The sequence below is a fragment of the Talpa occidentalis genome, unplaced genomic scaffold (genome assembly GCF_014898055.3).
Source record: "Talpa occidentalis isolate TD23 unplaced genomic scaffold, MPIMG_talOcc4v2.1 talOcc4.6, whole genome shotgun sequence".
In the NCBI taxonomy this organism is placed as follows: Eukaryota; Metazoa; Chordata; class Mammalia; order Eulipotyphla; family Talpidae; genus Talpa; species Talpa occidentalis.
This window is the reverse complement of record NW_023604972.1, coordinates 98,427,315-98,499,403: the sequence shown is the minus strand read 5'-3', so window position 1 is coordinate 98,499,403 and position 72,089 is coordinate 98,427,315.

Below are 72,089 nucleotides of genomic sequence, written 5' to 3'. Positions count from 1 at the left end.
GGAAGAAGAGTTATGCCGGCAGACCAAGAAATTCCACACAGAACTTTCATTCCTATATCTTTATATTCTCCCTTCTGTGAAAATATCACACTAAATACCATCACCCTTTGATTTAAAGTTCAATTTAGCTGAAGAAAAGGTAGAGAGCAGGAAAAATATCCTGGCACTGGATCTACCATTTTAGCTGGGTTATAAGCAAGAATATGCCACCACTTCTAACCCCAAGGTTTGGTAACATGGAGTTTGCCCCAAAATGACTTTTAATCAGAATAACAAAGAATACTCAAAACCCACAGTCTCTCCCAGCACCAAGTTACCAAGTGTTGAATGAGAAGTAACAGCAGAAACTGTTAGGAGAGTAGAAAGAGAAGAACAATGAAAATATATGCTCTGGAAATTAACCCAACCCTAAAAAAAATCTTCATTACAAACATTTGAAGAGTTTGGTGTCCTGAGACTCACTACTTGAAAAATAAATCTTAAGTTCAGCCCAACTCCCCAGCCAGTGAAATAATAATGACCAGCTTTAATGAAGATATAAGAACCAATTATATGCTGTTTAAAAGGAGCTCACTTTAAATACAAAATCATACCTTAAAAGAAGAAGGAAGGAGAAAGACGTGCAAAACACTAACCAAAATAAAGATAATACGGGCCTCCCCGGTGGCGCAGCGGTTGAGCGCTGGACTGCGAAGCTGCCCGCAGCCTCTGCAGCACCAGTTTGATCCCAGGCCGCTGAAGAGGGTCCCACATGGCACGCAGACCCCTCCTGGAGCCCCCTGCTCCCCTCAGCAGTGTACTTCGTCACGTCACTCTGCCTCTTCTACTGTCCGCTCTGGCTCTGGTGAATTCTCTCTCACCCTCCGGCACCTCTGACTGTACCCAGTGCATGTATAAATAAATCTTAAACAATAAATAAATGAAGATAATGCTTTAAAGTAGAATTTTTAAATATGGTTACTACACTAATTTTAATTGGAAATAAAGTCTCTATGATATTTAGACAAATATTTTATTAGATAAGCAAAATGAGGATTCAAACACTGAATCTGACAGATGATGAAAAATATTTTAACAAATATAAGTGTGAGTGTAATTTATATAAGTAGAAACAATGAGTCATTGACTTAAAATGTAATTATTCTTTGCTCTCTTGTCTGCTAAAACAGGAGTTGATCATGTTCCCACTACTATCAGACAAGATTGTCTTCAATTCAAAGACTATTGACATAAGTAAAGAAGAGATTGATAGAATGATGAAATGGTTACTTCTCCAAGAAGATATGATTATTCTAAATTTGAATTTAACTAAATACAGAGCTTTCAAAAATAAAACTATAAAATTTAAAAAAAAGAAATGGAAAAAGAACAATTATATTCAAAGAGCACAATTCTTTCTAATTAACTTACAGGGCAATTGCAGAGAAAACAAATAGGAAAAAATTGACTTTTATAGGACATCCAACAAAACACAATAAGCTTTATTTTTAAGTATATACAGAACATTCATCAATACTGACCCTATTCTGGGTCATAAAATAGTTTCAACAAGTTTATAAAATTAGGAATGCTACAAAGTATATGTTTGAAACATAAGAGATTTAAACATAAGGTCAACAAAATTAAATATATGGAAAATACACATACAAGTGGAATCATCTAATATTATTTGCCTTATTTTGATGGAGGACAAGAGTAAAAAACTTGAAAGGAGGTGCCACAAGACCAGAACCTGACTCACACAAGGAGGTGGGGGGTAGAGGGCATTAATGTGACCATTAACCCAACTATCGAAATCAAAAGAAATCAAAACCCTTAGGCACCAGTGCCTTATCACAACGCATAGGACCCAAGAAGGATCAGACTGCTAACAGGAGTGGAGCACAGATCTGAGGGTAAAAATATGGAGTTTGGGCCCATCCTGGAATCACTGGTCTCTTTCTAATTTTTTTTTTTTTTAAGATTTATTTACACATACAATAGCTGGGGTACAGGCCAGAGGTGTGAGGAGTGAGAGGATTCACCAGAGACAGAGTGGGGAGCAGAACAGGCAGACTGACTGAAACACTGCTGAGGGGAGCAGTGGGCGAGTTAGGAGAGGTCTGCTGCACCATGTGGGTAGCTCCTTGTCTGGCTGGGAATTGGACTCGTGCTACAGCACGTATTGCTTCATAGGTTGCACCTTAACACTTGCGCCACCAGGGAGGCCCTTTCTTTCTAGTTTTGCCTAGTTACCCAGCATCAGCAACAAACAGGCCACTCCATGGAGGAGTGAGCCCCTCCTAAAGAGAAAAGGTACAGTCTCTGCACTGGCGTGGGGCAGCAATCCCGCTGCCCACCTGTGTCTATGCAGGTGCTTCTTTTCACCAACTTTCTCCCTCTGCAGGGAAGCAGCTTCCTGCCTGCCCATGACTTCTCACTGACCTCCCACAGCAGAGGCAGCTCTCCTCAAGGCCGCCTGCCTGCAACCATACAGGCCTCTCTCTTAGCAAACCTGTCCCTTTCGGGACAGCTCTTTCTGCCCGCTTGTGTCTATGAAAGCGTCTTTTAACTCTTTTGTTCCTTTCCCTAATAAACCTGTTCTTTAACCACAACTTTTATCTCTGTCTCGTGGAGAAACTGTTAGGGGGAAATGATGTCCTGAGCTAATTCCATGCAGGCTTTGTGACTCCATCCCCACTCCAGACCAAAGCCATGAAGACATTGGGAAAGACAAATCCCATCACCACCAAAGGGAAGGTGGCTGGGACCTGAGGGTGGAGTTAAGCAGTCAGGTTGGGTATAAAAACCAAACACGTGGGCCTTGGGGGGCTCGCTCTCTCACTCGCCTCCTGGCTTCACGGCTCCTGGCTCGCGGCCAGCTCTCAGAGTGCCATTTGGGATTCCAGATCGGCGGATCGGGTAGGATGCATTTAAAATTTTGTCTCCCACTTTTCTCCTTGAGCTGTACATTTCCTCATTTGCCCTTCCCTTGTAAATAAACCTTTTATTAACCTTTCGCGTGTGCCTGCAGTAGAGTATTGATAAGTCCTTTTAAGTGCACGGGTGAGGACCCACAGTCAGGCACCTCGTTTTGTATGGGGGCTGCCCTGTAACAAAACTTGTCTGGGAAACTCGCTGCATCTGCGCGGTACTGAAACAGAAGCTCTGGTGAAACCTTTCCCAGAGTGAAACCAAGGACCCCGCACCCCAAACTCCAAAACCCCATCAATTTCATGAAGCATTGTGAAATGGGGGCAATGTGAAATGTAGCAGAGGACGCAAAGCCTAAGCTTGAGCTATCTGAGGAGGACAAGTTAGGGCTGTGGGAAAATTCTGGGCCAAAACAATAGAGGCCGGGTTCCTGTCAAAAATAAGGTGTATGTACCCTTTGTACCTGAAAGATGGGATGTGGTGAAACGCTCTGCTGCTTGTAACAGCAGTTTGGCTTCTATACTTACACTTGCTGTGGCAACTGCAAACTACCAATTACTGTTTTTGGCTTTAAAAACCCTTATCACCCCCTGCTTGGGGCTCCTCCCAGCTAGAGGGACTGTCCCCAGGCGGGCTAATAAAGGCTTTTTTAAAATCTTATTCAGACTGGGGTCTGTGTCTAGGGGGAGACTCTACAACAGCATAATCTGTATAATCCCTTTCAGTTCCATCTAAACTGTTATGAATGGCAAGATTTCATAATTTTTTTACATCTGAGGAGAGTACCATTGTATGTTTTATGTTGTGTGTCTGTGTGCATTCACTTTACCCATTCACTCATCTGTTTTTAATTACTTATGTTGTTTTTCCATAACTTGATTATTGTAATAATGCTGCAATAGTGCTGTAATAATGCTGAATATAGGTGTGCATATTCCCCTTTGAAGTTACTGCTTTTGCATTCTTCCAGTAGAAAACTAGCAGTAGTGTTACAGAGCAACCCCGATATAAAACAAGTTGCCTGACTGTAGGTCCTCACATGTGTGCTTAAAAGGGACTTATTAATACTCAACTGCAGGCACACACAAAAGGTTAATAAAAGGGTTATTTACAAGGGAAAGGAAAATGAGGAAATGTACAACTCAAGGAGAAAAGAGGGAAACAAAGTCTTAAATGCGTCCTACCCATTCCGCTGACCAGGAATCCCAATGGCACAGAGAGCTGGTGAAGCGCTAAGAGCCAGGAGACCAAGAGAGAGCCCTAAGGCCCACGTGTCTGATTTTATACCAAACCTGGCAGCTTAACTCTGCCCTAAGGTCCCAGCAACCCTCCCTTTGGTGATGACGGTGTTGGAGGACAAGAATAGAAAAACTGGAAAGGAGGCCTCACAAGACTAAAACCTGACTCACACAAGGAGGTGGGGTAGAGGGGAATAACATGACCATTAACACAGCTGTAGAGGTCATGACCCTCAGGCACTGGTGCCTTATCACAAGGTATGAGACCCAAGGAGGATCAGACTGCTCTAGGGAGTGGATCACAGGCCTGAGGGTAAAGATACGGAGATTGGGCCCACCCTGGAATCTCTGGTCCCTTTTTTGTTTTGCCTGTTACCCAACATCAGCAACAAGCAGGCCATTCCAAGGAAGAGTGACCCCCCCCCAAAGAGAAAAGGACTGTATCAGTGCAGTCTCCACACAGGCTCAGGGCAGCACTCCCACTGCCCACCTGTGACTGTGCAGGTGCCTCTTTTCACCAACTATCTCCCTCTGTAGGGCAGCAGCTTCCTGCCTGCCCATGACCTGTCAAGGCCGCCAGCCTGCAACCATGCAGGCCTCTCTCAACAAAACTTGTCCCTTTCCCTAATAAACCTGCTCTTTAAATATAACTAATGTCTCTGTCTCGTGGAGAAACGTGCCTGGGGAACTCGCCGCGTGCTGCTGAAACAGGAGCTCTGGTGAAACCTTCCCCAGAGTGAACCCAAGGACCTGCATGTACTCTACAACCTACAACAATGGGATTTGTCATTTCCAGTGTCTTGGTGGCTTTGGTCTGGAGTGGGGGTGGAGTCCACAAAGCCTGAATGTGTTAGGGGAAAATGATGTCCTGAGTTAATCCCATACAGGCTTTGTGGACTCCACCCCTACTCCAGACTAAAGCCATTAAGACATTGGGAAATCCCATCACCACCAAGGGAGGGTGGCTGGGACCTGAGAGTGGAGTTGGGTAGCCAGGTTGGATATAAAAACCAAACATGTGGGCCTTGGGCTCTCTCTCTGGCTCATGATCGCTCGCCTCCGGGCTTCACCGCTCCTGGCTGGCGGCCAACTCTGAGAGCGCCATTTTGGGATTCCTGATTGGCGGATTGGGTAGGACTCATTTAAAACTTTGTCTCCCACTTTTCTCCCAGAGCTGTACATTTCCTCATTTCCCCTTCCCTTGTAAATAAACCTTTTATTAACCTTTCACGTGTGCCTGCAGTAGAGCATTAATAAGTCCTTTTAAGCGCGCGGGTGAGGACCCACAGTCAGGCACTCCGTTTTGTATCGGGGTTGCTTTACAACAAATGGAATTAGCTCAGGACATCCTTTCCCCCTAACAGTAGAATTGTTGATACATATGTAGATTAATTTTTTAAATTTTGAGAATCTTTCATGCTGTTTTCCATGGGTACAGTGCCAGTCTGCTCTCCCACTAACAGTGTACAAGGGTTCCTTTTTCTCCCAACCCACTCCAGCACTTTTAGTTTCTGAACTCTTTTAAGTCGGCCATTCTTAGGGATGCTGGTGATATCTCATTGTGGTTAGTGATGGAGGATAAGAATAGAAAACTGGAAACGAGGCACCACAAGACCGTAAACCTGGCTCACACATGCCAAGAGCTGGAGGTGGGGGTAGAAGGGATTAACATAGCCATTAACCCAGCTAAAGGAACTAAGATCCTTAGGAGCCAATGCCTAGATCACAAAGCACAAGAAGCAAGATGTTATCAGACTGCTGTTGGATGTGTCAGGAGCACAGGCCTGAAGGTGAAGATATGGTGATTGGGGCCTCCCAGGTGGCACAGCTGTTTCGCGCTGGGTTGCGAAGCTGCCTGCAGCCTCTGCAGCGCCAGTTCGATCCCCACTGTTCAGCGAAGGTCCCACTTGGCGCGCAGACCTCTCCTGCCGCGCCCTCTGCTCCTCTCAGCAGTGTACTTCAGTCTGCCTGCTCTGCTCCCCGCTCTGGCTCTGGTGAATTCTCTCACCCTCCCGCGCTTCTGACTGTACCCAGTGCTTGTATAAATAAATAAAAATAAATCTTTAAAAAAAAAAAAAGATATGGAGATTGAGGGCCATTGCAGAAATCTAGCCCCTTTCAAATTCTACATAGTGTATTCAAAGTCAACAGCAAACAAACCACTCCACAAAGGAGTGAGCCCCTCCCAAAGAGAAGATTATATCAGTGCAGTCTCTGCACTGGCACAGGGACAGTGGTCCTGCCCTTCTGTGCATATGCGGGTGTGCTTTTCGCCAAATCTCTGGCCCTCTGCAGGGCAGCAGCCTTCCTGCCTGCCTGTGTCCTCCACCACGCCCATGCTTCTCTTCACTGACCTCCCTCAGCAGAGGCAGCACTCCTCAAGGCCGCCCGCCTGTGAACTTACCGGCCTCTCTCTTAGCAAAACTGTCCTTTTCGGGGCAGCCTTTCTGCCTGTTTGTGTCAATGCAAGTGTCCTTTATTCTTCTCTCTAGTTTGTAATGAACCTGCCTTTTGGATAAAATGTTTCTGACTCATGTAGAAACCCGCCTGGGAACTCTCCGGTGCTGGTGAAAGGAGAGCTCTCGTGAAAGCTTTCCCAGAATGAACTCAAGGTCCCGGTTCTCCGAGCCCAACTGGAAGAACATCAGTTATGATACGTGTTTCCTTAATGGCTCTGTTACCGAGCAGCCCCGATATAAAACGGGTTCCTGGCTGTGGGTCCTCACCCGCGCGCTTACAAGGGACTTATTAATACTCCACTACAGGCACATATAGAAGGTTAATAAAAGGTTTATTTACAAGGGAAAGGGAATTAAGGAAATGTACAACTCAGGGAGAAAATAGGGAAATAAAGTCTTTAATGCGTCCTACCCGATCCGCCAAACTGGAAACCCAAAGGCACTCTCAGAGCTGGCCAGACTGCAGCGAGCTGGAGGGGAGCCAAAATGGGGGATCTTCTCCAAAGCCCACGTGTCCGGTTTTACCAAACCTGGCTGCTTAACCCCACCCTTAGGTCCCAGCCACCTTCCCTTTGGTGATGATGAGATTTGGAGTTCCCAGTGTCTTTGGCTTTGGCCTGGGGTGGGGGTGGAGTCCACAAAGCCTATATGGGATTAGCTTTAGGACATCCTTTTCCCCCTAACAGGAAGTTGTGATGAACATTTTTCCATATGCTTATTGATCACTGTCTTCCTTGGAGAAGAATCTCTCTTCTGTCCATTTTTTGATTGGATTATTTTTCCTTTTAATTGTCTTGTGATTTCTTTGTTGAATATATGATATGCAAGTCTTCTAATCTAAGTATCTTTTCGTTTATTAACGGTATCTTTGACTGTGGAGAAGCTTTGTAACTTTATTTGTTCATTTTTGTTTTTGTTTTCCTTGTTTGTATCAAACCTCCAAAGATATTATTGAAAACTATGTTGAAAACAATTTCACTTTGGCAAAAATATGTTAAGTTTCTTAACAAAATTCCTCACTTCAGAAAAGGAAATAAAATATAAATTGCCTAATTATGGTTATGAAGACTAGTAAAACAGTGTCTTTAAAAATTGTATTGAAATTACCAGAAAAAGTTAAATGGAAACTCTTAAACATTAAATCAGAGGAATGTTACTGGAAGTGAGTCTGAGTAATTTAATTTTCAATTAAAACTGTGCTTTAATGGTTTTAGTTTTTTTTCTCATTTAAACATGTGTTTAAGTTATTTCTATCCATAATGTTTTATAAATAAATTCAGTTTTTCTTAGGGTGAGTTTTCAGTGAAAAATTAAGTGTACCATTTTTTAAATCAATTTGAGCTGTGATTTTTTTTTAAAAATAATATTGTCAGGAATGACTGTAGAATTTATGAAGATAGTAATATAAAATAAAGGAAAATATATTTACATGTACAGAAAACCAATATGAGATTTATCCATAAAATTGGGACTATCTTCTGTAACATAAATTATTTTTCAGAGTACTGGTTATTCTACAGCATTAAAAATATTTCCCAAATTATTTCATTATTTATTGTAACTAAAGTAATTCAATTAATAGAGCTAAGACACAATGGTGTAAATTCAGATATTTCACCAATAATACAAAGTCAATAGCAAGAAACACATCAGATTTGGTGGTTCTTGTTAGCATAGAAGCAACATTCTGAAAAAAGCTAGAAGACAACAGTTCTGTAATTCATTTTTAAAAATTCAATGTTTTCCATTTACAAAAATTAAATTATTTAAATTAAATGCAAAGTAATGGAAGCACACTGAGTAAAAATAATTTGATGATTACAGAGAGTTATTTATTTACAAAGCTCAGTAAGAAAAAACTTCTTGAAGGGCCTCCCTGGTGGCTCAAGGGGTTAAAGACACAGTGCTATCAAGCTATTGGCAGCCACTGCAGCATGAGTTCGATCCCCAGCCCGCCAGCGAGCAGCACATATGGCACAGCAGACTTCTCCTGTCTTGCCTGGTGATCCCCTCAGCAGTGTATTTAGGTAGATCTGCCTGTTCTGCTCCCCCTCTCTCTGGTGAATTCTATCACTCCCCTACACCTCTGGCCTGAGGACTAGTTCTTACATGCATAAATAAAAAAAAAAAATCTTAAAAAAAAGGAAAATAAACCTCTTGATCTTATTTATGTAAATTTGGATAGATATGTATATATATTATTTTTATTCATTAACTATATACATACTTGTTCATGCCATTGTGAATTTTTTTTTTTTTTTCATTTCTTTACTAGTTCTGTGCATGAGGCCTAGAGGCAACAAGTCCAAGCAAATCACACTAAACTAAACAAGGGCAAGATACAAACAGAAGTTTGATAGAAATATTTTGTTTCCAAATATTCCTTGGTGAGTAGTTCTATAAAAGCAGATGGCAAACTGTGCTCATAGGCAACTGTAATTTTATGGGTAAAGTATGTTATGAGTCAAACTGTTGTTTTTCCTATAAATGAAAAGAGATTATTTTACATCTCTGATGTATAATATAAAATGCAATGTAAAATTCAATTTTCTTTTTTTTTGTTCATTCAATTAATGAATGCTTTTTCAGAGTTTTTTTTTTTTTAAATGACTAGTTTCTGCCTAAATACTGACTATATCATCAATAACCAAAACAATTCTGGCAGTCTACAAAGTAAACTGTTAATATACAAATAATATACAGGCAAAGATGTAAATACCTAATGATAGATTTCATAAACATTATAAATAAAGCACATATTGTGTTGATTGATTAATAAGACCTAGTTTATTAATAAAGATCTAAATTGTGGCAAAGGAGACTTTTCTAAGATGATATTTAATTTGATCCATAAAATGAGTAAAATTAGGGATTCAAGTGCATAAGAAATAAATTTTAGCCAGATGACAACATATGTAAAAGCCTTGTAGTGAGAAAAGTGATGGCATTTTTAGTGTAGTAGAGGTTGAGGGGAAGAGCATAACAGTTTTGTATATTCATGACAGTAATATACGAATACTTATGTACAGTATAGTTATAATATATATGTGCATTATATTGAAAGCAGTTATAATTAGAATGTTTCTATTAATATTTCCCTGACTTTGCAATTCAAAATTTATTGTTACTTTGAATATACCCAACTACACCATTTTTTCTCTTTTTTTTTTTTTTTTTTAAAGATTTATTTATTTATCCATACAAGAACCAGGGTATAGGCCAGATTCGCGGGAGGGTGAGGTGAGAGGATTCACCAGAGACAGAGTGGGGAATAGAACATGCATACTGGTGAAATACACTGCTGAGGGGAGCAGCCAGCGGGACAGGAGAGTTCTGCTGCGCTATGTGGGACCTCCCGGCCGGCAGGTATCTAACTGGAGCTGCAGAGGCTGTGGACAGCTTCAGGGCGCTCAACCGCCTGCGCCACCAGGGGAGGCCCATTTTTCTCCTTTTTTCCTGTCTTAATCATGAAATAAATCTGTAAAACTGCCATTTATTTTACTTTAAGAGTACAAAGGAGGGCCTCCCTGGTGGCGCAGGCGGTTGAGCACAGCACTGTGAAGCTGTCCGCAGCTTCTGCAATGCCAGTGCGATCCCCGCTGGCCTAGGAGCAACCCGCATGGAGAGCAGACCTCTCCTGTCTCACTAGCTGCTCCCCTCAGCAGTGTATTTCATCAGTCTGCCTGTTCTGTTCCACGCTCTGTCTCTGGTGAATCCTCTCACCCTCCTGCGCATCTGGCCTGTACCCGAGTTCTTGTATAAATAAATAAATCTTAAAAAAAAAAAAGAGTACAAAGAATCTATCACTTTAATCTGATATCTTTTAAAGATAGAAAAATCATAAAAAAATGATATCTGCTTTTAACAAGAACTGTGATCATACTGATAGTAACAAACTAGGAACATTAATAATCTGCTTAAGTGAAGGGAGTTTGCTTTTTTTTTAAATTTATTTATTTATGCATACAAAAACTGGGGTACAGGCCAGAGGTGTGGGGGGTGAGAGGATTCAACAGAGACAGAACAGGGAACAGAACAGGCAGATTGACTGAAATACACTGCTGAGGGAAGCAGAGAGCAAGTCAGGAGAGTATGCTGTGCCATGTGTGAATCTCCCTGGCCAGGTATTGCTGGCAGTGACTGCAGATAGCTTCATGGATTGTGTCTTAACCCCTTGTGCCACCAGGGAGGCCCGGAGTTTTCTTTTTAAATACATATTGTCCCACTTAGCAGCAAGTGGTCATTTCTGTATAGAAAAATAAATTAAACCCAAACTGGAAAATGGAAATAGTTATTCTCTTAACTGTGATAATTTTACTGATTTGTCTTAAGTATTTTCTTTACTATCTTGTTTACTTGTGATAAGTGAAAATGGTTCATTGTCACAAGCTTTCACAAAGGGAAAATTTAATCTCATATTCTTACAAAGAAAAATTTGGTGTTGGCACTTGAAAAAAAAGATAAATCAAAAGCATGGGGAATAAACAACACATTTGCATAAATTTCATAAAATAGCATTAGACATTATTGACAACCTTCCTTGGAAACATGTAACTTCACAAATATCTAGGCAAATTTCTATTTGTAGAAATATATGATTTTTAAGTCATGTTTCAGAAAAGGATTATCTTTTCTTAAATAGCTAATATATAAAACCTAACCTGTATGAAGGTTTTGCCTTTGGATTAACAAAATACTTTTTAATGTTCAGTGACCTCTGAACTTTTTATTGGCCTGCTTGCCAAAGGATGTCCCACTTCTGTGACCTCAACACTTCAGAACTTTTGTGTAACTGGTCTCAGACACCACTTTGTCATCCATAATCCTGTGGGTAGTGGTCATTTGGATAGTTTGCATGGAGCTGCTGATGTCCAGGGAATCACCAAAATTGAAGTTCTCCCCATCTTGAAACAGATGGTTGTAGCTAGTGATCTCAGCCTCATCCTTGACCTTGATGTTCACCAGGGACTGGTATTCCAGGTCTTGTGCTATCCCTGCAAGGTTCTGGGCCAGGTCTGAGTTCAGGTGCAGTAGGATCTTGTTAAGCTGCTACATGGCATTGTGGACCTACACTTACCTCAAACTTCTTCTCCAAGCCGGCTTTCAGATTTCTCCTGGATTCCAGGTTGAACTCGAAGGATTGGACCATGCACTACAAGCCAATGAGGATTATCTCAACTTCTCCTAACTCAGTGCTCTCTGCAAGGTGACCACTCTCATGGTCTCAGTCTTTCAGGATCAGCACTTGTCCAACTACTCTCAGTTTTTCTGAGCTTGTCATACTAGGCCTAAGTGTCTGCCATGGCATTGCTGAGGTCCTGAGATTTGGTGGCATCTACCTCCACAGTCAACCCAGAAATGACAGTCTGGACTTGTAGATCCTTTACTTCCCCTGCATGAGCAACTCCTCCTTGAAAGCCTTTATCTCTATGTCCAGGTGCAGTTGAGTGACATCAGTGATTTGGGGGATCCCATAGATGTCACTCTCCACAGGCTGGCATATGGCAAACTTTGTCTTATACTTCATTCTGAAATCATTAGCAACAAAAAGGGCATTGCCAGTCTAAGAATGATGTGAGCTTTATCCACAGAATGTGCAATCATTTGTGTCCTCAGCTCCTTGATGGTCCTTGATGTCCCCAGTGTCTGAACTTTCTTCTCCAGGTACTCCCAGATTTTGGTCTTCAGTCTCCTATTATCAGCCTCCTGGCTCCTCAACTTCTCCAGGTTGTAAGCCTGGTGATTTCACAGGTCTTGTGTGATCTTCTTTTTACCTTGGGTGCACCCCAATTTATTTTCTTCTTCCACCAAACCCCCAGCATTCCCAGAGGCCAGGCACCTTGACCACCAGCTGCCCCGGAACTGGTAGAGCAGAACATAGAGATCCAGAAACCCATCCCCTCCCAGAGCTTGCTTAGAAGATGGCCTCACTGGTGACTGCTCTGGTCAGGTGGCTGGGCAAATGGTTAGAGCACAGGAACTAGTAGTGGTGGACATGGTGGAATGGATGGTGTTCAAGCAGGAAGGTCATAATCATATGGAACTTATTTTCTACCACCAATTGTAATATGTACTTTCCAAAAGGTCCTTTGTTATTCAATATAGATTATATAATTGTGAATGTAGTCTAAACATAGAATGTAGAAGGTCAGATTTTCCTTCTGATCCTGTAAGACCAGAAATGGTAGCTATGCATATATGCAAAATTAAAAAAAAAATTCTAATTGAAACCTGCCATTGCTTTCTATCATCTGAAAGCATTTCTATTTTAAAAGCTGCAATAAATATTGACATGATAGAAACTGAGAACAGTATATCTGCATACTATAATCCATTTATTCTTCAATTTGGGAAAGGGAAGCCAAAGACCAACAGTTTTCTCAGTGCCACAAGTAGGCTAGATGAGGTTTAATACAGTGACTTTGATATTCTATTATGCTGCTTGCTTTCCAGTCTCCAATGCTTGCCAGCACAAAGTTTGGTTATTTCTCATAGGTCATTAAAGTTCACCACATTAGAATGTGTATATATCAGCAATGTAATTTTTCCATAAGATGATTCCAAGAATCTTTAATAACATAACATAAAATAGTGCAATGACACCTGTAGCTAATATCCTTTTTCATCATTTAAATGACAGTTAAGCCTGTAGAAAAATGCTTTCAGGATAGATAAAGATTTGCAGTGGGGTGACTGAGAAATTTAAACCTGCTCCAGCAGTCAATTCCAACTTTGAACGCACTTAGGTGTGTCGCAAGGAGCCTTGATGGATGCTTGCTTCACAAAATAGCCTGGTTAATAAGGAGCCAGCTAGTCCTCTAGAAAGCGTATTTATTCAAGTGCACTTCACTTCCTTGTATATGTGTGGAGAATAGATTGTACCATTACTCTTAAATATCTACTGGTTACTACAAAGCGGGCAGAGTAAGGACAGATGAGAAACTGGTTAAGAAAATTACATAGTCTCTGTGGTACTCTATGGTACATACTCTCAAAATACTAGCAAGTCATAACTGCAGATGAAAACATTAGGCTTACTGCAACTGAATTTGGAGTGAAAGTTTTTTAGAAAACATATACCTGTTAATAAGTAAGTGAGAAGCAGAGATTTATATAAGACTTTAATGCTGAAGTTTTTAACATGGAAGAAGGTTCATAGAGATCATTAAATTGTACATACACTTCACAGGTGGAGGTGTTAACATCAAAGGAAAGACTACTGAAATCGTTTTCATGAGTTTAGGTAATAGTTATGATCGTAACATCCTCATAGAGATCTGTTTCGATAAATTCCATGGCAGTCTAGGAATTTATTATACACACTGGCTTTAAATTTGTCACTGAAATAGAAAATGGAATTGGTTTAGTATTTAGTAAAAAGGGCTTGGGCTTAATAGTGCCTATTGAAAACTTATAATTTTGAGAAAACTGAATTAAAAATTTAGAGTACAAGCAGTAAAATTTGATGTATTAGAAATATTTTGAAGGAAATTAGATACTTCTGTGCAATGCAATTCAGAGAATGAAACATGAAGTTGATACTCTTTAAAATAAAATATGATTTTACTCATAAAGCTGTTCTTTAAATTATCAATATTTTTCTCTTTTGTTAATGAATGAATCCATTTCATATATATTTTTTAAAATATTGTTTGCAGTTTTTTTGTTTTTTTTTTTAAGATTTATTTATTCATGCATGCAAGAACCAGGGTACAGGTCAGAAGCTCAGGAGGGTGAGAGTATTCACCAGAGACAGAGCTGGGAACAGAACAGGCAGATTTACTGAAATACACTGCTGAGGGGAGCAGCAAGCAAGACAGGAGACGTCTGCCGCACCATTTGGGATTCTCGCTGGAAGGCGGGGATCAAGCTCGAGCTGTAGAGGCTGCGGTCAGCTTCAAAGCGCTGCTTTCAACCACCTGTGCCACCAGGGGAGGCCCCATTTCATATTGTATGTGCTTTCCATTACATATGACCACTGCCATCATTAAATCTAATTTTATCTGTACTCTACAATTCCAGTTTTTTTAGCTTCAAATCATTCACTTATATAATCCAATTATCTGCTTCCTCTTCCCCAATATAAATTCCAAAAGATTGTTAGAGGAAAACATACAATGGGTCAAAAAATGACCACTATTTGATTTTCTTTTAGGTTGTCATTCACCCACTTTGAACCATTCATTTTTACAAGTAGTTCTGAAAAAAAAAAATAAATCCAGTGCTACATTAAACTTAGTTTTTAAATACCACTCCCTTTTCCAATCATTATTTATCTTTTTTTCTCTCTGTCTTATTCTTGCTTTCTTAAATAAGCCTTTAAAAAAGATTAGAGAGCTTTTAATTAGGTATCTTTCTTTTGGTCTTGGAGTCTGCATTTCTATAAAATTCAGTGGTGCATAACAAGCTTCTCAGTTGAATTTTATTTTCTACATTGCATACTTGTTTGAACTCAGAACCATCTTACTTATCTTTTATTCCCAAAGTCTGGTATATTCATGCTATTTTATTTGTACAATAAGATATGAATGAATGAATGAAAGAAATAAAATGCTCAGATAAATAAGAGAAAGGTAGCAACATTGCAAAAACAGAAAGAGGAAAAAAGTGATTTTAATTAAAGAAAATTATAAATGGTGCAGAATACTTTGCATAAACCCTCAATTGACCAAAGTAATGAAGGGAAGTATTAAATAGGAGTAAAATTACAAAAATTAGTGATTTTAATAAAGCCTAACAAAATGGGTCTTTGTTAATGTGGTACATTGTTCTGAATATTAATAAGATAATCATCTAGTTAAACAAAGGTCTAAAATTATTTTCCTTTACTCCTTTTATGTTAATTTGTACATAAGATTAATTTGTTAATCTTACCAAACTTTTTTTTTTAGAATTACCTATTTCAAATACTCAACATCTACTTTATTATTTTATTTTAAATAGTACTATATTGTATATTGTTCACAAACTGACTAATAAGAGAGGACTGAAAACAAAAGTTTTATTGTCAAATCATTAATCAATTCACTCTGGCTAATTTAACTATTGTTTAGAATTTAACAATTTCCAGGTTATATTTTACCAAAACTGTGAATAACTGAAACTGATTTTTATTCATGCAGTATCTTATTTTATGATTATTTATCTGGATGCTACAAAATGTAACAGCATAAAAATCCTAGGATTTTAAACTTAGCACATTTATTCTGCAAGCAAAAATTGAGTACCTAATATACAGTAGAACCATGCAAAGAACAAAAGAAATTAAACCAAACTACTTTTTATCTCACTTATTCTTTTAATCAACATTTATCAAGTTCATGTTTTGTTTCAGATATTATTCTAGGCATTAGAGAGCCAATCTTAAGGAAAAATAATAAAAAGCAAATAAATCTTAAATCTATTTTTCAATAACTTGGAAAACAAAACATTAATAAAACTCTAACGTAGTTTCTTTGTTCATGGAACTGTGAAGTTTAGTATGTGCATGTATTAATTTCCTTATCTAATATTAACTGCATAATTTTAGAAAAAGTTTCTGATTATATGCAGATGACTACAGAAAGCTCACTATTTAATTTTACTAGTGTGTTGTTTGGATAAAAAAGCTATTGTTCTACTGTTTGTATCAAATGTCTTTAGTTTCAATACTTTGATGACATAAAGCATAAACAAAATTCTATTATACATTATAATCTTAAAGAACTAAAGAAAAAATTACCATATCTCCACCATTGGTGGAGAATCTGATTTTGACTATATTTTAGCAAAGCAATACAATAATAACATTAAGTAGTGAGTTTTTCAGCAGCATTACCTTAATTTAAAATCAGAACTTAAATGTATTTTTGTAACATTCTGTCATTCATCTTATTTAGTATGCCAACCTGCCAAAAGTATTTTGAATCATGGTTGCATCAATTACGAAATTAGTTATACTTCTCCACTATATTTTTTTTTTTTTTTTTTAAAGAGGCATGTATTTTTATTTATTTATTTGTTTGTTTGTTTGTACATGCACTGGGTACAGTCAGAAGCGCGGGAGGGTGAGAGAATTCACCAGAGCCAGAGCGGGGAGCAGAGCAGGCAGAAGGACCGAAGTACACTGCTGAGGGGAGCAGCGGGCGGCAGGAGAGGTCTGCGCACCATGTGGGACCCTCCTCCGGATGGCCGGGGAGCAGCCGGGGATCGAACCGGCGCCGCAGAGGCCGCGGGCAGTTTCGCAACCCAGCGCTCAACCGCTGCGCCACCGGGGAGGCCCTCCACTATATTTTTTATAAACTAAAATCTTGAATAACTGATCTTTTGTCTTCCAAGATATTGCTCTAAGTGAAAATAGGCATAGTCCTACAAATTGTTCCTCACTTTGACTGATGGAATCCTAAACACATCCTTAAAGACCCCACTCAAATGTCATCATTTCTATCTCATCATTATTATTTTGGGAACACAAACACAAAAAATAAACACATACAAACACGCACATAAGTAGAATGCCCTTCGTTTCATTTTTTTTTAAGTGTATTTCATATGTAGTGCCAAAATATTTAACCCATCTTAAGTTTCATTAACAAAAATGACAAATTGTTGAAAGAATAACTGCAATTCAAATGCATTTGACATCAGCCTTTATGTTATTCATTACTTATCACTATTCCTTCTTCTTGAAAATGTAAAATTTGGAAAGAAATATGTCTCATTCCATTACTATTTGCATCAGAGCCAAAATTAAACCATACAGTTAGAAGACAGATTTCAAATTACAATCAGTGCCAACCCTAGCAATTCCCTGTAAGTAAGCATATGTTATTTAATACTATCTAATTCAATAGGCAATTTTTTTTCATAAATATGTTCTTTCGTTTCTGCCTGGAAGAAAATAATATTAGGCCATACATTTATTGTTACCATTTTTGAAAAGACCTTTTTCATTAAAATTCATGCCATTCACATTTCTGGTGTTTGAGCTGCTACTAAAATAAGTGTTCTCCAATGTAGTATTCATTGCCATGTTCATTTTTATTTCCATGTTCTTTAAACTGACTGTGAGGGGACTCTCTGCTCTCAGAGATTGTGCATTCACCTGCCCTCCTTTTGTGTTCAGATTGTGACTGTTTTGAGATGACACGAACACAACATAAGTATGCAGATAAAAGATGAGTTTCATCTTGTCTTGTGCTGTAGAGGAACTCTTTTGCAAGGCAAACTATTAACTAATCATTCCATGTGTTTTCAGTGAAGCTAGGAACATTCCACATGTGTATATAGAACATATCCATATTTTACTTTACCCAAAGGATAGAAATACTCATTCCCATGTGGCAGGGTACCAGTATTTAGAAACTTAATATATTCGTGTGAATTGACTTATAATTACTATCATGTCATTAAAATATTTTAGATCAATATTTCATTGAGTAGGTGCTAAATGAATAGAATAAGATTTATAAAGGGAGGTATTTGAAAGTTGAATGACATATTCAAAAGGGAGAATGCATGATTACAATTAGTTAACTACTTATCTACTGGAATTAAAAAAAAAAATTCAATAGAAATATTTTGTAAAACGTAAATGGATCTTTCCTAAATGAAAGATTTATAAACGAAACCTAAAAATAACTTTGAATGGGCCTCCCTGCAAGTGCAGGGTTTAAAGTCTCAGCACTATCAAGCTATTACCAACCACTGAGCCATGAGTTAGATACCCAGCTAGGGAGCTAAACCCACATGGCACAGCAGACCTCTCCTGTCTCACCACCTGCTCCCCTCAGCAGTGTATCTCAGTAGATACACCTGTTCTGCCCACCACTGTGTTTATGGTGAATCCTCTCATTCCCTGAACCACTGGCCTATATCCCAGTTCTTGTATGCACAAATAAATGAAAATAAATCTTTAAAAAAAATGAAAAAAAAAAAAAACCGGAGAATGATAGTACTACTTACATTATAGAGTGGTTCAGTCTAGAAGGTTGTGTCAATGAGACACATGGCTGTGCAGACACAATAGAAAGAAGAGAGGAAAATACTCTAGTACCAATGATTGTTCTGAGGAATAAAAAATGTAATTAAGGAATAGGAAATGAGGGAAATGTTTTTTATCATAAAAAAATATAGGTACAATTTTTGACTTTTCCATAAGCAGAAGGGAAAGTTGACTTTTGGAAAGGATAATAAGGATCATGGAGATTTTCTAGCATAGCCAAAGGTATGTAGGTTGACAATATATGAAAAATAAAAGATTTGGTATTAATATTAAACTCTCCATTTAATTGAATTTATGTAAAAGACCAAGTGGAAATTGAATTGGAAGTTAAAATTATTTCATTCTTATTAAGTTCTCCCTAACATGGATTTCATCTATACTATTTTTATAATCTCATTAATGCACTTAGTAATGAGGAAATATATTATTATTGAACTAAAATATTGAACAAAAATAATCATAATTCATACTATTACTACCTGTCTTCAATTTCTTTTTCAAATCTACAATTTTTAATTCTCCTTACCCTGAACCTATGAGAGTTTTCCCAGCCTATGCATAGAAAAATCCTGCTTATTGTGGAAGGATTTTTAAATCCCAACAGGGGTTATTCAGCTCAATGTCAGACACGCATCAAAAGTCTCCATCAAAAAGAAATAACAAAAGAATGGTGCTCTCCTTGGGACTGCTAGGTAAATGAGTTTGACTGTGAATTCTGGTACAGCAATCACCCAGAATAGTGGAAAATAATCACATAAGATTTCTCTTGAAAATAAGGTTATTAGCCTTAGAAATTTATTTTTGTTCCCTACATGTTTTCTAAACTGCTCTAATACAATATATAAAGTTGAAGATGATATTTAAAGTCATCAAAATTTAAATAATTAAATTTTAATGTTAATGACTTTCTTTTTGATAATATTTCTATTTGTATTAATATAAAGCAAAGTGAATTATGTGGATTTAATAAAATATTAAGCATTAATCAAAAATTACCTTTTCTCGTTATGCTTCATGTAGAAATAGTACTGGCGTATTCTAAGTCCTTAGGTATTTAAAAATTTCAGTGACATTCACAAATTATTTTCTTGATAATCTAGCATGTAAGTACTTAAAAGTTTGCTTTGAAAACTCAGTGTGGTTGGCCATTTTTATATAAAGATAATCATTCCAGTTATAAATATAGTGTACATATTTTTATTATTTGAGAAATTTATACATACAATGTTTGTGGTATCTACTTATTACCTTTTAGTTTATTTTTCTCATATATATCAATTCATTCATCTCATCTAATTTGCTATACCCTTACATTCTTCCCACTTCAAATATAAGCATAAAATCTACTTGTAAGAGAAGTATTAGTATTTATTTATTTTTATTTACAAAATATCTAGGGTACAAGCCAGAGGTGCAGGAGGGTGATAGGATTAACCAGAGAAAGAGTGGGGAGCAGAACCAGCAGACAGACTGAAAGCACTGCTGAGGGGAGCAGTGGGTGAGACAGGAGAGGTCTGCTTTGCCTTGTGGGAATCTCCCTGGCCTGCTGGGAATCGAATCCACGCTGCAGAGGCTGCGGACAGCTTCACAGTGCTGTGCCACTGGGGAGGCCCATTAGTATTTATTTATAACATAAGATATAATAATAAATGATAAAAGGAAAAAAGAACTAAATCAAGAAAGAGTGGAGTGATTCATAATTTCATTGTCATTGATTCATCAATTCAGTTTTGTCAAATTTCACTTTTGGAGATCATAAAGTCTTTTTAGTCTTAAATATTTTTCTTTTTACATTTTATTTTGTTTATTTTTTTAAAGATTTATTTATTTATGCATACAAGAACTGGGGTACAGGACAGCGGTGTGGAAGGTGGTAAGAGGATTCATCAGAGACAGAGTGGGGAACAGAACAGGCAGACTGACTGAAATATACTGCTGAGGGGAGCAGCAGGCTAGACAGGAGAGGTCTGCTGTGCTATGTGGGTAACTCCCTGGCTATGAGGGTAGCTCTCAGGCCATGTGGGTTGCTCCCTGGCTGGCTGGGGATGGAACTCACGCTGCAGAGGCTGTGGCGCGCTTCATAGAGCTATGCTTAACCGCTTCTGCCACGAGGGAGGACCTCTTTTTATTTTTTAAAAAAGACAAGTTTATTAGGATAAGGAGAAGGAAAAATAGAGGCACCCGCACAGTCATAGACAGGCAGATAATGTAGACTTAATATTATTTTGATGGTCTAAATATTTTTTCAAGCTATGCTGAACGGCATTACTAAAAAAACATCTGTGTCTATATTTTTGTTTCTTGTCATAATATATTAGGATATATTTTATTTGTAGATTACTTTTCCTCATATGTCCCTTGAACATTTTTCTCATAACATGAAATCAAAATTCAGCCAGTATTAGAGGATATAATTTCCTGAACACACTTTTGTCCCTGTCTTTAACATAAGAGGTAAAGTTCATAATCCTTAGCTTAACAGGCGTTGTTTTGTGTAGATTTCTTCCAAACTACTCCCTGTCTTTGGTGTTTTCTATCTCCTCTGTGCCGAAATATGCTGTATGTTTTCTGTTTATAATTCTTGGCTCATGACATTCATTATCACTCCCTACTCCATCTTTTCTGACGTAACTTGAAAGTGCCTAAAATATATTTGTAAATTGCTTAACTTGTTCCTATTCCCCTTCATGGGAAAGGGAAAATGATCCACCTGGAAAAGTGTGGAACTGGCCAAAGTGCCAATATTGCTTTTGCTTTATGTCCAGAATAACAAAATTCTATTGCAGGGTTTTATTTTTTGGGAAAAAAAATATATATAGCTGTCAACTGCATATCACTTCAGCTATACTTTATTTACTGTGCCCTTTGTCCTTACATCAGAGTTTTATATTGATACCTTACAGAACTTAATATACCAGCAAATACTACTCCTATCGGTCTCTGGAGTTAAAATCTGAAAATAACAAGCGTTTTTTTTTTCAATGCTTTACAGTTAAACTGTTGTGCTAATAATAAAAATAATATATAAAATTTAATGAAATATTACACAATGTAATACTATGATAAATAGTATGTGTTTTATAACCTTAATATTGGCTCCATGAGGTGGAGATCTTTTTATTATTTTACAAATGAGAGTTCTGAGGTTTGCAGACATTGAAACTATTCATTATGATGAGAGTGAGCAATTTGTCATTCTAACATTGAAAGCACTGTGGTGAATACTAAGTGACTATTCTTTTGTGTCTTCATGCTTTAATTGTTCATGGGTTGATTTTCATCTAACACTTCTTGAGAAGATGTTTTTTGGTAAATTTAGTTTTTGAAACTCAAGCACATTTAATTTTTGAAATTCCATTAACCTTTTGGTTATTTTTAACAACTTTATTCTTTGGGGCATTATATCGTAGCATTTTATTCCTGAGGTATCAAAACCCTGGAGTTCCCATTTAAAAATAAAAAAGAAAAAAAGAACAAACTGCAGCCTGCTACATGTCTCTATTTTCTCTAAAGATCTCAGACCTTAGTTACAGCATACTTTACATCACTCAACAATGACAATTAAAGTGGAGGCTTTTCTCCAGTGCGGATTGCTGATAAATTAAATATTAAAGTATTAGTAAGAGTGCTAAGATTTATTTTTTTTCCAAATGCCTTACATATATTACCTCATTTAATATATAATGGAAAAAAACTATGAATTTCAAACAACTGAAGTTATAATTTTTCCCACTTTATAGCTTTGCAAATTGAATATTAGAAATAGTAAGGAAAAATTTAAAGTCATAAAATTTAATTTAATTAAAAAATTTAAATTTAAATTTAAAGGCACAAAATAGAACAAAGTAGAATTATTACTATGACCCAGGCCTCTCTGAGTCCAAAGCTGATATTCTACTCACTAATTATGCTTCCTATTACATTTTATATTATGTTCCACAAATGAACTGTAAGTCATTTATTATTTGGTATATAATGTTTTCACATATTTCTTAAGACAACTAATCTATTAGAGTAGTGTTAAATTCTATTTTATTACTATTACTATTATTATTAAGTGTCCTAATAGACTTAGTGCTCTAAGCTTTGAACAGACAAAAGATATAACCTTATAATAATGTTAAACATAGAGCATAAACCCGTCTAAGTCATTCTCAGGTCTCTAATTTCTAAGACTTCTGTTGGAAAAAAATCTAAATGTTATGTATTACGTCATTAAATTTTTAGAACAAAACTGCAGGTATAGTTAAGGAATGCACTCTACCACCAAACACTTGATCTATTGACTTGTCAGAATTTGCTTTCTAAAACTATTTATAACATCAGGAAATTAGAGTAATATTTCTTTGATCAAAGAAACACATAAAACTGTTTCAAGGTTCAACATGTCATGTAGATTTTTAGTAAATATTGAAAAAGTGAAAAACAGCAGGCAGGCATAAAAGGAAAGGAAAGAGAAAAAAAAAGCCTAATTGAAAGTGAGGCTCAGAGCCATTGTAATATACTGTGATATGTAATAGTCTGTATTCTGCAACTGACTCTCTTGATCTGAATTCTGATTTTACTATGTCAAAATAAACAATTTCCTTAACATATGATATCAGTTTCGTTGTGAATTTAATGGAGAAAATAGTAGCATTCTTCTAAGCACTCATTAAAGAATGAATGAAATTAAAATGTTAATATTTAGCACATTGCCTGTCATATATTGAACTTTTTTTTTAAGATTTATTTATTCATGGAAACAAGAGACTGGGTGTAGGCCAGAGGTGTGGTGGGTGAGAGGATTCACCAGAGGCAAAGTGGGGAACGGAACAGGCATATTGACAGAAATGCTCTGCTGAGAGAAGCAGGGGGCAAGACAGGAGGGGTCTGCTGCACCATATTGGTTAGCTCCTGGTGCTTCAGTGCTGAGGATAGCTTCATAGTGCTGAGACTTAACCCCTTGTGCCACCAGGAAGGCCCCATATATTCATCATTTAAGAAATAATCATAGTATCATTTTCATTATCAATAATGTATTAGTAGAATTTAGGTTTTTTTATTATTACTTTTTTTTTTTTTCTTGCAGAACATTACTATGTTTGTTTCTAAGGGAAGAAGAATTCTTTGTTTCATTACTATGGCCTTAAATATATCTTGATACTATATTTTGAAAAAAATAATTCTTTGTGTCTTCATGCAATTCTTCATTAAACTTGCATATTAAAAACAAATCACTTAAAATATACTGTTATGCAAAAAGCATAGACTATAATTGATTAGAAGTAATTATGGTAGCTCTTTATCATCAAAGACAAGATTTTCATATATGAATGAACATCAAAAACAAGTTTTTAAATTTAATTAATTAATTTTTAACTGAGGTATCCCCACTAGATATTACCACCATTGTGTGTCCATCACCACCTTGCCCACACTCCAATGCCATAGACAATTATGCTTCCCTCTCTCCCTGTTCTTTCTCTTCCCCCACCCCTTCAGCCCTTGGTATCTCAGTTCTATAGTCAGCTATCAAGACTTGGTATTTCAGCTTGTCTTTATCTGACTATTAATATTGTTACATTATATTCCACATATTAGTAACACTCTCTGGTATTTATCTTTCTTCTTCTGACATATTTTGCTCAGGGTTATTCTTTTTTTTTTTTAAAGATTTATTTATTTATTTATTTATTTATACATACATACATACATACATACATCCATACATCCATACATACATACATACATACAAGCACTGGGTACAGTCAGAAGTGTCAGAAGCGCGTGATGGTGAGAGAATTCACCAGAGCCGCAGCTGGGAGCAGAGCAGGCAGAGGACCGAAGTGCACTGCTGAGGGGAGCAGCGGGCGGCAGGAGAGGTCTGCGCACCATGGGACCCGCCTTCGGTGGCCGGGGAGCAGCCGGGGATCGAACTGGCGCTGCAGAGGCTGTGGGCAGCTTGGCAACCCAGCGCTCAACCGCTGCGCCACCGGGGAGGCCCTCACCGTTATTCTTTCAAGCTCTTTCTTTCAAGCCTCACGCATGTTGCTGCAAATGGAATGAGTTTATCTTTTTAATCCTGAGTAGTATTCCATTGTGTATATACACCACATTTTCTTGATCCACTAATGGGTTTGGGCACTTAAGTTGTTTCCATAGTTTAGGCATAGTACATAGTGCTGAAATAAACATGGGAGTGCAAGTTTCCTTTCGAATTTGTGTTTTTGAATTATTTTGGCTACATGCCTAGGAATAGAATTACTGGTTTGAATGGCACATCTGTGTGTAATGTTTTGAGATATCACCATGCTTTTTTCCATAAGGGCTTACCCAGCTTACATTCCAAATAGCAGTGTAGGAAAACGCAAGTTTTTTGGTGATACAATGTGATAATTAAAACTCTTAACTCTGGAAGATGAGCAAGGACAAGATTATATTCCTCCACAGTGAAAGTGATCGCTTTAACTTCCTTAATTATGCATATTTCTCTCAATAAGTATATGCTGTGAAATAATCTTTTGATTTTATATTTAAAGCCGAAAGTTGTATAACACTAGTTGATTTCAGACCTATATGTTTTTTTCCTACATTACTTTGATAAGAATTTTATTCCTGCTTTTAAATATTTCCATTTGCAGTCATTCAGTATCACTCATTCACTAGTTTAGAATATTTTGTAATATGTGAATCAACCAGTTAAAATATGAAATTAACATTTTGAAACATAAACATGAATTTCAGTTATTGGAGTAATCGGTACAGTGCCTTGTAAAAGGAAAAATACTCTAGTTTAAAGTGTTTTTGTGGTGTAGACTCATGTATTTAAGATAATCAGTTTACTTAATATGATTATCATTTAGGCACAAAATCCCTTTTTTGTAGGAGAAACCCATGCTTTTCTTGAATTGAGGTTTCAAGAACATCAGAATACAAATTTTGATTTCCTTACTGAGATATTTAATTGCATTTATCAATACTGAAAATTAAAAATTTTAACTTAGGGCCTCCCCTGGTGGCACTGCGGTTGAGCGCTGGGCTGCGAAGCTGCCCGCAGCCTCTGCAGCTCCAGTTCAATCAACCGCCGCTGGCCAGGGTCCCACATGGCGCGAAGATCTCTCCTGCCGAGCCTACTGCTCCCCACAGCAGTGTACTTCGTAGGTCTGTCTGTTCTGCTCCCATCTCTGGCTCTGGTGAATTCTCTCACCCTCCGGTGCTTCTGACTGTACCCCGGTTCTTGTATAAATAAATAAATAAATCTTCTTAAAAAAATTAACTTAACCAACCCCCAATATGTTTGTAAAATATAATAGAAGTGAGATTAAAATATATGCATTTTCAAAAACATGTTATAAAATGAAATACAAGGTATAGTGATTTTTTAAAGCTATACTCACTTAATAGATTTTGTCTTATCAAAACGTGCACTTTCATTTTATATCTGTCTAATTTAATACTGTTACTTCAATTTTCATATGGTTTTTAAGTGCATACATCACAGAAGAAAAACTTCTACAGGATATTATTATGTGATAGAATATTCTAGTTCTCATTTCTGTCTCAATAGACACACAAAACAATAGCGATTAGCATACTTCCCTTTGACTGATGATGGATTCACAGCTATCAATTTCCCTGAAAATTAGCTCTAACATTATGATGAGCTGATTGAGGAAGCTTGTCATTTCAGTGATCCTCTGGAGACTGTTGCGGGCAGCAGAATCAAAAACAGGTTTACAATTAATGAAGCAGAAGTATATTGTGAAGAACCTGATGAGTTCCTTCAGCAGCTGTCACCGGCAAGGATTTCATAGTGAATTGGTTAGCTTGGCCCTTATTCAGCTAGCTGAGGATTACATAGTGAGATTGTATAAAATTATTTTAAACTCTCTTGCTTGTACACTCTCAAGAAAGGAGCTTCATTCCTTTAAGTAATTCTTCAGAGTGGGAAGTCATCTGAATGTCATATCTAATACTTTACACTGTCCCCCTTCAATTAGAAAACAATGAGGTTACATTATTCCAGATTTTTTATTCACAGAATCTATATTCCCTATGAACTTTTTCTACTAATTGGCTATAATTTCAGAGAAAATATTTGAAAGAGAAATTAACATACTCTTTCAATCACTAACTCAAAAGAGTTCTTGATTTGAATTGGTCCAATGGTAATATCAATGTTAATCATCAAATGCAAGGGAATATATAATTAATATAAACTGTTAAATCTTCCATGACTAAGCACCATGTTTTAAATTATTAAAAACAACAAAACTTTTTGAGTATTTTCCAGTCATTTGGAGAAAACAGTGAATTTCATAGACATGGTTATTCATTTTATCATGCTTGGAGTAGTCTAGTGGGTGATATACATAAATAATTATTATTTTAGCTATTTATTTTATTATTTTAATATTTATATTAATTACACACAATAGAGAAATAATTGCATACTTCTGATTTCCATTATGGCATGTGAGGTGTTTAGAAGCCATCACTCTCCCATCTTCCTGACAAGAAAAGTATGAACAAATTAAAAATCAGTGACTGTTCTTAGATCCAAAAGCAATTTTAATAACAGGGCAAATGGCTATCTAATAATTGTAGGGACAAACAACAGCATACAAAGATTCCCAACTTCTAGTACTAGAAGTCCAAGCCTGGAAATAAAAGGGACCTATAGTTTTGTGAACTGTTGTCATAGCCTTCCTTACTGGGCCCCAGTCCATATGGTGAACCTCTACTCCTTGCTTGGGGTAACTCTCCCTCTGCTGTGGGGCTCACTGGAACTTAAGGCATTAATGTCCACACTGTCTCTGCCCTCACATCACTTAGTCTTGGATAGATCTCAGTAACTAGGCAAATTTACTATAATCCCTCTTGCCTTAGATCCACCATCTCCAGAAACCCAGTGTAGCCACCTTCACACATAAAGATAAATGTGTTCCTTGGGCATCTGGCATGACTTATGGATGTTCTATTAGGTGTAATTTAAAGGGGGAAAAATTTGAAAGTGCCTTGCTCAGCAATGATGCGGATGTTCTGGCATTCTTCATTCTTGAAGTTCTCTTTTTTTTTTTTTTTAAGGGCAGGTTTATTAGGAAAAGAAGAAAAAGAGAAGCACCTGCATAGCCATAGGTAGGCAGGATAACTGCCTCTAACCTCTTCTTTACGGATTTCTTATCCCCTGTCCGTGTGTTCTCATTTTTAACTCTGGTCTATGTGGATATTTCTTTTTTATAGGGAATTCATTTCATTGGAAAGTAGGAAAAAATTTAACATGGTGACTCCTAGAGGACTTTTCGTGTAATATAAATGACCATATTGTCTACTCCTTGAGTAGTCAAGGATGTCACATTGAATATTCCTTCAAGGGTGAGAGAATGCCAAAGTGAGACAGTGCATTTTGTTACAGAAAATGCTCTGTCTACCTAACTATGATAAAGTATTTGGAATTTACAGTTAATATTACCTGAGAAAGGTATACTTGAAAACCGACCTTGCAAGTTATTTTTAGTATATAAACTGAAAATCTGAGTTGGTACAGAATAATTATTTAGTCTCATAATGAAATTATTAAAATTAATAAATTAATAATGACTAAAATGTGATTAACCAATTACATGCAAATTTAAAATACATGGAAGGTTAGTTTGACTTTCACAAGTTGTATTTACATAATAAATGAAGTATAGGTTTCTTTATAATTAGATATAAATATTAATTTGTCCTTTATTATAATTACTATATTATCTCAGTAACTAGGCAAATTCAGTACTCCTTGATAAATAACTATCAGCTTCTGTAGATATGTTGTTCCTTAATCTTCTTTCAGTAAAAAAAATATTTTTTCTCCACTCTCATTAAGAATTATGAAAATAAACTGTGCCTTTGAATAATTTTATCTTTTATGTATTAGGTATTTGTAAGTTTTCATCATTATTTTAAAAAATATTTTACTTAAATATTTGCAGGCATTTAACTGTTAAAGTCAAGAATAACTTTCTTTTTTTTTTTTTTTAAAGATTTATTTATTTATTTTTATTTATTTATTTATACAAGCACTGGGTACAGTCAGAAGCGCGGGAGGGTGAGAGAATTCACCAGAGCCAGAGCGGGGAGCAGAGCAGGCAGAAGGACCGAAGTACACTGCTGAGGGGAGCAGCGGGCGGCAGGGGAGGTCTGCGCGCCATGCGGGACCCTCCTCCGGGGAGCAGCCGGGGATTGAACCAGTGCTGCAGAGGCTGCGGGCAGCTTTGCAACCCAGCGCTCAACAGCTGCACCACCGGGGAGGCCCAAGAATAACTTTCATCTATGTTAAAGATTCTATTCTCTGAGGACATCAGCAAATTTGCCAAAAGTTATCAGGTATATAACTGATTATAATTAAGTATATGTTGACATAGATCTAATTCATTGTTCTATTAGAATGTCAATTTTATTACACACTACTGTTTAAATGGGAATAGATATGTTTTTTTCCCTTATCAGAACAATTCTGTTATGTAATTTTGACTTAGATCTTTATTTTATTATTGTATGTTATTTTATATACAGGTAATAGATGACAAAGGAATTGCTAAGTATTGATATGTAAATATGTATTTAAATGCATTTCATAACTGAGGGCAAAATAATTAGTGTGAACATCAATTGAGAGTTTTAAGTATTTGTTCCCTCCTTGTATAGATTAGACTATCAGATGTGGGGGTGTGATCCTGAAATCAAAGAGAAAGAAATAAGAAGATATTGGCCTATCTGTAATATGTGTCAAACCTTATACAATTGCATTTGTAATCTTTTTACTTTACAAAAAAAAGATAGGGCCTCCCTGGTGGCTCAAGGGTTTAAGCACTGCACTATGAAGCAGTCCACAGACTCTGCTCCCGACCCGCCAGGGAGCAACCCACATGGCAAAGCAGACCTCTCCTGTCTCGCCTGCTGCTTCCCTCAGCAGTGCATTTCAGTCAGTCTGCCTGTTCTGTTGCCCACTCTGTCTCTGGTGAATCCTCTCACCACAACCCACCCCCCACTCCGCCGCCCCCACCTCTGGCCTTTACCCTAACTCTTGTATGCATAAATAAATAAATCTTAAAAGAAAAGACAGGTGATAATGAATCAAAATCTGAACTTATTTGAAAAGTAACAGAAATTTGAATTAATTATAAGTAGTTGTAGGAAGGAAGCAAGAAGTCTTTTCTATTTCAAATATCTAAATATTGATATTTTAAAATGTGTATTGATTTTAAACAGTCATCTTTATTTGCTATTTAAGTTTATACAAGAAATGCCCTAACTTGTATGTATGTAAACTATGTGATATGGGCAAAGTATGCTATTTACTTTATGAATATTATGTATGTGAGTGTATGTGTATATTATTATACTGATTCACATGAATAAAATGAAATCAGAATTACAAAATATGTCATCTAGCAGATTATGAATATGTAGTATGCTTACTACATTATATTCGCAAACAATTCAATAACATTTAAATATTAATTTCAATATTATATTTAAAATATTAATATTTTAATATTCTTTTGATCACTTACAAATCTTTTCTATTTTACTTTATTTCCCTATATGAACTCTTAACAAGAGCACATTTATCCCCATTGAAACTTATTCCTGTTTGGAACAGATAAAAGTCTATTTTTCCATTTTTTTCTATTAAATATTTTAAGATACTTAATAATTCAGATATTTTATTACTTCAACACAGTCAGTTCTTAAGACATGATTATTCCATATTTGTGTAATTGGCTTGAAAAGTTCCTGTGACTTGTGAGCAGACATTCAGTCATGACCATGCCAAGAGTTCACCAAATACCAGTTCTAATATGAGGAACAGATAAACCAGGCTGCCCAGTCGTTAGCATACTCTTTATTTTAATCAATTAATTAGTTAATTTCCTTTGTTGAAGTAATACTGGTTTATAGCACTGTATAGGATTTAGGGGAATAGATCCACATATTATCAGATATATCTTATCAACCCACCCCCACTATTCAAGCACCATAGGTCCTTTGCCATAGACCATTATCTCCCTTTCCATCTTTTTTCCTTAAAAGAAAGACTTGAACTAATTTTCACCTGGAACACATCCAAATATTGCATTTAAGAGTGTATTTTTCTAATGCTCATCTTTTTGTTACTGTTTCCTGTCAGAAGTATGTATAAAGTTATACATTATATCACTTTTGGATACATTGTTAATGTAATGCTATATTATGGCATATATTCAGAAGAATTTCACAAAATATGTGACAATTTATCATGAACTAAAATCAAAGGGAATTTGTACAACCTGTGTTACATGGGAAAAGATGGCTCAAATTATCTGATACAGACTTTTTCAAAATCTATGGAAAAAATTGTGAGTGACAAGAGAATAAAGACATATTCATGGCTATAAAATGGAAAGTGAAAAAGAAAGGTCTAACTTAGAAGAACAGTTGATGAATGTTAGAATCAAAGTCAATAACCAATTTAACTTGTTCTACTGGAAAGACGGTTACTTTAGGACAAGTAATTTGAAAACAGCTGTGATTTCATTTAAGAGAATAACATTAAGTACAATTCCTGGAATTATGGTCCCTATATAAATCATTTCTAGTTTATACATATTAAGTTGCTGTTATAATCAATACTAATTGATAATGCATGCGGTGGCTAAAGGTAATCTCAATATATATGGGAAGTGAGTCCTATCTCTTGGAATTTGTCCTTGAAGAAAACTACTCTGCATAACCTTGAAAATTCAGATAAGGTCATGTGTATACATAAGAGAGTTGTGTTTTACTTTTTGAAATGGTACTTTTTTATTAGGTGTATTTTTATTTCTTATTGTAGACAATGTTTTTCTTTAAGGAATATCATAGAATAACCTATTTCCCATATTCAGTCTATTATTTCTTTTAATTTATAATATTGGGGTCAAATCAATAATAGATATATGTACTTTTTCAAAAATTTCATTTCATTTTCATCCTTTTAAGATAAAAATTGAAGACGGCAATCCTGTGTATATATTTATTCTTTTATTTCCTTATCTATTACTAGTTTCATTTTTCTTCATGACTCTATATGATTGACAGTAGCTAAAGTTTTTCTTCTTTCACTTCTGTTCCTCAAGTGCTTTTGAACTAATGTTCTTGCCACATCCACTTCTATTTTGTTCTAAGAAACTATATATTTCAATATGCTTAGTGTTCCCCAGAGATCTCTCTAGTCATTAAGACTAGATGAGGTATGTTATGAAATATATAGCATTATACAAAGAAAACAGAAAAAAACAGATACCTAAAGATTTTTAGAGGGAAAAAAAAATAACCCACAGAAAGAAAACAGATATCTGAGTTTGGTCCTGAGAATCAATGTTAGAAGACAGTGGGGAGGTGGTGTCAAGGTAAACGACAGCAACACCCGCATGATTTCCCAACAGAAACAGTAAAAGTACTGAGTTGTACGTTGTAGAGTTAACAGTTCCCCAAAGTGACCACATAGAAATAATTCTGAGGAATGCATGACCAGGTTATTGGAAGTTTCAGAGGAAATAATTTTGCCTTTGCTTCCTGGGATTCTAACACCTCTATCAGTTTCTTTCATTGTTAAAGGAATCTGGGCCCAGTTTGGTCTGAGAGATTAGTGAGGATGAGTGTTAGAAGAAATGATTTTTGTAGGGATCTGTTGGATGTGCAAGCAGTGCTGGCACTTAGGGAGGTGCTAAGGGTAGTAATGGCTATCACCAACATGAATGGAATGACTTAGAAGAATGGTTTTTATTGGGGAAGAGGGTAGGCAATACATCTATTCTACTCTTTTACCTCCTAATAATTATCCATGTAAATGATTGATTCCTCATAGCTTCATATTGTACCTTGTTTATCAAATCTGGTTATGCAATTCCTTTTAACATCATACCACATTATCTGCCTTGATGCTTCAAGAACAGCCATTTTTAAAATTTTTTAAAGATTTTATTTTATTTTTTTAAATGATTTTTAGTCAACCATTTTATTTATTTATTTGTTTGTTTATTTATTTGTTTATTTATTTATTTATAAAACCACTGGGTACAGTCAGAAGCACAGGAGGGTGAGAGAATTCACCAGAGCCAGAGCAGGGAACAGAACAGGCAGACTGATGAAGTACACTACTGAGGGGAGCAGCAGGCATGGCAGGAGAGGTCTTCGCGCCTTGTGGGACCCTCATGGGTGGCCGGGAATCGGACCTGCACTGCCGAGGCTGTGGGCAGTTTTGCAACCCAGCACTCAACCGCTGTGCCACCAGGGGTGGCCCAAGATTTTATTTTTATTTATACAAGAACTGAGGTACAGGCCAGAGGCATGGGAGGGCGAGAGAATTCACCAAAGAGGAGAGCAGTGGGTGCCACAGGAGAGGTCTGCCGCGCCATGTGGTTATCTCCCTGGCCAGCCGGGAATCAAACCTGTGCTGCAGAGGCTGCAGACAGTTTCATAGCGCTGCGCTCAACCCGCTGCGCCACCGGGGAGGCCCAAGAACAGACTTTTTTTGATGACCTTTCAAAACTCAGTGAGTCAATTAGATATTTTAATACTTTATTCTTTATTTTTCCCAAATTCTTAAGAAGAGAATTTGCCAAAATTCTACCTTAGGTCTAAATTGCAAGACATCCTATCATTAGAGTAGGGAGTCAAATAAGTCACACTTAGATATGTTGAAATATTGTGTGCTTTGGGTATGCCCTCTTGATATTTTATCTGAGTTAGTTTAACTGAATTTATCTCAGTTAATGATTGCTTCATGCAAAGTTTCAAGATCTTGTCCCACTAGGAAAACTAATTATTGGGGGGGGGAGTGAAATCTTTAGGGAGCTTTGTCACTTCCTTATCATTTCAATGTTTTGGGGTGTATCAGAAGAAACCTAACTATGATCTTGGGTTTTAGGGCTTTGCTGTTGTTGTTCGCTTATATTTGCATATATTATATCTTTCTAAGATATAGTGGTATCCCAAGAGGAGCCAATTAATGTATCATCAGGAATTGGTTTGTGGCCAGCACATCTGCTGTTGCCTCTAGTCAGCAAAATCTGGGAACTCTATACCATATCCATCACGCTCACTCAGAGAACAGACTGTCTGTGTCTTCTGTTTTATCCTGATTGTCACTCACCAATACCATTCAGTAGAAATGTCTCTAGACAATATAGAAGCTCTCTGGAATTCATAAGAAAAAGAAATTTTTCTGATTTTGAAGAGATGTCGTTTGGATTTCATACACTTTTTTACAATACATATTCCCAGTGGATTTTACTCATTACAAAATTATAATGTATCAATATATAATAAAACTGTAGCTATAGTCCATCCTTTTATTGTTCTTGTTAGGAATATGGGCATCACATTATTTCACACAGAGCACTTAACATTATGCTGCATTTAAATGTATTCATATAACAGGTTCCCCCCATAACCTCTTTATTGTCAATAAAATGGGCAAATATAGAAGCAGTCTACATTTCTCTTTGATATGCTCAAGGAGTCTTGTAGGTGGTCTTTTATTGCTAAGGCAGATTGAAATTAGAGTAGAAAGTAATGAGTTGAATTTCCACTTTTATCTTTTGCTAAATATGTAACCACCACCTTGGAAACTGCAAGAATAACAAAGGATACCATAGACATAAAATAAAAATAAGGGTCTCCCTGGTGGTGCAAGGGGTTAAGATGCACCTATGAAGCTGTCTGTAGCAGCCAGTGCAGCATGAGTTTGATCCCCTGCCAGGGAGATATCCACATGGCACAGCAGATCTCTCCTGACTTGCCTGCTGCTCCCTTCAGCAGTGTATTTTAGTAGATCTACCTGTTCTGCTCCCCACTCTGTCGCTGGTGAATCCTTTTGCCACACGCGCCTCTGGCCTGTACCCCAGTTCTTGTATGCATAAATAAATAAATAAATATTAAAAAAAGGAAAAAGAGAATCAATTTCTTTTTTAATTTTTACTTTTCATTTCTACTCAAATATTTAGATAAGGTAGGAAGAATTCATAAAAATTTTCCCAGAGGAAAATAAATGAATATTAAGATTTTAATCAGTCAGGATCCCTTTCTTGAGTAACTAAGGCAGGCACCCAAGAAAATTATGATACCTCTTTTTTGGCAAAATAACCTACTTACTCCTGATCTTCCCATTCAATCAGTAAAGAAACAAATGTTACACTTACTGCATTATAATCAAATCTTTAAAGTGAGGGCATATTTTTTCTCAATATTTTTGTAAGTGTGCTTTGCATCTAATGAAATAGGTTTCCAAAAACCCTTAATTCTATTATTCACAATAGTGCAAATATCTACTAGATATTAGATCAATGAGAATCTTTAGTACATACTAACTCTGGGCCTAGGATTCTCTTTTCTGCTAATTATTTTTGAGATGATTTAGGTCTATCAGTTTTTAGGGGTAAGCATTTTCCAAAATATACAATATTTTATATTGAAGGAGATGCAAATAATCTATGTTCCTGTCCTTTGGTATTGCCTACTTATCTCTTTATTGATAAGTCATAAAATGCAGACCTTTGCTAAGATAATGTGTTTGCACCTTCCAGAAACTTCAGAGAGATACTCTTATTGATAGGACTTACTTCATACCTTTACTGGCCAAAACAGAAAGATCATGGTCTGTGTAGTGTATTGCCCTGAAGAGCAGAGGGTGTTTCTTACTGAAGGGTGATGGAGTTATCACAAACATTTCAGTTATGTGTACTTAATTGAAGAAAAGTAACCTTTTGAAAAACTTACATAATTATGTTTTTAAATGTCAATAGTATTAAATGCATGGGATGAGATTCACTTTTCTTCATTTAAAGGACTTGTTGTCAAAACAACTGTATCATTTAATGTGTTCTGAGATTGCATATCCTGAGGCTACTTAGGTTCCTAGGAGGTTAATTTTATTGTTATAGATTCTTCCTGAAGTCACTGTGACTCAAAGTGATTCCCCAGTTATATTCCTAAGGTATTTCCTTTGTCTTTATTTTCATGTTTATGTCTGCTTTATGTCAATGGTGTCAAGTTTTGTACAAAATAAATGATCCTTTATTTTGAATCTGTTATACAGGAACATCCTTATCTTAATCTAATTAGACTACATATACAGCTATTAATTCCTTCCTTACCATAGCACAGGTAATTAAATTCCATCTTTAAATGTAATAATGCAATTTTTTAAACTATTTTTAATAAAGCTTTAAGATAATGATATTGAGTGTGATTTCTATAAAAATTATCACAAATGGATATATTTTAGAAATTATATATTTAAACACTCAACTCAATTATAATAATAATTTTACTTTGTATTATGTTGAGACTTGATTTTGTAATTATAAAGCAGTTACTCAATGAAATATAATAGACATAGGTACATTCTAAGGTCAAGATCATCTGAACATTTGAGAGCTCCTTGGACACGTCAACCAGCCTATAATGAACTTGGGAGGAAAAATCACTCTCGAGTCTGACATTTACATTTCTAACCCCAATATGTTTCAGAATACTCTCCTTTATGGCCATTTAAATGCAATCATATTTTACTTTTCTTAAATTCAGATGCATACAATTGTTGATTTTGTAATATTCTAGTTGGAGTTCACAAATGTATTGACTGACATGACAATGAAGGTTATTAAATAATGAAGTTGGATGGTAAAGGAAATTGTATTTATACAACTTTTCTCAATGTTCTATTACAGAGTACAAACCTCTAGAGTGTTTTAAATATATAAATTCTTAACAAACAATTCCTAACTATCAATGAAGACACAGATTTAGCTAAATTAGTCTTTGTGATATTTTCTAATTTTACGGTTCTGAATGTTCAAAAATATTATAGCTGATGTTATTGGCAGCCAATGTTATCAACTCAACTGCTGCTTTAAAACTATTTATGTTTTTATGAAAAAATGTTCAACATCACTTGTAATCAGGGAAATGCAAATCAAAACTACCATGAGATACCATCTCACACCAGTGAGAATGGCACATATTAAAAAAACTAGCAACAACAAATGTTGGCGAGGATGTGGAGAAAAAGGAACTCTTGTGCACTGTTGGTGGGAGTGCAAACTGGTCCAACCACTATGGAGAGCTGTGTGGAGATTTCTGGACCTACTAAACATAGAGCTTCCATATGATCCAGCAATTCCACTCCTAGGTATTTACCCAAAGGACACAGAAACATCAATTCCAAAGAGCACCTGCACTCCTATGTTTATAGCAGCACTGTTTACAATAGCTAAGCTTTGGAAACAACCCAAATGCCCAAAAATAGATGACTGGATCAAGAAGATGTGGTACATATATACCATGGAATATTACTCAGCATTCAAAAAAGATAAACACATGCAATTTGCAGCAACATGGATGGCACTGGAAGGGATCATGCTCAGCGAAATAAGCCAAAAAGAAAAAGAAAAATACCGGATGGTCTCACTCATAGCAGGAATCTAGAAAACTTAAATAAGGGACCAGGAAAATGAATAACTATAAGAAAGTGAAAATCAAAATCAACAAAAAAACTATGAACCAGAGACACTTTTTGGGGGGTGGGGGGCGGGAGGGGAAGGATTGGGGTCAGAATGGGGCGTTTGCAATTGTATGGGGGAATATAAAAATAAAATTTAATATTTAAAAAAAAAAAAAAAAAAGAGGACATTCATATTGTCTCATCTGACTTTCCCTGGAGTCATGTGAAGGATGTCTAGGTAAGAAGTAGTAGGATAATTACTTAGCTACATTGAGACTCCTCTCCATAAAATACAAGAAGGGAATAAGAGAAACTAGAGACTTCCCTGATCAACTGGACTCAGTGTGTCCTGTCATTCTAACTGTGGGCATGCCAGCACTGCCTATCACAACAAATTGATCCAAAGACTGTCCTGCAGAGAAAGGCATGTGAGACAGGGACTGCTTAACCAACATATCTCCTCAGCAGTGACATTGCTTCAAGCCTTTCATTTCTTTAGGAAAAAATATGTTACTCTGCAAAGTTCTTTCCTTCTAAAAATATTTTTTCTGACATGGGAAAAATATAAACAATTACTGTCTGTATTAATTCATTTATTCATTCATTCATCCAATAAATATTTCTAAGCACTGATTAAAAAAAAAAAATTAAAAAATAAAAAAAAATAAAACTATTTATGTTTTGAAAGACTCAAAAAAATGATACAAAAGCCTGACTAGCATATTACAAATAAAGACAATGCATGACTAATATTTTTCATGAATACAGCTGGAAAATTCTTAACAAGTTAATAGAGTATCAAACATAGCAACAGCTATAAAAGATAATGTTTAAGAAAGAGGGGTTATTCTAAGAATACAATGTTACTTCGGCATTTGAAAATCATCAAATATAATTTACATAAGTAGGAAAAATGTAATATGCTTTCCACACATGCAGATAAACCTTTGACTGAATAAATCACCCATTTATGATAAAAATTTTTGGCAAATTTGGAGAAGAAAGACATGCTCTTAACTTGGCAAAGGCACCTACCCAAACACTTTCAGTTAAGATTATATTTAATGGAAAATAATTGAATGTACATCCCGTCAACATCAAAACCACACAGGGTTGTCTATTCTTATAATTCCTATTTAATATTATATTAGAGAAAAGAAATAAAGGTAAGATTTGAAAGGCAAAAATATCATTGTATTTATTTACAGACAATGCCATGGGGTCCAGAAAATTTGAATGCATGTAATATTACAATTTGAACTGATAATCAGCAAGTTCAAATAATATAAAGTAAATTGTATACAAATTAATAGCAATAGAATAGAAGACTGCCAAGATGGTAGTAGAAAATATTTAATATTTATAGAATAATTTTTAGCTCTTCTGCCCATTTTTTGACTGGATTATTTTCTTTGTTTTTGTTGAATCTCATCAGCTCTTTGTATATTTTTGTGATCAGTCCTTTATCATTAGTATTGTGTGCAAAAATTTTCTCCCAGTCGGTGGGGTATCTCTTTGTTTTAGTTATTGTCTCTTTTGCTATGCAGAAGCTCTTTAATTTAATGTAGTCCCAGCTGTGTATCTTTGCCTTCCCTATCACTGCTTTGGGTGATGTGTCTGTAAAGATGTCCTTGAGGTGCATGTCATGTGGTGTTTCACCTATATTTCCTTCTCCAAAGAGGAAATACAAATGGCTAACAGGCATATGAAAAAATGTTCAACATCACTTGCAGTCAGGGAAATGCAAATCAAAACTACAATGAGATACCATCTCACACCAGTGAGAATGGCCCATACTAAAAAAACTAGCAACAACAAATGTTGAGGAGGATATGGAGAAAAAGGAACTCTCCTGCACTGCTGGTGGGAGTGCAAACTGGTCCAACCACTTTGGAAAGCTGTGTGGAGATTCCTCAACCTGCTAAAGATAGAGCTTCCATATGATCCAGCAATTCCACTCCTAAGTATTTACCCAAAGGACACAGAAACATCAATTCCAAAAGCACCTGCACCCCTATGTTTATAGCAGTATTATATACAATAGAAAAACTTTGGAAATGACCCAAATGCCCCAAAATAGATGACTAGATCATGAAGATGTGGTACATATACACGATGGAATATTATTCAGCAATCAAAAACGAAAAACACATGCAATTTGCAGCAACATGGATGGAGCTGGAAGGGATCATGCTCAGTGAAATAAGCCAGAAAGAAAAAGAAAAATACCAGATGGTCTTACTCATAGCAGGAATCCAGAAAACCTAAATAAGGGACCAGGAAAAAAAATAACTCTAAGAAAGAAAAAATCAAAAAACAAGTATGAACCGGACATACACTATGGGGGGAGTGGGGAAAGGAGGGACTGGGGTCAAAATAAGGGGGTTGCAATTGTATGGGGAATATAAAAATAAAATTTAAAAAATATATAAAATAATTACTTAAAATATTTTTCATTTTTCCTCCTACTTTTCCTTCTTTTATTTTATCTTCTTTTCCTTACCAATATGATTAGATTTTTCATTTCTCTTCTCTTACCTCTAGTCTTTTTTTCTCTGTATATTGTATGTACCATGTTCTGTAAGTTCCTAAGAAATATTTGATTCCCAGTCTACATCTTGTACTCTTAAAAACACAAGTATTGTTTGGGGTTTTGATAACTTCTGAAAAGAGTTTTGAAATAAAACACCTTGTAATAAACTGCCTAACTTAGGTATTTTAAATTTCCAACTAAGTTATCGGTTTTGGTGAAATTGTTCAGTTTTGAATTTTTTCTATTTATTGCTATAACCTTCACCTGCTGAATTGTTTCAGTGAAGCTGACACTTTCACAAGGAGATTTTTTTTTTTTTAATAACACAAGCATTATGGGTTAGAACTCATATTAAAGGAAATATTTTTTTCTTTGAAACTGATATCTGTATTATTTCTCTATCAGTACCTGCATATGTATTTTATTGCCATTGACATTAAGTGCACTGAATATTAAGATTCATTTTAAATATTAAGATTCATTTTAAGTTCTTTCAAATTAGTTCTCTATGTGTAAAATTATGATAAAATATTTCATCTAAGTTTGTCATTTAAAAGAAAGGCTTAATTATATAAAAGCAGTTTAGTCACATTTGTATTTATTAAACACATATAATTCTCAATATGAAATGAGCTGGTAATTATTTTTAAATTTCACATTGATCATTATGTATGTGCTATGTCTTTCCAGATAAACTAGAGATCTAGACTGTCTTTTGGGAAGATGGGTAAGACTTATTTCTATGATATGAACATGAAACCCAAAATTCATATGCTGAAACCTAACCTCATGATATTGATGAGCTTATTTCAATACTGATGGTATTAGAAGCTGGGTTATTTTGAAAGTAATTAGATCATGAGGGCAATCATCATGAGTAGGATTCAAACCCTTATAATAGAGGCCTAAGAGATTGTCTTTGAAACTATTCAACCCTGTGAGGATACAATGTGACTATAGCATGGAAGATGGCTTTCACCAAACCTCTTTGATGGTCAGCCTCCAAAACTTGGAAAAATAAATTTTTGTTCTTTATAAGCCAGCCAGTGTATTGTGTTTTGTTATATTAATCCAAATAATGAAGATACTTATTATCCCAAAAACTGTGGGAAATGGAACAAAGATTTCTGAAAAAACAAACAAACAAAAAAAAAAAAAAACATTTTTGTATGATTTGATCTCATTCCTTATTTAGTTCTTCAACTACTCTCTTATTTATTTCTTGCCTAATTTATATTTCTTATCACATTTTCCTAGGTTTAACCTCCTATATGACGTTGAACATTTGTGGTGATAGCAGAGAGATACCCCTTTCAGTGCCCAGTCTTTGCAGTAAGTTATTGGTCTTAAACCGTTAAGTATAATGTTAGTTGTAGCCATTTTATAGATGTTCTTTATCAGGATATGGACACAATCTTGCATTCCCAATTTCTTCATTATTTTTATTATGAAAGTGTATTAATTTCATGTCTATATTTTTTATTTATATTATGATGTCCATGTGGTTTTGTGATTTAAAATATTAATATATTCAGAACCCTTTCTCTTTACTGCTTTCTTTCTTAAGTTCTGACAATACCTCAGAAAAAAAGAATGGAATCTTCTAATAGTGTTCCTTTCTGATTAGTATTCTACTTGTCAGGTTATTTATTTATTTTTTGTCAACTTGACTGGACCACAGGGGTTGTTGGTATTTGTTCAAAAATTGTAGTAGGTGTTTCTGTGAGAGTATTTTTGAATAACATTAGATAAAATAGTATAAAGCAGACTGCCTTCCCTCATGTGAATGGGCCTTTTCCCACCATAGCACTGAATAGTATGAAATAATCAGTTTTTCTCCCAAATATGAACATTTTCTCCATCAGATTGCTTTTGAATTTCATCTGAAACATCAGTTCTTATCTGCATGACCTTTTAATTAGAACATCAGTGCTTTCTGGTTCTCCAGTTTGCCAGCCCATCTACAAATTGTATTTGCCAGTCTTCATAATAGTGTCATCCAATTCTTCATAATAAATATCTTTCCAGATAAATGTCTTATTGTTTCTATGTCATTGGAGAATCCTGACTAATATAACTAGCAGTACTCTCCTGAATCATATCATAATCTTTCCTATCTCAACCTTATATAGGTTGCAGGGAGATAAGCTTTATGAATTTCCAAATAATTATAACCATTATACAATGTGCCACACACTGTAGAACTTCAATAAAATGTTACCTGTTGAGCTTGAAATGAATGCAGTGTGTGGACAAATAAAACCTAAATGTCCATAAAATACTCTATACTTGAAAGATTCTTTTCCATCGTTTGGCTCACTGACATTCAAACTTTAATCATATCCACACTAGAATTTCTGAATAGGAATAAACTATGTTTGTCAAGGTCATTCTTATTTGCAAATTCCCTCCTCACCAATTATCATCACTGCTTGTGGAGTGATTTTTCAGGGAGCTGATTTGAGAGCCTTGCCTCCAGTCTCCTGCCAGGTGAGCGTGCATTAAAGTATTTCTTTTTCTTTTCTTTTTTTTTTTTAAAGATGTATTTATTTATTTATGCATACAAGAAATGGGGTGTAAGCCAGAGGTGCGGGGTAGGGGGAGGGTTGTGGGTGAGAGGATTCACTAGAGAGAGTGGGGAGCAGAACAGGCAGATCTACTCAAATACACTGCTGGGGGAGCAGCCTGCGAGGCAGGAGAGGTCTGGTGTGCCATGTGGGTTGCACCCTGTACAGGCAGGATCCAACTTGCGCTGCGGTGCCAGTGGCTAGCAATAGCTTGATAGTGCTGTCTCTAATGCCTGCACCACCAGGGAGACCCACATTAAAGTCTTTTTTTTTTTTTTTTTTTTTTTTTTTTCTCAAAAGCTGGTGGCAAGGGAGGGGAGTTAAACACAGCACTGTGAAGCTATCGCAGCCTCTGCAGCACGTGTTCTATCCCCGGCCGCAGGGGAGCAAATCACATGGCGCAGCAGACCTCTCCTGACTCACCCACTGCTTCCCGGAGCAGTGTTTTTTTTTTACTCAGTCGGCCTGTTCGGCTCCCCAATCTGTCTCTGGTGAATCCTCTCACCCTCACCTCTGATCTGTACCCCTGTTCTTGTATTCATAAATAAATAAATCTTAAAAAAAAAAAAAAAGCTGGTGGCATAGAGCAATGGGCCCATGTCTAGCAACAGTTTTTCTTTTTTAGACTCTTTCTGATTATGGAAAAATAAGTATGTACACTATGTTTTATTACTTCTTATCCTTAGAGTAAAATCATTAGATTCTTCCACAATTTTGCATGTTGTGATAGGCTAATTTATTTTTTTCTTTTTTAAAGTCTCTTCAGGACATTTTGTTCACATATTTTTTTTTTGCTACAAATCTAATTTTGAATAGTGTCAGAGAATACCAATTTACTGGTCAAATGATGTAAAAAAGTGTTTAAGTCTCATGACAAGCATTTTCAGAATGACTATCAATTTATATGCCCGTTAACTATGTATTTTGTGATATAGAAATTTAGAATACTTAAGATATTTTCATAATTTTAGGTTATGTAATATTTATAAGGTATAACTTAATTGAGGTTAATAACCATACCTTCTTTTCTTTTTTATCTCCCCATTCACCTTCTAAAATATTCAGTAATAAGCACATGTGGAATACGTACTTACAGTATATGGTGTGATTTTTCAGGTTGATTGCCCCTTTAAAATGAAAGCTAAAATAAGAAGAGTGTATATAATAAAGCTAGACTAAGAAGAATGACTGAAGCACAATCATTCAATGTATTCGTATAAGGTTTTTATCATTTGTAACTTCAGGTTTTTCTCTACAGGCAATATTATCTTGTGTGTTCAAATTGTTTCATTATTATGGATAAATGATTAAAAATTCTGCTGAGCTGTGAAGCAGTTATCTGGGGATTGAAAAGGCAAGAGATTAGAAAATATTACTGAGGGATTATAAATATCTAATAATACTAAACTGGTCTGTAATTACCTCTATGGGAGTTACAGAATAAAATTACAGCATTAGAATAAACAAAAGGTAATGCTGTACCAACATGTTCTTTTTAAATATAAGTATGTCCTAAGGACAAATTCAAAGTCATCTTTTATCCACTATGACACTTCCGTTTCTAATGCATTGTTTCCCTTTATTATACTAGCCAGTGTTCTACTATAACTATGGCGGCATTAACTAGCATGCTCTTGGAGCTAATGAATCACAAGACTGTTTGCTATATTAATAAATTTTATATAAACTTCATTATGTTGGTATTCTTCAGTCTTATTTGTCACATATGTACAGTTAGTTTAGGAAGCTGATGTAATAGTATATTATTTTGATAATCATTTTCAAGTAATCAAAATATAAATTCCCCAGTATATTAGAAGACTGCTCATTTATAATAAATCCTATGGATTGGCTAGCTCTAATTTATAGACTATGACAATTAAGAATAAATGAGAACTTAGAATCAATAATTTATAGCTCTGTTAGAACTGATAATTTTATATCAATTTTCAAGCTATATATTGATTATGGTTAAGTTTCTGATAAATTTCACATGGTTGGACTACTTAAGTTATATATCATATAGGTTGATATATAATGCACATAAAGTAAAATTGGTGGAAATCCACTTGGTTTTATATTATTACTGTTTATTATTACCTTGTACTTTCTTACTTTTTATCAGCTAAATTAAATTTACACATCAGATTAGAGAACATTTAATCCAATATTGTACATCATTGACTTACTTTTATCATTTTACATATTAATTCTCCATAAATTAAACTCTCCTTTCACAATTTCTTGATAGTCTTTTATTCTCTTTCCTTTTTTTTTTTTTTTTTTTTTTTACAATTTATGACTTGACAAAAGTATGTTATAGACTGTTTTGAATAATAGTTAGGTGTTTTGGGCATTTCAAGTGCAAAGTCTTGAAATGAGACAATTGTCAGATATTCCCCATGCAAAATAATAGATGAAAAGTATATTCCAAATTGCTACAAATTTAAATTTTAGCCTTAGGATGCTCTTGAATATTCAAACATGGAGAATTAGTTTAAAAGAATGAAATGACTTACATTATACCTAGAGCCAAACAGTTGAGAAGGTTGAAAGTATAAAGCTATGTGACTTCTGTGCTTTACACATACTTTTGCTTTGGGGCTTCTATTCTGGAGTGTAATAAAAAATCTTGATAGATGAGAATGCATTTTTAATACATTTTTCCATTTGACTACAAGGAGAAGTACATTTTAAAAATTAAATTAAAATAGTACCCAGAAGCATATTTAGCAAGGTTCTGCTATCCACTTATAAGTCCTGAAAGAGTTGTGTCATTGTATAGCAATTATCTTTTTTTTTTTTTTTGCTACACATTGTTGATTCTTTGTCTATTGCACATGAGTGGAATAATATGGTGTTTGTCTCCATTTGACTTATTTAACATATTGCTTTAATTGTGGCTATAGACCAATAGTTTACAAAAAAAAAAACAAAAAAAAAAAACAAAAAACCAGCTACCTAAAAGACTATTATTTGTATTGGAATAGTTTATTATGAAGCACTTAAAGACAAGTTATAGTTAAATTGATATGGGAAATTATTCATGTGAAAGATGTCAAAAATAAACCTTTAAAAGATATGACTTTGAGTGATGGTTATGAGGTGAAGAGATACTTATAACATGAGCGTGGATGATGAAGTAGAAGGAACACTGAAAAAGAGATCTGATGTGTGGAATATAGAAAATAATTTTTTTAATATTCATTTATTTATGCATACAAGAAATGGGGAATAGTCCAGAGGTATGTGTGTGGAGGGGGGAGAGGGTGAGAGGATTCACCAGAGACATAGTGGGGAGAAGAACAGACAGATTGATTGAAATACACTGCTGACAGGAACAGTGGGAGAGACAGGAAAGGTCTACTGTGCTCTCTGGCCAGGGATCGAATTCATGTTGCAGTGGCTGCCAATAGCTTGATAGCTCTGTGTCTTTAACCCCTGTACAACCAGGGAGTCCCAAAAATATAATAATAAACAGAAAATATAATAATCACAGGAAAATGAGTTTTATTTTCATGGGTGTATGAACCCAGGTAAAACAATTGGTGAATTTATAAAACATTTGTCACCTATGACAACTCCTTTGTGCCCATTTCCAGTCTCTTGGCCAACTTGTTTTGATATTGTCACCTTAGATCTTTCACAAAGGATAAGTTCTGCCTCTTCATAAACACAATATATAGACACATATATATTAATAAAGTTTTTCTTGATTGTGTCTTGTCTCACTTTTATTGAGTAACAACATTTTTAAGATTAATTGATATTGCTCAGAGCATCAATAATTCAGTTCTATGTTACTGTTAATTGATATTCCATTGTATACCCTACTGTTGATGAATATTTGTAATTGTGTTATTTCTACCTTTAGGAAACTGAATATTTTTTAAAAGAGTTATGTAATCAAATCTATAACTTTCCTTGTTTATAATTTTTTCCTCAGGTGTATAGGTTATGTTGATTTCATAAACATTTATAGAAATCCATTTCTCATCCAAAGTTTGAATAATTACATCTAAGATAGGGCCTCCCCTGGTGGCGCAGGCGGTTGAGCGCAATGCTGTGAAGCTGTCCGCAGCCTCTGCAGCACCGGTTCGATCCTGGACAGCCGGCGAGGGTCCCACGTGGCGAGCAGACCTCTCCTGTCTCGCCCACTGCACCCCTCAGCAGTGTATTTCAGTCAGTCTGCCTGTTCTGTTTCCTGCTCTGTCTCTGGTGAACCCTCTCACCCTTCCCTGTGCCCTGGTTCTTCTATAAATAAATAAATATATCTTTAAAAAAAATTACATGTAAGATACCTGTTACTTCTTCCTTGAATATTGATACAATTTACCTGTGAAGGTGAATCAGTCTGAATTTATTTTTGAGAGGATTTTAGTTATAAATTGTTTCTTATAATCTTTATTTCTCTCCACCCTACTTTCCATTATGCTTAATCAAACTTACCTTATCATCACTGTCCTCAATAAGTACTTACTGGATTGTACCCATGACCCCAAAATACATGTCAATTTTTCCACTCTTATACAAAAGAAGCCAATATTATTCAGTATACACTATCAAGCTCAGTTGCTAAGATACAAGATTTATGAATTTGTGTGTATGTGTGCATGTGCACACACGAGTCTGAGATCACATATAATTTTCTTAAGATTTATTTATTTTGCATGTAAGAACTGGGGTATAGGCCAGAGGTGCAGGGGATGAGAAGATTCACCAGAGAAAGTGAGGAACAAAACAAGTGAATTGACTGAAATACACTGCTGAGGGGATCAGCAGGTGAAACAGGAGAGGTCTGCTGCGCCATGTGGGTCACCTCCCTGACCGGCCAGTGATCGAACTTGTGCTGTTGTGGCTATGATTAGCATCATAGTGCTTCAACTTAACCCCTGTGCCACCAGGAAAGCCCCACATATAGTTAATTGTTCATTATTGGAGCATAAAGAACCATCTTTAGAGAAAAGTTATTGTTTTTAATTTTTTTTTTTTAAGATTTATTTATTTATACAAGCACTGGGTACAGTCAGAAGCGTGGGAGGGTGAGAGAAGTCACCAGAGCCAGAGCGGGGAACAGAACAGGCAGACTGGCGAGGTACACTGCTTAGGGGAGCAGCGGGCGGCAGGAGAGGTCTGCGCGCCATGTGGGACCCTCCTTCAGTGGCCAGGGAACAGCTGGGGATCGAACCAGTGCTGCAGAGGCTGCGGGCAGCTTCGCAACCCAGTGCTCAACTGCTGCGCCACCAGGGAGGTCCTGTTTTTCATGTTTTTAAATTTATACTATAAACTAGAACTAGTAAAATAGATCAGTCACACCTAAATATTTTCAAAATGCATTTTCTAAAGAGAATGAAAGGATAAGTAAAGTCACAATTTGGAGAAACTATTGGCCAAAAAACATAGTTGATAAAGGGCAGTTATCCAAAATAAACGAAGAACACTTAAAACTCAATTATGATCAAATTAACAAAATGATTAAAAATTAGGTCAAGACCTTAACACATGTCTCACCAAAGAAGATAAGAAAATAAAAGACATAAGCATAACATTCAACTTATATGTCTTCAGGGATATGCAAATTAAAACAACAATGAGATATAACCAGACATCTATTACAGTGGCCAAATGCTGAACACTGACCACACCAAATGCTACTGAGAATGCAGAACAAGAACAAGAGGAATTCATGACTGATGAAAGAAAGTTTGGCTGTTTCCTACAAAACTAAACATTTTCTTGTAAGATCTAGTAATTGTGTTCCTTGATATTTAGTCAAAGGAGTTGAACATTAAATCTATACAAAAGTCTGCATAGGGATTTTTTTTTAAGATTTTTTAATTTTTATTTATTTATACAAGTCTGGGGCACAGGACAGAGGTGTAGTAGGGAGAAAGAATTCATGAGAGACAGAGCAGGGAGCAGAACAGGCAGATGGACTAAAGACACTGCTGAGGGGAGCAGCGGGCGAGGCAGGAGAGGTCTGCCATGCCATGTGGGTTTCTCCCTGGGTGGCCAGGAATCAAACCCACACTGCAGAGGCTGTGGACAGCTTCACAGTGTGGCGGTCAACCTGCTGTGCCACTGGGGAGGCCCTGCATAGGGATTTTTTAAGCAACTATATTCATACTTGCAACAACTTGAAAGCAGCAAGATATTCTTCAGTAAGTAGATAAATCAACCATAATATATGTAAAAAAATGAATATTTTGTGTTAAAAAGAAATGAAATACCAAGTTACCACAAGGCAAGGTGAAATCTTAAATGTTTATTACTAAATGGAAGAAGTCAATATTTAAGTTTACGAACTATATGATTCCAACTATGTGACAGCAAACAAAAGATAAAACTATGGAGACAGAAAAAAATATCAGTGATTGCCATGGATTGAATGGGAAAGAAATAAATAGTAGAACAAAGATTTTTAAGGCAGTAAGGTACACATTTTTGGATATTGTAATGGTGGATACATGCCATTTTGCACTTGTCCAAATCCATAAACTGTACAACAAAGAATGAACTATGTTGTAAGCTACAGAGTTCAGGTGATAATGAACTGTCAGTGTAGATCCATCAATCATAATTAACATGCTACTCTAGTGGGGAATGTTAATAATGGTGGAAGTTATGCATGTATGGGGATCATGACTATATGGGAAATATCTTTTTTCCTCATTTTTGCTGTTAACTAAAACTGCTCTAAAAAAACTGAAGTCTATACAAAAAAATTCATTTTCCATTTAGAATATACCAAACAGGCAATCTGAATTCCTGAATCAATGACAACTAAACTGAACACTCAATTCTGCCTAGGAATAACTTTATACCACCTTTTATTTTTTTTCCCTCAAAATATCCATTTTTGTTGAGAATAATTCAATCAAATAATTGGTCATTAAATGGCCAAAACTTGGGCCTCCCCAGTGGCGCAGCGGTTGAGCGCTGGGTTGCGAAGCTGCCTGCAGCCTCTGCAGCGCTGGTTAGATCCCTGGCTGCTCCCCGGCCGCTCCCTGGCCACTGGAGGAGGTTCCCACATGGCGTGCAGACCCCTCCTGCCGCCCGCTGTTCCTCTCAGCAGTGTACTTCGGTCCTTCTGCCTGTTCTGCTCCCTGCTCTGGCTCTGGTGAATTCTCTCACACTCCCATGCTTCTGACTGTACCCAGTGCTTGTATAAGTTAAAAAAAAACCTTAAATAAATAAATAAATAAATGGCCAAAACTTTACCTCCATCATTTGGAATTAGTAATTAATTTACAGATTCACTGCTGAAGACTTCATTTCAATTAGGATGAAAAGCAGAACAGATCCTTGAGCCCTGACAAAAATAAGTATAATCTGAAATTAATTTTTGTGCAAAATTGTTTCTGCTTAATTGATTTCACATTATCATTTATGAAGAACATACTTTGACATGAGAAAGGTATACATTTATTATTTTAAGTAATTTTCTTCAAACTGGGCAATGTATTTAAGGTGTTACACTATGTCTACCTTTTATAAAAGTTATTTGATCCTGGGGTCATATCATTCTTCATGATTATTTAATATATATGCGAAGTTAATGACTGAAACTATTCTTCTGGAGGCTTAAAATAGATACCACTCATTGGAAGTAAAATATACAAACTATTTTATAGAACCTTCAAATAAAGTCAGTAAAAACAATGAAGAAAACATAAGAATAATTAAATATTGAATTAATAAACCTGGAGATAAACATAAACTCTTGTAGGAATTTAGGTTTTATCTTTACCAAGATACGGAAACTATTTAAACATAGGAAATTGTGTCTCTATCTTGCCCTTTTTATGAGAGAGAGTCATGCATGTGTCTTACTTTTTATGTAATTGAAAAAGTAGGGTGAAAAAGAAATGTTGGAGATTACTGGAATTAAGCATATCTTGTGATCTTTATAAGCTTCTTAAGTTTGTTCATTTATCATTAAATAAACAAAGTTTCAAAAAAATACTGAGGAGAAGATAAAATGGGGAGGAAGAAAAAAGCATATATGTGATATTTCAAAAGAAAGATATGGCAAATATAAAATAAGTTCTGTTGTTGGGAATACTTGTTACTTTTCAAAAGTATCATACACACTATGAATTGTGTCACGTTTACTGGAAAATGTCTTTTTTCTGTATATTACACCTACTGGGCAGATCTAACACTCCACAAACATTCTCATGAAAATTCTCATCAAGTCCCCCTGTGCCACAAACAGTAAGAACATATCATTATCTGTGGAGAGAATAGATCTTTTAATACATACTCATCACTGTATTCTTATATTTTTATTGATCATAAGTTATATCAAAAGCCATTTTATTTTCTTTTGCAAATGGAGACCAATAGTATTTTTAAAATCTGAGTTAGAGAAGCATCTGACTATACACCAAATCATAGCATAGGCCCGCAGGTTTTGCAAGAAGGATAATAGAGATTGGTTGAGAGTATGGAAAACCACCTGTGAATGCCCATCTCTTTTCTAAGTAAATACACAAACTTGTCAACCGAGAGGTTGGTATGTGCATAGACAAGGTACATAGACTGTGTTGAAAACGTGGGTATTTCAAAAACTACTGACACTAGTATTTTCCATGAGCTGTGCATAGATTTCTTGGCAGTATTTGCTCCCAAAGACTTAGCAGGAACAGACAATTAACATCAATATAATCTGAGAAAGTGTTGCTAGGAGCACTTTGCTAAATGGCTAGTTTCTTTTAAAGTTCATCATGTACATATTGTGCTAATCCCATGAGGGAACTGTTAATTGTAACCCTCATTTCTGGTGCAAATTAATGTCTTAATTTTTCCCATTGTCTGTCTGTTGCTGGAAGCAAATTATTCATTGTCCATATTTTTGAGGACTCTGTCCAATCATGTAAAGTCAAAATGTATGAGCCTTTCAATTTTTTTTTTTATCTTTTTTGCCACAGTGAGGGGTACTGAAAATCCTGACACCAACTTCCCAGCCAGAGACTGTATAACATCTTCAAGTAAAGCTTAGGTGAATGAAGGGAAGGGTATAACATTTTCTTTGCTATTCTGCTGTCATGCTGACTATATTTCAAAACAGATATATCATCTATTTTCCTCCTTTGATCTACTTATTTTCATTTTTCTTCCTGCAGTTTAGAAAAATCTCTTATCTAAAGAAAAAAACAAAACCAGGACATATTAATATTTCATTGGCCATTGCCAGTAATAGTGATTAGATATTATTTCTCTGCAGGGAGGTGATTATATTTGAAAATTACCAGACTATGTATCCCAATATAAAATTATAAATCAATAATTATATTTTTAAAGTTTGGTGGGTGAAATTAATGGCAATTTCAGATATAGAGGGTAGATTCATTTTTATCAATCTTAAAGTGAAACTGATACTTGTATTCTAGTCTATCAAGAAGGAAAAAAAAAAAGTGATACTGATACTTGCAGTTTCTTTAATGTTGCTATGGATATTAAATGGAACATAGAATAAAAGGAGACATGCAAAATAAAAAGATACTTAAAATAAATTTTAATATATAGGCATATATTACGAGCATACAATTCTGGACACAGACTGCCTAACATACTTGTGGTAATACTTAACAGGAATGGGATCTTTGATAGGTAACTTTAACATTCTATACATTTTAAAAAATATAAGGTAATGCATTACTTGTACAATTTTGTAAATCTTAGTTAATGCATGCAAAATACATGTCATACTATTTAACATTTCAAGGAATTCATCATTGCAGGAATATTTACATGCAGTCAAACTAACAATCAATCATCATTGGCACCAACAGATATTTGATGGCAAAGAAGTTAAGATATATATGGTGTTGGCAGAACTGAACAGCCACTTGTAAAAGAATGAAACTAGACTACTATCTTACACCATACACAAACATTAGCATAAAGTAAGTAAACACTGGAATGTAAGACTTGAAACCATAAAATTAAGGATAGCAGAGTTGTTAAGCAACTTAGCATTGATCTTGGCAATAATTTTTAGATCTCGCGCCAAAAGCAAAGATGACAAAAACAAAAATAAACGAGAGGGACTAAATCAAACTGAAACATTTCTGCACAGCAAAGGGAATCTTCAACAAAATGAAAAGTTAACCTCTGGAATGAGGAAATATTTGCACATTATGTATATGCAAAAGGCCTTTGCCAAAATATATAAAAACACATACAACTCAGCAACATAAAAACAAACAGATGAAAAATGGGCAGAAGATATGAATAGATATTTTTCAAAAGAAGACATGCCTATAAACAACAAGTACATGAGAATTTATTCAATATAATTAATCATCAGGACAATAAAAACAAAAGCATACTATTATGTCATCTAAGACCTGTAGGAATGCCCATTATCAAAATGGGAAGATATGACGAATGTTGGTGAGGATGTGGAGATAAGAAAACTTTTGTGCAGTTAGTGGCATGTAAATTGGCACAGCTACTATGGAGAACAGTATGAAATATACTTGAAAATTTGAAAATAGAACTTCCATATAATCATGCAGTTCTACTTGTATGTGTTTATTTAAAGAAAATGAAAACAATAATTCAAAAGTATATATGCATCCCATGTTCCATGCAGCATTATTTGCAATAACCAAGATATGAATGAATATGGATAAAGAAGTGTGACACAGACATATGGATAGATAGGTGGATAATAGAAATATGTATCATTTTTTTCTCCAGCCATGGAATTAAGAATTTTTGCCATTAGGTACAGCATGGATGGACTTTTGAGGGCATTAAACTAAGAGAATTAATTCAGGCAGAGACAGACACACACTATTGCTGTCATTTAGATGTCAAATCTAAAAAACAAACAAGCTAACCCAGTTCATAGATACAGAGGGTAGATAGGTGTTTGCCAGAAACAAGAGTTGGCAGCAGTTGAAATGGGTCAAGGACATCTAAAGTTGCAAAATTCCAGATATAAAATAAATAAGTCAAAGGATTAAATGTACAGAATAGTGATTATAATTAATAATAGTCCATTGTACACCTTAAAGTTGGTAAGAGAGCAAATCTTAAAAATCCCTATCAGGGCCACCCTGGTGGCTCAAGGGGTTAAAGCACCACACTATGAAGCAATCCACAGCTTCGGCAGCACAAGTTCTATCCCCGGCCGGCCAGGGAAAAAACTACATGGTGAGGCAGACCTCTCCTGTTTCATCTGCTGCTCCCCTCAGCCATGCATTTCAGTCAGCCTGCCTCTTCTCTTCCCACGCTGTCTCTGGTGAATCCTCTCACCCCCTGCCTCCCTGGCCTGTATCCTAGCTCTTGTATGCATAAATAAATAAATCTTTAAAAAAAAAAAAGTCCCCATCAGCTGTACACACAAATTTGTAAATATCGATGGGGATGGAAGTTAAATAAACTTGTTGTGATGATCATTCTGCTGTTTGATATACAAATATATAATTATGTTGTACATTATATGACAATAAAAGATGGCAAGCTGATTTTAAAGTTTATTTGATAAAGAGGACACAAAATAACCACAGTACTCTTGCAAAAGACATGGGTGAAGAACCATGAGTTTAAGACTTAGAACAAAGCTATGGTTATTTTCCCAACTTGTGTTTGTATGATTTTCCAAAATGTTTCCATTCTAATAGCATTTACACAGCTTTATTCTATTAATCTAGCTCTTATTAATTTTTTATGTTTTTTTTTTATTGAGCTAATGTTGGTTTATATTGTGGTTTGTATTTTGGAAATATAGGCTGTCCCCCCTTGTGGTGCTGTTAAAATAGCACTCCCACCATACAAGCACCCACAGTCCACCACCATAGTCCATTGTGCTCCCCCCTACTCCTTCTCCTCCCCCTCTGAATGCCTCAGTTTTATAGTTTGCTTTTGAGGGCTAGTTTTTGAGTTGGCTTTATCTGACCCTTTGTCTGGTTTCTACCTATAAGTCCACCAACAAGTGACACCATCTGATATTTGTCTTTCTCCTTCTGAGTTAGCACTATCCCATCTAGCTCCATCCATATTGCTGCAACTGGCATGACTTTATCTTTTTTGACCACTGAGTAGTATTCCATTGTGTATATACACCATATCTTCTTTTTTATTCTTCTTAGTAGCTTTTTTTATTTTATATATTTTTTACACCCATATATGTTTATAGTAGCACTATTTACAATAGGTAAGCTATGGAAACAACCCAAATGCCCCCCAATAGATGACTGGATCAAGAAGATGTGGTGCATATACAAAATGGAATATTACTCAGCAATCAAAAAAGATAAACTCATGCAATTTGCAGCAACATGGATGGAGCTGGAGGAGATCATGCCCAGCAAAATAAGCCAGAAAGAAAAAGAAAAATACCGGTTAGTCTCACTCATAGCAGGAATTTAGAAAACCTAAGTAACAGACCAGGAAAAAGACTAATTATAATAAAGTAAAAATCAAAATCAACAAGCAACTATAAACTAGAGACACACTACAGGGAGAGGAGGGAGCAGGATCAAAACAAGGGGGTGGGAATTGTATGGGGACTATAACCAAGATAATTTATTATAAAATAAAATAGTTATCATTTATGATATGCAACTGAATCATATCCATTTAAAAGTATTACATTCTTGATGAAGGAAATGAAATATATTTTGCTTTCAATAGTCAAAAAATGAGAATGAAATTTTAAAATCATCACAGCATGTATCCATTAAACATAACTCAAGAGAAGAATCAAACATTTAATGAAAACCTATTAAGGATCATATTCTCTACCAGGGACTTTTCCATTTTCATTGTACAATTTGTTGAAAATTATTTGAATGCAGTTGTTTTCCTTTGAAATTAGTTGTGCTCTGAAAACATATAGACAAAATGTATATTTATTTCTAGTTGTAAGGATTAGGAAAGTATATTAACTAATAATACATGGTAAGTATTATTAACTAATAATATATAGTTAATAAGTATATTAACTATATATATATTAACTATAATATATAGTTAATAAGTATTATTAACTAATAATATATAGTTAATAAGTATATTAACTAATAATACATGGTAAGTATACTATATATTCAATCATTAAAGCCACATTAAGGAAAATATATAATAGATAACAAAGACAAAGATATAATGATGTGAAATATTCAAATACATTGCTACTTAAAAAAACTGTGATGTTAAGTTTTAATTTTGTAGATCTTCATTTAGTCAATATGCTACCTACCTGCACATTAACAATTGTTTTCTCAGTGTGAGAAAATTGAGGTGATTTTTTAGCATAAGTAAACAATATAAATATGATTAGAGTTGGTTTAGCATTAATATATATGATAGACTCATCAGAAATTTATTATTCTTAAATAAAGTCATTCTTAAATTGCACTTTGTTGAATTATTAACAAATGTGAACAAAAATTAAAATTTCTTTATTCTACAGACATAGTATTACTTTTACAGGGACTCTTTATTATCTGTATTTTGAAGTGAATACTTTAAATGAATACTTACTGATATTTGGAAAATTGATTCATTGGATGAAATATAGTGGGATAACTGAAGATATCTTAATTCTTGCTGTCTGGAACATTCCTGTATATATTTAATGTCTGTCTCCTTCCTGGGGAGTGAAAAATTGATAGCTTCACAAAGGTTTGAGCAGATTGTAGAGGAATTAAGTGCTAAAGAAAATACAAGCATTTCTTGTGCTCCTCTGATGGGAAGATTTTCACATTTTGGTTTTTCTAACACATCAAATAATTTTATTTTTAGAATAGATTCAATCTTGTAAAAATAACGATATCATTTTATTTCCAGCTGCATGTTCCAAATGTCTTCATACCATTTATGTTGATCTCCCTCATCCAATATCTGACTCCCTGTCAAGTAAATTCCTGTGTGCTGCCCATTCTTTTTCTGTTCTTTTTGCTGCATTCTGTCAGTTCTGACAAACTTTTATGTTGAAGTTCTATAAATAGTCATGTTCTAAAATAAACATAATTTGGCTTCCTCTTTTAAGTTTTTTGGAAACATCTCATTATATTCTATGTGCAGCTTTGCCTGAAATATAAGCAAATCTAGTAGAAAACAAAAATGTGTATCACATTGAACAGTCAAAATGAATGGAAAATCATACACCTGAGATGTTACTGAGAAAATTATGTGACAGTAGTGAAGATTGTCCAAGAACCTCATGGGATTGTCCGATAAATATCCCCACAATGATGGGAGTGTCCCCATAATCTACACTGTCCCATGTAACATCCTCTAACCATGCTATTGAGCAATGTGACAGATAAACTCATTTATTTTATTGTACTTGTTTTAGTTAATTTAAACTCACATTTAATAGCCACATTTCAACTTAGATGCCAGTCTTAATTACAGGAATATTAGCCAGAGAACTTTTCAGATCTTTCCTGGATATTCATGCAGCCCTGCACAGTCCTGTGGACTTACAGATTCAGGTGAAAATGTTGTTGCTTATAAAAAAAAAAAAAACACAACAACAAAAAACCCATGGTTATCTCATTCTTTTTTTCTTTTAATTTTTTTTTTTTTTTAAGATTTATTTATTTATTTATACAAGCACTGGCAACAGTTAGAAGCCCGGGTGAGAGAATTCACCAGAGCCAGAGCCGGGAGCAGAACAGGCAGAAGGACCGAAGCACACTGCTGAGGGGAGCAGCGGGCGGCAGGAGAGGTGTGCGCGCCATGTGGGACCCTCCTCTGGTGGCCGGGGGAGCAGTCGGGGATCGAACCGGCGCTACAGAGGCTGCGGGAAGCTTCGCAACCCAGCGATCAACCGCTGCGCCACCGGAGAGGAGAGACCCCTCTATTTATGTTTTTGATCAGCCTTTTATTATGTCCAATTGCTATAACTATTTCAACCAAGAATATTAAATAATTCCATTGCTTTTGATGTTTTTGGACAAATATATGGAGATGGACTGTCCTTGCAGAACAACACTGAACTAGGTGAAATAAAGACAAAGCGTGAGAATGGAGCTCTTTAGAGCGCTGCCAGGGAGGTGAATGCTGAGAATTCTCTGAAGAAGAAGCTTTTAGGGCACTTTTAACCTGTTTTGCCCCCTTCATGCTAGATTTTACGACTACACTATTTGCACATTTTCAGTTTTCAAAGGTTACCATGGAACTGCAAAAAAGGTGATGGGAATAGGAGCAAGTGAAAGCACCATAAAACTTGCTGTTTATAGTGAAATTCTACCATTGTACAAATTTTCCTAGGATTGCTGGTCTGTGATTAATTTCTGCATTTCCACAAAAGTTGATTCAGACCATTTTTCCCAGTGTTCTTACTGATTTTATGGAAGAATAGAATTTTACAGATCTTTGCTTTACCATTCCAGAAATCCCCCTGGATGTGGTATATGGTTGAATGCATTTTGTTTTTCACTTGAGATGATGATATGAGTTTTTAAGTTAGTTATTATGGTGTATTATATTGATTTTTAAAAAAATTGTTTATTCCAATCTTGACATTGCTGAAGTAAAACCCATTTCATGACATATTATACTTTTATACGTTGCTGGATTGGACTTACTAACTTTTGTATTAGAACTTTCAAATCTATATTTATACGGATTACTGCTCTTCAGTTTTCTTTTAATAATTTGATCTGGCTTTGTTCTGGTAAGGCTAGCCTCACAGAGTGAGCTTGGGAAATATTCCCCTTTTCAATTTTCTGTGTTTGTGTAAAACTGTCATTATTTATTCATATCACACCAATGAGGTTATCTGAGACTTCTTTTGTAAAAAGACCTTTAAATACAGTTCCAGTTTCTGCAAGGATATAGGGTTATTCATGTTTTCTTGAATAAGATATACATTTCATGTCTCTCAAGGGTTTTGTCTATACCATCTTTGTTGTCTGTATATATCGGCATAAATTTGTTCATGATACTTTCTGATTTATTTGTTGTTCAATATCTCCAGTGCCTGCAATAATGTTACTCATGTTATTCCTTATATTGGTGATTTATATTTCTTTTTTTTAACGGTTAATATGAATAGAGATTTTTTAAATCAATTTTCTAAAAGAATCAGGGTTTTTACTTTTTCTTTTAAAATTGTTATTATTTTGAGGGGGAGCAAATATTATCTAAAAATGTAAAAAAAGGATAAATGTTAAAATAAATAAAATATTTTTTATTATTTTTATTCAAACAGTTGTTTTCCCTCCTTTATATTATTCAAGCTTTAATTTTCAATTTATTTTCAAGTTTCTTAAATTAGAAGCTGTAATAGACATGAGAAAAAATTTTCCTTTTCTTATACAGGTTTTCAGAATAAAATGTCTTGCTTCTGTGTGTTGATTTAGGACATCCTATGAATTTTAAAATGCTGTGTTTGTATTTTCATTCTGTAAAATATACATTTTAATGTTCATTTAAATTTCTTTAATCCATCAGTTATTAGAAATATGCTGTTTAGCACATGTATTTTGTATTCTAGATAGTTATATTATTGAATTTTATTCCCTTTATGGTCAGAGACCACAATTTATATAAACTGGGTCATTTAAAAATCTTGTTGTCTTATTGCCCAGAATATGGACTATCTCGGTAAATAGTCTCTGTATACTTGAAAATAATTTGCAGTGTCTTGATTTTCAGGGAATTATTCTCTAAGCACAGGTTAGGTTTATTTGGTTAAAAATGTCAGAAAGTTGTGGTTTTCTATTTACTTGTACTAACAATTTTTTTTTTAATTTTTCTTAAATTAATAGGCTAGTACATTGGGCAGTTTGAGTTTGCAGAATAGGTGAACGGAAAATACAGAATTCCCATATATAATTTTCCAATCCTACCCTTAGCCCCCAGCTTCCCCTTCTATTAACGTCGTGCACTGATATAATATTTGGAACAACTGATGGACCAATACTTTTTTTTTTTTTTTTTAATTCTAAAACCACCCTGGGATTTTTTTTTTAAGATTTATTTATTTATTTATACAAGCACTGGGTACAGTCAGAAGCGCGGGAGGGTGAGAGAATTCACCAGAGCCAGAGCGGGGAGCAAAGCAGGCAGAAGGACCGAAGTACACTGCTGAGGGGAGCAGCGGGCGGCAGGAGAGGTCTACGAGCCATGTGGGACCTTCCTCTGGTGGCCAGGGAGCAGCCGGGGATCGAACCGGCGCTGCAGAGGCTGCAGGCAGCTTCGCAACCCAGCGCTCAACTGCTGCGCCACCAGGGAGGCCCAGATGGACCAATACTTTTATATCATGATTAACTAAAGTGTCTTGTTTTCATTATGGTTCATTCTTTGTGTTGTACAGTTTTGTAGGTTTTGCCAAAAGCGTGTTGACATTTTTTTGTCTCTAAAATGTTGTCTTATTCATACTGTCATATATTTGGAATGGTATGGTATGTAATGTCTTCAGATTTTTTTTTAACTTTACAATATGCATTTAAAATTTGTCCATGTCTCATTTCCTTGTATTATTGAATAATACTTTGTTATATGGATTCTACAGCATATATAATGCCACATTATAAAGATGGATTAGTAAGTATCATATATACATACTAAAGGAGATCTAAAATACTTCCAATTTTTGACAATTCGAATAAAGGTTCTGTAAACATTTGCATGCCTACTTTTATGGGGATTTTTTTTTTTTTTGATTTGTGAGCATTTCATTTCAAGTTTTACAGCTTCATTTACAAAAGGAACTAGTAAAAAGTTTGTTTTATGTTATTGATGTTTTTAGATTTTGGTAGTTCATCATAATTTCATAAAACCTACCAAGTTATTTTCAAATATTTGGAGCTACTTATAAGGTACTTTTTCTTTTAAAAATTCACACTAAGCTGACTAAAGCTATTTGGGACAGTAATAATTTTATACTCTTACTAGATTATATTCATTTACTTCATCTATCTCCCCAATCTTGATGAAAATGATACATTTTTTTAGAAAATTAACTCATTAAGTTGATTGTAATAATGGTTGGTTGTAATAACAATGTGTTGTTGGTGATGATGATAAAAGTAATAGCAGTTACTGCTGACACCTCTAAATAGTGTTTAAATTCTTGGTATTGTTCTTAGTACTTCATATAAATGAACTCCACATCATATTCCTGTTCAAGATAAGGTGAGAAGTACTCTTAAGAAGAAAATGTATAACATAAAAAGCATTTTAATAAGATTCTGATGTTTTAAACTCCCTGGATTATATATTCATGTTTATGTTAAAATTTCTTGTATTAAATGCATTTAGAGATTAGTATGTAGATGTGTATTGATGCTATTTTTAAAAAGTTATGTGAGCATGCAGAAGGGTATAAAGCATAATATATGAAATTGTCAATTTTACATGGGAAGACACTAATTATATATTATAGTGACTTTCACAATATTAAATTAAATATTCTAAAATATTTGGAATAGTTACCATTATTTTAATACCAAGATTATCGGTTTTCAGAAGCATATGAATTATTTTTTTCAAGTGCTCTCCATAAAAAAGATAAAGTATTTCAAAAAATGGAAAAAAGAACATTAACTATTGATGATTGTCTGAGAAACCAAAAGACAAATCATAAAGAATTTAAAATTATACACAAAATTGAAATATCCAAGTTTTAAGGAAAACATATACTCTGTTGTAAAATAATTATTACTTGATTAAATTAAATTGATATTAATAATTAAATTAGTAAATATATCATTTAAAAAAAAAGAGATATGTCCCACTATCAAACAGAATTAGTTTTACTTGCTGAATAAAATAAGTATTATCAAAAATAAATGAATAAATTTCACACCATATATGAAATTCACTCAAAGTGGATTAAAGAATTGGACAAAAGAACTGAAAACACAAAGTGCTTCAATGAAAATATAACATATCCACCACAAGACCTTTACTACAAAGATGTATTTGGGACTACAACCCCAGCAGCAAGGGAAATAAGAGCTAAAGTAAACAAGTAGGATTATATAAACTTAAAAGTTCTTGTACCACAAAAGAAACCGTCACACACACACACACACACACACACACACACACACAGACAACCTACAGAATGGGAAAAAATTTGCATACCATAACTCTGACAAGGGGTTAATCTCCAAAATTTACATAGTACTTGCAAAATCCAGCAGCAAAGAAACAAAAGACTCAATTAAAAAATGAGCAAAGTAGCAAAATAGACATCAAAGAAGATATACCCCACAGACATATGAAAAAATGTACATCACTTTTGATAAAAGAAATGCAAATTAAAACCACACTGAGAGCACCTCACACCTCACACCCACCGGAAGAATAGCCAATGAAATGACCCCCTTCCTAATAGAGGAATGAACAGGAAGTGAAGACCAAAAATAAATGTGGCCCTGTATTGGGCAGGGCAGAGGTGCGCAAAGCATCCTGGGTCAGGTTGGCTGTCAATACCAGTGAGGACATTAGATCAATAGGTATGTCCAGAGAATTGGAGCAAGACAGATTAAGTGGCCCCTATATTCACAGATAAGGTGACCTCGTCTGCCACTTCTAGGATTGTTGGGGCACTGGCAGGGGGCAGGGTATGAAGGTATATATATATTTGTAGTGGTTTAAACCTATATCCCCTGGAACTATAGATGTAAATCTGCTTTACCTCAATAAACATAATAAAAAATAACAGTTTTGTATTATTTTAATTTCTATTATTTTTATGTAAGAATTATTTCACATTTTAACCAACACAATGTAGTGTCAGATTAAAATTTTGTCTAAATAACATAAGAGATGTCTTAAAATATTGAGATTAACGTATATATTTAATATGTTATACATATATTTCTCCTTTTGGCAATGTTTCCTATAATTTTCTGTTTATAGATTATGCCATGTTCTTTCTTTTTTTTTTGGTAATTCATAAGATTTTCTGATATTTTGAGTATAGTATTATTTTATATCTATCCATATATATTTCAACTATCAATGTCTGTGGGTGGTATTTCTTGGTTTACTTAATTAAATCTGGTTATAAAGAGAAGGCTTTTTTACAAAACCGAATTATCATTTTTTTCCGCTTATTTCTTGTTTAAAAGCTCCTTTCCTAACTTGAAGCCTAATATATTTTTTAAAGTCAAGAGAGCACAATAAGACATGCAATCACACCTTTTCCTTATCCCTTGATAGATAATAATTAATGCATGTTGGGCTTGGATGTAATCACTAGGCTCAACACAGTGCTTTCATTGATTTTCCAATAAGGTTTAAAGCTATGCAGAAGAAACCTTTTTTTTTTTTTTTCCTTCCCAGTAGTTAATTTAATTTTCTCCCCTACTGAACCAAATTATTTATTTGCTAGCACAGTCTTTATCATCTCTTCATGTCTCCTATCTGTTGCCAGTGCAGTCACAACTCATAACAATTAGCAGCTGTTTCTTAGTATTTCTGTTTTTACCTAGTAACAACTTTTTTAATTTCAAAAATGTGTTCTTATTTCTAATAGTGTCTTAAAGTTAAAATATAAGCCTGAAAATGAAAAAAGAGAATTCATCTAAATTTTTCATATATAAAAAGTACATATATACTTTTTAATTAACATTAACAATTTAATATTTTATATCTCAAAATGTATGCATGCCTTATTTGTTATGATGACCATAATACTGACCTCAAACTACCAACGTTTTTTTTTGTTATTTATTATGTTATTTTCAAACTTTACCTTCAGTGACATTTGTTATTCGTCATTGTTTTGCACTAGCTTTTTATTGACTTGATTGATCTTTATTAGCCTGGCTCTCTGATGTGATGTTGAATCTTGATCTAGAAAAATCTACTGTAGTGTCAGCAAGGCACAGAGCAGGTTTTCTATGAATCAGAGCAGATGGGTAAAGGAGGAGGCCCTCGGTGGCTTTTTTTTTAAGATTTATTTTTATTTATACGAGAGCTGGGGTACAGGCCAGAGTCGTGGGACGGTGAGAGGATTCACCAGACAGAGCGTGGAGCAGAACAGGCAGACTGACCAAATCGAACCGGCTCTGGGGCGCTGAGGAGGCTACGGACAGCTTCACAGTGTTGAGCTCACCCGCTGAGCCTCACCTGGGGAGGCCTCTTTTTCAGGCTTTTAATGATAATTCAACACTGTAGGGTAAGGTAAAAAATCAGGCTTTTCTGCCCTCCCGCCATCAGGATAGATGAGGGAACCCTGTGATCCTGAATGCATGCCTGATGGCGGGCACCTGAAATGGGTACACCTGGGCTAAGACTGTGCTTTTAAGGGTGGTGTCACGGGGACGCCAGTAGAAGCCGAAAGGAAGAAGCCCGAAGCAGAAGCAGAGAACACCTGAGAGCCCAGATAGAGTGAAGATTTGCTGGGGGCTGGGAGGACTGCCAGCCTCCCAGCCCCCCAGCACCCCTGCCTGCCACATACCCGCTGAACCCCAATAAAAACCTGCAAAACCACTGAGGACTCTGACTCCTCCTTTACCCAGTCTGCATGGGATCAAAATCTGCTCAGTGGTCCATTCCTGCCCTTACAATTGGCGTAAATTGGCAAGATGATCCATGCAGATGGGTATGGAGCCCTCCAAAGACCTGGAGGGACTAAGGAGTAAAAGACTGCCTGTGACGACGCTGGAGGCATCATGGTGACCCAGGAGATGGACAAGGTCCAGGATCTATAGGACAAGACCACGCCTGGAGGAGGAGATGCCCAAGAGAACCAGCCAATGACACCTGAAAGGACCAGCCCACGACCCCTGAGGCAGCAGAATCGTCGGAGAGGAGAGGACCACGATTCAGAGCTCGCCAGTGCTGATGCAGGGAGAGGCCAACAGACTTCGACTGATGGACATGAACTGATGGACTCGGACTGACAATCCCGCCAGAAGGCAGAGGACCTTACAGGTTGATATGTTTTTGGGACCCTGGGGGTGGAACAGTTTCGTTTGTAAACCCCATGAGATGGGAATCTGGGGGTGGCCAGTAGGTCTTGGTGGCCAAAAGCAGCCTGTGCATGCCCAGCAGCCAGGCGGAGGAGAAAAGCCAACTGAGAAGGCAAAAGCTGGTGCTGATGCTAAGTTGAGAAGACCTGAGCTGCTGTTAAGCAGCCTGAGTATGCTGAAGCCCTGTGAGTCTCGTAAAATCACCTGTGGGTGATGCCCTGCTCATTGTCGAGTGAGGGTGAGGAGCTGAGGAACCCATCCTTGGGGGACGGGTGGGGAATGTGGCTTGGGGTGGAGCCCAAGCCGCATGTAGAGTTTGGATCCCCAACCCATGTGATTGTGCAGTGGGTTGGCCTGAGTGCAGGGGTCTGCGAGTAGCATGGGTGGCTATGAAGGCCGAGTGTTGGAGCAACTGCAGACAGAACCCTGAGGGTTGGCGATTACCCCCAACAGAATAGAATCGCCAATCCCAGAGCTAGTGCATCCTGGGGGTGGATGCTGTGTGTGGCTTGTAGCCAAGACTACAGCCAGAGAAGGCCAGGAAGCCTGACAGCTCCTGGTGTGTTACAGTAGATGCCGTGAGTGGTTCCCCTCCCTCATATGAGCAGTGCCTTCGGCAGCAGATTTAGTGGCTCATCTGCTGGTACCAATAATTGTCTTTTGCACTAGGTTGGTGCCCTGCCTGGACTTATTTGTGTTCTGTTGTATTTACTTTTGTGGGCCATGGCTGCATTGTTTGTGTTTGCTAAGAAACAAAGCTGTGTATGTATGGATTATATGGCAGAAAACCCTGAGGGGGTGGACTGTAGGGTAAGGTAAAAAATCAGGCTTTTCTGCCCTCCCACCATCAGGATAGATGAGGGAACCCTGTGATCCTGAATGCATGCCTGATGGCGGGCACCTGAAGTGGGTACACCTGGGCTAAGACTGTGCTTTTAAGGGTGGTGGTGTCACGGGGTCGCCAGTAGAAGCCGAAAGAGAAGAAGCCCGAAGCAGAGAATGCCAGAGAGCCCAGATAAAGTGAAGATTTGCTGGGGGCTGGGAGGACTGCCAGCCTCCCAGCCCCCCAGCACCCCTGCCTGCCACATACCCGCTGAACCCCAATAAAAACCTGCAAAACCACCGAGGACTCTGACTCCTCCTTTACCCGGTCTGCATAGGATCAGAAAACCTGCACTGTGGTCCATTGTTGCCCCTACAAACACCATTTGTAGTGAGGCAACCAGGTGCAGGGTAGGGGCCAGGGCTGGAGGCCAGGAGGCTGACAGGCCTCCCAGCACCGTGGAATCTTCACTCTTTCTGGGCTCTCTGGCATTCTCTCCTGGTCTCTTTGCTGGTCTCTGCTGCTCTCTGCCACAGGGCACTCTGCCACCCATCCTATCTGATAGTGCCTTATATGTTCTGTCTCTCTGCTCAGGTGTGCCCACTTACACACTCCCATTTACAAAGCCTGTTCCTTTATAAAGTTATCTGTCACTATCCTTTTCCTCCCTCTACTTCCTTGCAACAAGCCACCAACTTTACTATAAGTTATCCATGGAAAGGCCCTGGAAATCTGTTGGGGAAGTTTGGTATCTTGAGCAAATGTTACTTTTTTACATTGTGTTTAGGGGAGAAGGTGATTTTAATCTCATGATAAGGGTCACAAAACTGGATTCTTTTAAGATACAAAAAACTAGCGTATTTGTTTGCAAACATGAAATGTTTCCATAAATTATTTGCAAATATATGAAAATTTAAAAAGGAGGGATTGATGCAAATGAGTAAAAAACCCTATTATGTAAATTATTTAAATATAATATGCATACACATAAGTAGACATAATATGAATATACAGACATTTTTGGATTTTTGCCAACTGAGCACAACTACATAACTAATACTTAAATCAGTATAGAAATGAGCATGCCAGAAGCCACTGTCATTGTCCTATCTCCTAATCCCTTTTACTCAGTGTAGGGTAAGGAAAATGTATCAGGCTTTTCTGCCCTTCCACCATTAGGATAGATGTGGGAACCCTGTGGTCCTGAATGCATGCCTGATGGCAGGCACCTGGAATAGGGTGTGGGCATAGGTAGATGGGATTCACTTGGGCTAAGACTGGACTTTTAGGGATGGTGTCACGGGGATGCCAGCAGAAGCTGAGAAAGAAGCAGAGGAGCAGAGAAGCCAAGAACGAGCAGAAGCTGAGAGAAGAGAAGCAGAGAGCCTGCCGTGTACCTGGTAATCCCAATAAAAGCCTGAAAACCTGCTGAAGTCTCCAGGACTCTCTCCTCCTTTACCCCGTCTGCATGGGATCAGAGAAAACCTGCTCCATGGCCATTCCTACCACTACATTCAGGTTAACCAGTATTTTATTTACAATGGTATAATTTTTTGTTTTTTTTTAAACATTTATTTATTTTTATACAAGAGCTGGGGTACAGGCCAGAGATGCAGGAGGGTGAGAGGATTCACCAGAGACAGAGCAGGGAGCAGAACAGGCAGGCGACAGAAATACACTGCTGAGGGGAGCAGCGGGCAGAACGGGAGAGGTCTGTGCACCATATGGGATTCTCACCAGCCTGGTGGGATTGAACTGCACTGCTGAGTCTGCAGACAGCTTCACAGCACGGTGCCCAAACTGGCTGCACCACCGGGGAGGCCCTAGTTTAGTTTTCTTATGCTATATAGTATTGCATCATGTGAATATACCCTAACTTGTTTAGCCATGATTGATAAGATTTTTGCTAGTATCCTGTTTGTAGTTAGAATGAATACTAGTTATATAAGTAAGCTACATAAAATTTCTTAAATAAAAAATTGTCATTTACAGGAGAACTTAAATCACCAAGTAGTTAACACCAAATATAACAAAACATATGCAAAACATCCTTCCTGAAAAGACTGTTCTAAAATTTGTGGGATGAAAATTGTATTTTATTAATGTTTTTTTTTTTTTTTCCAAATTGATCCATTTTTCAGTGCAATGCTAACCAAAATTCCAACATTCTTTCTATAAGGAAATTCACAAGATGATTTAAATATTTTTAAAGGCAAAAAAATCAAGAATACCCAAAATAATAATAAATGACAAGTTAACTTCTCTGAATTCAGAAACTCTCAGAAGCACCTAAGTTCATGGTTACATACCATTTTCCCCACGTCTCTGAGTATTTAAGTCTCCTCCTAAATGACAGTCCAAGAACTACAGTGATATTCACTATGAATGCTGTTTGTGGTTACTTCCCTTTAGGAGTTGAGGAACTCTTTTAAGACATGAGAAGAACACTATGATTAATGCTGTTCTGAACTGAAAATACTATCATAAAGGAAAGGGAATTATTTTGTCTTTCAGGAAAACCAGGCTACAAAGATATTTTTATTCTTTGTTTTAGTTAAGCCTTCTTCCTATCTCACTCTAGGGATTTTCATCAATATTTAAAATGATAGCTAGTCCCCAAAGGAAATCTTCCACAAGATAATTCAATGATTATTGTATTCCACTTCTGATGTAATAATCTTGGAGGAAATACAATGTAAATCATAAATTCAAAAACAAAAGAAAACTGGCATCCTACCATGTGTTGGGACTGTTGCATTTGCTAAAATACTTTCTTCTGTAAAGCACTTCTATTAAAAATGACCTCTTTGTGCATAGTATAAGAACTTTGATGGTTAATAGCCACAATACTTTTTTTTTTTCAAACTAGTGAGAACACTAACAGGACCTTTGTTAATATTCCAAAGTGATACTGCATTCACCATAGCCTATGAATTCACATATCCTGCCAGGAGTGTGATGATTGAAGGATGCCACCCTTGTTGTTGCTTCTTTCTTTGTCCTTCTTTGTCTAATACTTTTACTAAATTTCCCAATTGCATATGTTGTTGAACACTGAATTTAATTAGACTATATAACTAGTTTATAGAACATTGGGATATGAAATTCTTTCAATACCCACAGTTCCTCTGATTTGCCAGAGGTCATATAAAACATTTAGTGATTAATAAATTAGGTAATGACTGTTACTAACTGAATTGGGGAGATGAGAGAGCAATATAGATAATTGAAACTGACATGATATAAAGATAATAAGTTTAAATGTGTAGATAAAATAATTAAGCTTACTATTGGTATCACTTTACCAGGTTGATTTGATCTTTGTTGGAAGCACTCGAAGTTAGCAAATTTGTCATACATAATGGATGAACAAAAACACATTTCTCATTCTTTGATACCTATGTATAAGAGGTTTGTATTTTATAAAAAAATATGTTTCAAAATCTGACAAGATGGTGGCAGAGTGAAGATACTGGTCTGGTCTTCTCCACATATTTACAGCCAGATTATACTTAAATAAAGACAACAACCTCTGAATGATGAACAGATTATTACTGTATACATTAAAAGCAAAAACACAGTGGACAGGGGGTAGGAAAAACTCATTCTCCGTATTTGGAGTGAAACAGGGTGGTACAAAAAGTAACTATATGAAGCCTCTGATGTTCATACATCAAGGGTTCATGCCCACATTGAAGACTTTGAAACCAAGGACTATACTGGGCAAGGGAGTGCACAAAGCCAGCATGCAAGCTGGAGATGACACCATTAGAAAGCCACAGGAGTAAAGGTGCAGACTGGTGATTCTCAGCTTGAGCCTATGGCTCTCCATGAGAATAGTGAGAGCCTCAAATGGTAGAAAGGCCTAAATAGGCTCACCTGTGTCTCCTTACAGAAGAAGAGGTTATGTTAAGCAAAATAAGTTAGAAGTAGAAAGACAAACATTGGGTTCATTTTATTTATATGCAGAATATAAAGAAACAGGACTATGGAACAGACAAAACTAAGCCAAAATAAATCCCTCGAAATCTGGCGATAGAATTGAGGATACCAGAGGGAAAGTGAGGAGGTGGGGGATAAATGGGGATGAGTCCACAATGGACTGTGGTAGAGGATTATGGGTGCTTCCGTAGTAAGTGTGGGGTGGTAACATACATCTGAAGAGGTGCGAAACTATAAGCCTATAACGCTAAATCTTATACCGCCTATGTCATCTCTTAGATATTAAAACACAAAATTCTTAATTAACTTAGTGTTCAAGCGAGTTATCCTATTGACTCTATAACCACTGTTTAAAAAACGCTTCATTACAGATCATTAATTTTCACAAATCGTTCCTGCAATGGCAATAGCTACATGGTTCCTGATAAAAAAGATCTTAATAAAGTTTTAACATTCAACACTTTGACATTATGAAAAATACTTATCTAAAAAGAAATACCAGGGACAGTAAATTTCCTTTTTGGAATATTAACAAAGATATTGGAGACAACAGGGGATATTTTATCATTGTCATCAGCAAGAAAAGGATTAATTGCTGTCATGTTCTCTCTATACTACCTTGTGGGGTACAAATTACATTTTTCTAACCTAAGGACCTTAATCAAAAGCAAAGAGATTTGAGCTGGTATTAGTCTGCAGCTGCCAGTGGCAGCCTTTCCATAGCAAAAGACTGCAAAGTCAGCAATGTGAATTTCTGCAAAGACGGGAACATACTTATCAGGAGACTACACCTGCTGAAGCAAAAATGCAAGGACAGTATGAAAATCAAGACTGTGCTCAACAAAAAGGCACACTGAAGGCCGTCGCTTTTATCCTTGGTATTTAAGTGTAAATAATAAGTCATACAGTAAGCCCACAAATACGAAGTTCTCTGGGACTATGTTTATCTAGAAAAGTCCCTGGAAACTTCCTTGAAGTTACATTAAACCTAAAGATAGAATTAAAACTATTACTATGAAGTATGAATTTTCAAATAACTTTTACTTAGAAGTGAATGACAGTATAACAATTTATTGTATAATACCCCAATTATAGTATTTAGTTGGTGTGTGTTACCTCTCTTTTAATCATTAATTCTTCTTTTTTTTTTAAGATTTATTTATTTATGCATACAAGAGCTGGGGCACAGACCAAGGTGTGGGGGGCTGAGAGGATTCACCAGAGACAGAGTGGGGAACAAAACAGGCAGATTGGCCTAAGTACACTGCTGAGGGGAGCAGCAGGTGAGTCAGGAAAGGTCTGCTGCACCATGTGGGTGGCTACCTGGCCAGCCCTGCAATGGAACTCATGCTGCAGACAGCTTCAAAGAGGGGCATCTTAACCCTTGCACCACCAGAGAGTCCCAATTCCTTCTCTTTGAAAGCTTTCAAACCCCATTCTTTCTCTGATTATTCAATTTCACTATGCCCTCACCATATGTCTGAATCTGGAGCCTTAAAACTCCATCTTTCTGCATTCATTAGCTAGGACTCCACCTATACATCTCTGCTTGTTACATATTTGGAACTCAAAGTCATGCTGAGACTGTTAGAACTGTAAGTCTAAAGATCATGTCCACAGTAAAACTGCCTACTTTATGCTCAAGTATAATTTAGTATCTACCTTGATATTCATGGCAGAAGAGACCTAAGTCTCTGTTAAACCTCATGTTCAGAAAGTATGTCATTTTAGAAAATTCTATAAAAAGAAAGATTTTTTTCTCCGTAGTTACCCAGATTATATTTATGTCACAGTGAAAGAGATCTAAACTTCTGTATTAACCTGATTTTGAGAAAGCATATCATTTGAGAGAATTGTGAAAATAAGAAAGAGACACTCTAGTTAACTATTTTACATTTGTCTTTGAAAACTTTGAAGGAATTAAAACCTTCGCTTATTAATTGAAAAGGCAAATGTAATTTTTGGCTAAATCAATCAATCATAACATGTGAAAACTCTTTAGTTTACTCATTAAAATTATAAGAACATTAATTGATATTTTTCAACTACTACATTTTTCTTTTAATCCCTACTTCAATTTCCTGAATAATTAGTAATTTTTTTCATATGAATCCCCAGCAGTGTGTGGTAACTACTGCTATACAGTTTATCAAATTTTATTGTAGATAATTATATGCCACTTCCAAATATATGAATTGATGAAAGATATAAACATAATAATTTTCCTTATTTAACATAATTCAGTTATCAGAAATTCTGAAATAGAAACTTAAATGATTTGTTTCTTCTCATTTATTTTTGTATAATCATATCATCATACTCATAACATTGGGTTAATTATTTAAAAATTTCCATTAGTGATAAGTTTGGAAATAAATCTATAAGACCAATAGAGTAGTGAAACTATTAGTAGGACTTCACAAATATGCATAATATAATCTTTAAAATTTTAAATTATTCTTTATCCTAATAATCATCTTGCCATACAATAATTGCTGTTAGAAATAGTTATTAATATTCACTAATGAAAAATATGAATAGAAAACATAAGTAGATAACCAAAAAGATAATTTCCAGAACAGTATCTAATTTGCCACTTTAAGCAGGAAATATCTCATCGTATTCTCTGTAATTAGGATAATCTTATACAATTTTATATTCCAGGTGTTGTACCAAATCATACATATTAATAATATACATATATGCATAATAAAATGATAAAGATATGAAGAATATGATAGTAGCAAAAATATCTCTAAAGTACAGATCATAAGTTTGGAACTAAATATACCAGTTAAAAAAAATTACATGAGCCCTGTTAAAATAAGTCATCTAAAATCCAGATTATATAAAAAAAGCCTTTACAACTCAACAACAAACTAAAAATGGAGCCTCCCTGGTGGCACAGGCGATTGACGGCAGGGCTGTGGAGCTGTCTGCAGCCTCTGCAGCGCCAGTTTGATCCCTACTGGCTGTGGAGATACCCACACGGCATGGCAGACCTCTCCTGTCTCGCCCACTGCTCCCCTCGGCAGTGTATTTTGTCAGTCAGCCTGTTCTGTTCCCTGCTCTGTCTCTGGTGGATCCTCTCACCCTCCTGCACATCTGGCTTGTACCCAGGTTCTTGTATAAATAAATAAATCTTTAGAAAAAAAATGGGCAAAATATTTGAATGGACATTTCTCCAAAGGAGGTGTGCATATCATTATAAAACACATGAAGGTGCTCAGCAT